At 38.7% G+C, this 72,089-nt stretch overlaps 1 protein-coding gene across 2 annotated transcripts; it reads left to right on the forward strand.

The window, feature by feature from the left end:
* The first annotated feature begins 3,771 nt into the window (after window positions 1-3,771).
* LOC124612310 (glycerol-3-phosphate dehydrogenase, mitochondrial) lies at window positions 3,772-58,701 on the forward strand. Of its 2 annotated transcripts, none has more exons than XM_047140433.1 (13): window positions 3,772-4,010; window positions 4,546-4,671; window positions 4,774-4,930; window positions 5,017-5,239; window positions 5,400-5,563; window positions 5,680-5,986; window positions 7,309-7,502; window positions 15,054-15,248; window positions 21,045-21,298; window positions 32,692-32,850; window positions 32,935-33,123; window positions 41,457-41,555; window positions 56,890-58,701. In XM_047140433.1, exons 2-13 carry the CDS (start codon window positions 4,576-4,578, stop codon window positions 57,022-57,024), a joined length of 2,172 nt encoding a protein of 723 aa, XP_046996389.1. In that variant the 5' UTR covers window positions 3,772-4,010; window positions 4,546-4,575; the 3' UTR covers window positions 57,025-58,701. The 2 variants fall into 2 exon arrangements, with proteins under 2 accessions (XP_046996389.1, XP_046996388.1); XM_047140432.1 differs by having other exon boundaries at window positions 3,773-4,010; window positions 4,563-4,671.
* Window positions 58,702-72,089: the final 13,388 nt, after the last annotated feature.

The following is a 72,089-nucleotide window of genomic DNA, read 5'->3' on the forward strand; positions in this document are numbered from 1 at the left end:
TCATTATCAAACCATATTACTATTCAGATAGAAAATAAGAGACTCTTAGACCCAACTCATGTAGATGATTAGTTCAATGAGTATTTTAGAAACATGGCATTTCAGTTAATTGAAAAGCACTATGCAGGTACACCGGTGTGGCTCCCAAAACATTTGAGCACTTCTCTTAAATTCCTTGACTAAGTTACACAGACAGAGATTAATATAATTAAGTCTTTCAAAAAGAGATATGCTTGTGGGTTAGATAGTGTTCCAGGTTACATACTTAAAAAGTATCTGATTATATAATAAAACCACTACTGTACATAGTTGGAATATGCTTCTCAACTATACCTCTCCCAATAGCTTACAAACACATGAACTAACTCCTCAGTTCACAAAAGAAGACACTGCTAACGTAGCCAATATCATCCAGTACCCCGACTCAGTGTTTCTTAATAGTAGCTGAAATACTTTTGTATACTGTACTTCAAAATTGTAATATATTACAAAAAGATTATTATTATTCAAATCTACATCTATGGTAATGTATGATGTTCTTCTGCATCCTTTAAAGCATTGAATGGCAACGATATGCTGTCAAAGTTTTGTTTGGTCTGCCAAAAGCATTTGAAAGCCCAAAAAGACGTCAGACGTATCCCACACATAAATAACCCAGAAGAAAGGCACAGTTATCCAGTAACTCAATGATTAAATATGATTTGTCACAAGGCTCTGTCCTAGGTTTCCATTTGTTCCATCTTCACAATAATGGTGCTAACGATTTTATTGACATAAAGTTTTGTATGTATGTGATACCAGCGTTTAAATTATGGCTCCAAATAAAATGTCGGCAGAATCAGCAACACACTCTTCAATGTCCCTGATTACTACCTGGTTTCTATAAAATAAGATAATAAAAAGTAAAGAATAAACTATGTTCATGAGGTTTAGCTCTTCCCAACATCTGCAAGGATGATATAATACTGACTCCTCAACATACATTGCTGAACACAATTACTGTTTATTACTTTCTTGGAACATGGTTATGAAGCATCCTAATAGGGGACTGTCGTATGAAAACTACTGAAATTAATCCTTCAAAACGTGTTATGACCTTCGTGCGACAAAGAGCACAGATGTAAACAGTAATTCAAACATATTATCTATACTTTACACATCACTTCGGTAAGGGCTAATCTTCTGAAGTAATGCAGCCCCAACAAAGCCTTCAGAATGTAGTAAAAACTGTGAAGTGTATTTAAAGCTTAAAGAAACTTGAATTATTTAGACTACACCTCACTGAATTGAAAATAAGAGCTTATCTAGCCCTTACATTTATGAGTCTACAATGTTTGTAAATGACATTCATTGAAAAAGAGTTTGGCAACTGTGACAACCAAAAAAACATGTCCTTGGTCACAGCACTAGAAGATATTGTATGTCCTCATGTCTCTATGTAGAATAGCATAATCTTCTAAATGTGTTTCACGCATAATTGTTACATTTATAGGATGAGAGGTCCGCCATTTATGCCAAACATTGTTTCTTCAAGTACCCAAATATGTTTCAGCACCAATGTGCCATTATCTGTTGGTTTCCATTTCATTTAATCTGTTATGTGAACATTTTTACTAAATGATTACAAAATTATGTGGGTATTTAGTTCAAACAATAGATCGTTTCATTTGATAAGAAAGTTCGTTGTAAGTTATCCTATCATCTAAAAGTATTTCAGTTTGTCGCGGTATTTCGCGCCTATATTCATTTTTATTCACGTTAGATGATAGGTTAACTCCAAACAAACTTTCTCATCAACATCGTTTGATTTCAGATGACAAGCTACCTTTAATAAATAACACACGAGTGGTCCTGTAAAATCATGCACACCGTACTAACAAAAAGAAACGAACTATGATTGAACTAAATATCCATATAACTTTGTAATCATTTAGCAAAAATGTTCACATAACAGATTAAATAAAACGGAAACCCACATATGATGGCACAGTGGTGCTGAAACATGTTTGGATACTTGAAAAAACGGTGTTTTGCATAACTAGCGGACCTCACATCCTACAATTTTAACTGCAAACATGGGAAACACAAAGAGTTGCAAATCCAAATGATGAATGGTTACATTATTCAATGGCCTAACCAGTTATTTAAAACAGTCACAGAATAAAAGAACCTTTACATAAATATTAGGTCGTTTCTTCATGTACAAAGTAATAGTATTCTTGTGTTATTAATCACAGCTTTAGCAAACCGAAATTTAAATGACTGGAAATTTGGACCAATTTCATTAGATGTTCATTATTTGTAATTTGATAAATGAAGTTTGTGCTCTCTCTCTCTCTCTCTCTCTCTCTCTCTCTCTCTCTCTCTCTCTCAAATTTGGCTAATACCGTATCCAATGTACTATTAAGGTCAATGGACACATGCCGTCACGTCAAAACATTCCACAATGCATTTCAAATGGCGACATCACACAAGTTCGCGACACCATCACTGTTTCGTGGAAGGAAAGTTCTGACGGTGACGTTGGTGAAGGAAAACTGTGTTGTTGTCTGCCAACATTGAAAGTAAAACCTGTTTTCTCCGCGCTCATTCCTGCTATATTATTGTGTCTTGTAATTTTTTGTCTTCCTAATCTACCTTATAATTTTGAGTTTTTTCGTGACAAATTGCAAATGTTCGATAACGACTATGATATTTTTCCATTGAATGTTCTTCCATAAGCGAGGACACATATCTGCACATATCTGAAAGCGAAAAATTATTTACTCACTAAACGTAAAACTGAACATAAGTGTTTTCATTACTAAGGGGGGGGGGGCGGTTATTCATTACTAAGTAATGCTTGAATGACATGTAGAGTTTACTTTTGTTCTTTGTGTGAGAAACATATTTTCAGATCTATACCGACAATCTGCATTGAGCCAGGTAGGTCTACACATTTCCATGAGTGGACAGCTTCGGTGCTACATGACAGACATCTGCTGTTTCTTTTTAACTGTAGCTTCTGTTCTGAAAATATGTGTTTCTTTTGAAAATGTAATTATCAGCAGTGTCAGATGTACATTACACCAAAATCCCATAAATCATGAAGAAAATATTTGTTGGTCCAATGTCATCATGTATCGCGGATTTGGTGATATATATATATATATATATATATATATATATATATATATATATATATATATATATATATATATAGTCGAATAGAGTTCATGTATAGACTCATTCTTTTGTTTTTGATGCTTTTAATCAATCTGTTCTTCCATGATAGTGTGTAACATATACACTAACAAATAAAGCTTTTAACGCTATGCATTATAATCGATTCATATGCAGACGATTGTTCATATACGAAAAACGCCGGAGACCGGTAGAGTGATCGATATATCGTATATCAAAAGAGGGAGGAAAATTCAATCGATACATGTCAAATTGACAGGAATTCAAAAAAATCGGTAGAAATAGAGGAAACGACGCACATTCTTGTTGTGAGGAACATCACGTTACAATTAATCGTACGTTGATGCCAGACCCCCAAGGAAAAAAAAAATAACCTTATGATTTACTGTTGTACCGAATCAGATACATGTTGTTCAAACGCTTAGTAACTTTTGTCATTAAGCACATACGGAAAAATATCGTATCACGCACCCTAACTGCTCCAAAACCTGCCGGCTGCATGTACACAATCTATGCTGTGTGTAATCCTGGTAGACAATATTATATACATGAAGCGGACTATGCAAGTGAGAGCAGCTGAAAAGGTCATAGTCTGGCGTAGGCCTATACAGTCAGCTGAAATGCCGAAAATAAACATCGTTTCCCCCACCTGGGTACACCTTCTATCCAATGTGATGCGTTCGTAGAGGTTTGCCAAATGAGTCTCGAATATCCCTTCAGAAATAAACCGACTAGTCCGCGTCCTTAGCTGCAAGCGATCACGGTACGGAAGAGGAGAAGTACCGTGATCGGTAACGATTACTATTAATTCGTTTCCGATCTGTCAGGTAAGTGTCTTGAGTACATTTTTTTCGAGTGTTTATAAAGTAAAATGAATATAAATTGACCAACTTAGTAACCCGCAAATCTATAACATTCGAAAGTGACAGTTGTCAGCCAGAAGATGGTAAGTGGAAATACTTGAAAGTATTTCGTAAATAGTTTCATTGATGCCGGAAACGGCATTTTTCCCACCGTAACATATACTGCGTACGTATCCTTTAAGAACGCCTAGCACAGTATGTTGCTGTGTACTTTCATATTGGAATGCGCATGGGCTGATGTCTGATAGTGTATTAAGTACGTAGTGTGTAAACGCAAATCAGTCTCAACCAGGTTTAAAAATTCTCCGTAAACACTGTTATTTTCACATTAGTAGACAAAGAAATTTAATAACTGCATAGCGGCGTGGGCTTAAGCGTTCCATGACGTTTATGTTGACTTACAAATTTTAACTTGTTCAAGAATAGTACTTATAAATGTCAATTTCCGTTTACAAGTATAAAACCCAGTTTTTATTATGCCGCTGATAATATTTCTTAGTGTTGCTTCTTCTGCAGATTTTAAAGCACTATGGCCTCACATGTTCGAAGACTGGCAGTTAGTGGACTGGCTTTTGGAGCTGGAGCATACGCTGTTACGACCTTTCTTAAAGAAAATGATTTGAATGTAAGTGTTTTTATAACGATATGTTTACGCAAACTAAATCTTACGAGTTAGAAACGTTACATCACAGTTGTGGCCCTACTGTATTCATTGTTTTGTGTACAGGTACAAGCTGCTGAAGTGAAAAACAAACCGCGAGCAAAAAGACACCTGCCACCACGAGCAGATCAAATTAAGTCATTGCAGTCTGAAGATTTTGATGTACTAATAATTGGCGGTGGTGCTACCGGCTCGGGTTGTGCACTGGATGCTGTTACTAGAGGTCAGATTCTTAATGAAGATGGATAGTGATCTTAGATTTTTTGCTAAAGACCTATAATTATAAGAACATGGAAATGCTGGTTTAAGGTCTGAAGACAGCACTGGTGGAAGCTGATGACTTCGCTTGCGGCACAAGTAGCCGCAGTACGAAACTCATTCATGGCGGTGTTCGGTATCTGCAAAAGGCCATTATGAATTTTGACATTGAGCAGTATCGTATGGTAAAAGAAGCCCTCCATGAGAGAGCTAACATGTTACATTCAGCACCACATTTAACTCGACCACTGCCAATTATGTTACCAGTGTACACGTAAGTCAGTTAAAACGTAGTTCTCATTATGGTAGATATGTTTGCCAGTGCATAGTCAAAAACTTGTGCTTTTTTAATCTTTCAGTTATATATAATATGTTGCTGTGTTTATAACTCTTTGTATCTCACAAACAAACTAAAAGTTTGTTAAAATTGACAGGTATTGGGAAATTCCATACTATTGGTTTGGCATCAAAATGTACGACTTCGTTGCTGGGACAAAAACTGTTAAGAGTTCATACTATCTGTCAAAATCTAATGCACTTGAGCTGTTCCCAATGCTGCAGGGAGACAAGCTACGTGGAGCTATTGTATATTATGATGGTAAGGATGAATCACTTAATAAATGGCGTGCAAATATGGGCTATCAGTACAACATTTTTGTGACAGTGACAGTTTTGCTGCAGTTCGTCTTGAATTGGACATAAATTACTTTCCAGGCCAACAAGATGATGCACGCATGAATCTGGCAATAGCTCTGACGGCCACAAGACATGGAGCAACAGTAGCAAATCATGTTCGTGTGACAAGCCTTTTGAAAGACAAAGACAAAGATGGGAAAGAAATTCTGTGTGGGGCTCATTTGAAAGATGAACTGACTGGTCAAGAATGGGATGTGAAAGCAAAATGCATAATTAATGCTACAGGGCCATTTACGGACCATATACGAAAGATGGCTGATGCTAAGGCAAGAGAAATATGCTGCCCTAGCTCGGGGGTTCACATTGTGCTTCCCGGTTATTATAGGTATGTTCGTACAATATTTATGAACTCGTGTATCTAATGCAATTAAAATTTGGCTCTTTATCTGTCGAAAATCATCCACTCAGACTTTTTCTTAGTGGACAAATCATTGTGTCACGTCATATCAACAATACTAAATGATCTCTTAGTTGCCACCTTTGTTTTGGTACAAAATAGTTTACAGTAGTCAGTAAGAACTAGAACATTATTAAAACTGCATATAAATGTATCATGTGATATGCTGTTCCATAAATGATGAATCTAGGAATAGCATGCACAGATGCTTTTAAACAGTCATTCTTCCTGCATACCATACTTGAAAGAATCTGGAAGAAGCCCAGATAACTGATACAATGGGAAATATCCTTTGCATCTTCTTCTGAGAAGTTTGTTGAGTATAGATGTAAATGTGAACCTGTGTGGCTCAGGCTTGTTATAGAATGACTGAAATGAAAACCAGAAATTAGCAAATTGTATCTGTTCTGAAACGGGATGTGAGCTTTTTGCTGGGTCATGGTTGCAATGTTTGTTTTGTACTCTATTATAGATGCAATGTAGGAATGTCTTGGAAAAATAGCAATCATCCAAAGCTCATCATCATGTTGTTTGAATTGGAGCACAAGTTTGGGCTATGGATGGAAATAAGTCATGTACTCTCATAGGAACCATTCCAGCATTTGTTTCAAGTGATTTAGAGGAAGAACAAAAAACCTAAATCTGGATTTTGATTTACTTTACTTCCAAATATGAGTCAAGTGTCTTACTGTGCCACCTCTGTCAGTCTTGGATATTTGTTTGTAATGTCTTTATGCATAATAAAATTAGTTATGTAGTAGTGTTTTTGTTGCTCGAAAATAGAGTACTCACATCAACTTAAATGTAAGTGGAATACCACTCTTTTGCTTAGAGTTGTGAAATTTATAAGTTTCACTTACTAGCTGCTAACTGAAACTACTACTACAGAACTGATAGCAGTTTGTGTCAGTAAAAGATTAATAAGATCATCAACTAGACATGCCCTTAGAGAAAACAGAATAGCAGCAAGAATAAAGGTCTGGAAATGTGGTAGGGATATCACAGTGAAGGACAAGCCATTAATGATTGTCCCAATAAAACAACGTTACAGTTGATTATAGTTGTGTGATGCATAGGGAAGGGAAATAGAATTGTCATTCTGTAAATTAAAAGGGAAAGAAAAATTCCCCAATAACTATTAATGTTATATGTGATGCATTGCTATACATTTACATTTATCTTTTTTTTATTATTATTATTGTTTATAAATGCGGTGTAAGACATTTCTGTGTGGTTCTCCTAAATTTCAGTCCAGATCAGATGGGTCTCTTGGATCCCAATACTTCTGATGGACGTGTCATTTTTTTCCTCCCATGGCAAAAGCATACAATAGCAGGAACAACTGACCTGCCATGCCAGGTCACAGCACATCCCAAGCCAACTGAGGATGAAATCATGTTCATATTGGAAGAAGTGAAGAATTACCTTAATCCTGATGTGGAAGGTAAGCTCATAGACATGTACTCACAACTCACTTTAAATCTGAGATATAAAATGGCAAAACATATGTATGCAATATTGAAAGAAGATGAAATTGATTTGTATATCCACTGAGCACTATAACAAATGGTTAAGACTGCTTTTTTTATTTGATAGCTGTAGTGTTCAAAACCATCTCCGAACATCTAGAGTTAGGTTTCTGTTGTTTTCGTAAAATACTTCAGTGTCATCTTTGGATGATTCTTTCAAACATACCTTGCCATTGCTTTTAAATCATGGTGTAAGTAAAGATAAGGAAAGTGGTAAACAATGTGAAACAATCCTAGTCAGCTTCGACCAGTGATGCTATCAATGAAGCAGTCACTATGGTGTCTATGATGTCATACAATCACATGTATTTAACTACATGCTAGAATACTGGGGAAGTGCACTCAGTCTACAAAGGAGATTGCTTACAAATAACTCGTGCAACCAGTTCTAGAATATTGCACAAGTTTGTGGGACCCATACCAGTTAGGACTAACAGGGGTTATTGAACGTATACGAAGAAGGGAAATGCAAATGGTCACAGGTTTGTTTAATGCATGGAAGAATGTCACAGAGGTACTGAAGGAACTGAACTGGAAGACCCTTGAAGATAGACATAAACTATACCGAGAAAGTCTGTTAAAAAAGTTTCAAGAATCAGCTTTAACTAGTGACTCTAGGAATATACTATAATCCCATACATGTCACTCACATAGGGATTGTGAGAATATGATTAGAATAATTATTGCTCAGGCAGAAGCACTCAACCAATCATTCTACCTGTGTTCGATATGTGAACGGAATGGGAAGAAACCCTGATAACTGGTACAGTGGGACGTACCCTCTGCCATGCGCCTCACTGTGGTTTGCAGAATATAGTTGTAGATATATTTAACTATCCAAGTGTCCACTCCCCTTCAAAATTGTAGAGGTACAAATTTGAAAATACCAAACTTCAGTGGGAAAAAATGGGTTTTCAGAAGGAACAAAATGTAATTAATTAAAAAATAAAGGTAACAACAGTCTGAATGCCCTGTGCAGGTATGTAGTATCAGGTATCTCTTAATTCAAACTTGCCATCTCTGGTTTTGACAATATTGATTTATTCGTAAGAAACTGTAACAGCATTTAGTGAGAAAGACACTTGCATGTGGAAAACTTATCTGAAAACGTACTGTAGAAAAGTGTGCTGTATTCAGCAGCTTTCATTTTCAGTAGGCTTCCAAAAGAACTTCCTTGTGGCACACTGGTATTCTTTACAGGAGTTTCTAACAATAGTTGAGATCTTACCTGTGTAACATGCTGTTTATTTTAGGAATTGTAATGGTGTTGTGTATGTATGGATGATGACAATGGTGATTTGTAACAGGTAAACACATTGTTCAAATGGCCAGTTGGAAACGTATTGTAGTGTGAGAGCTGGATAGAACCATGGTTTATGTTGGGGATTTTTGGTGAACAATGGAAGTTAAACTATTCAAGAAACATCATTAGTAAACTATAGAGATCTTCTTCGAAATAAGAGCAAAACTATTTATCTGTGTTTTCAGACATATCGAAAAACTCATGACCAACTTCATTCTTTGCAAGAAACAAATATATTACGTTCTACGACACTATAGTTCTTGTAGGGCACTGCTGCTCCATTCTCTCTGAAAGGCATGCTGTAATGAGTGTACTGGAGAAGCATGAGATCAAAATACCACACTTCTGACTATTGAGATCAGCTTTCAAAATCAGAGTAACTACTACTACTTCTTCTTCACATAGCTCTTTAGCTGTTGAAACTTCCTGGCAGATTAAAACTGTGTGCCCGACCGAGACTCGAACTCGGGACCTTTGCCTTTCGCGGGCAAGTGCTTAGCTGTTACCTCAAGTCTTTTTGTGGACATTGCCATGCTCCTCTTACCCAGGAAAAAATCCTGGGCAGTGCTGGAAATGAAACTTAGGTCCTCAGCATGGTAGTCAGGCTTAGCTATGAAAGTGGATAGTTTTCTTTGAAAAGGCTTCAATTGTGTGGTGCAAGGGCTGATTATTTCATGTAGTTTAGTAATCAGAATGACCTGTCATAAGCAGGATTTGTATCTTGATTTGAAAGATAGGAAAATGTAAGTTCTTCAATTTTAAAGTAGTGTGTGGAAACTTACTTTCCAATCTATAATGTAGGGCTAGTTCAGGCAGTAAACCTCTAGATCTCAAAATTCATTTCTTAGTGATCATATGGTGTGACTGATTTTAGGCATGGTGCTGTAGAATTATTTACTAGCCCAAAAATCCCTCGCATATAATGCTGTTTCCATCATTTTTGCAGTTGCTGTTTGATGGACACATTGATGCCAGAAGTATAATTTCCAAATTATTTATATTAGTTGTTTGTTCAGGTTTAGTTATTTGTGTGATATGATTATTTCCCCTCTGTGTTTCATTATTAGATTTCTCCATAAGGCCTAATATTGTTTGATGGATAATGATAGTGAATAGGTTTGCTAGAGGGCAATTTCAGACTGTGAGATGCCTTACTGTTTAATTTTTACAAGTAAAATTAGAGCCATAAAAACATAAATTAATGCTTGCTCTCTCTCTCTCTCTCTCTCTCTCTCTCTCTCTCTCTCTCTCCTCCCCTCCCCTCCCCTCCCCTCCCCTCCCCTCCCCTCCCCTCCCCTCCCCTCCCTCCACACACACACACACACACACACACACATAGGCAACAAAATATATTCACATTCTTTCTGTCTTCTTGTACTGCAAAACAGTCTGACTTTCTGACTTAATACTTACAATATTATGAAAGGGATAGTTGCTACTCGCTGTACAGTGAAGATGCTGAGTCGCAGAAAGGCACAACAAAACAACTGTCAGAAAGTTAGCTTTCGACCAGCAAGGCTTTGTCAAAAATTGACAAAAAACACACACACACACACACACACACACACACGTACATGACCTCAGTCTCTGGCAGTTGGAGCCATAACCAACTGACAGTCTTTTTGTTGTCCCTTTCCGTGACTCAGCATCTCTGCTACTCGGTGTGTAGCAGCTATCCTTCTTTTTATAATACTGTTACATTTCATCTTGGATTTCCCTTTGTTTACTTTACTTAACTTAATATTTACTCACTCTCATTGTTACCTGCATATTTTAATTTATTGAGTCATTTAGCGCAGAATGCAATTTGTTTTGTGCATTACGTTTCAAGAGCACTGTTAGAATTTGCATTCTGAACATGCTGTACAGTTAGTTTCATTTATATTTTAATTGTCTGTCTTATGCTAGAAGAATAGGGAGCTTTTTACTCCCAAATATGGATTTTTTTCCTTGGCGTGTATTGTGAGCGGGGGATAAGTCATACTTGTTAGGCAACAGCAGTCAGCAACATTCAGGAGACATGCTCACTTCAGTCCAATAATAATAAGAGAGGGAAGAAGAAAAAATATGAAATTATTGAAGGAAATCTAGCTTCATAAGAATTGGGCTAATTAAAATGCAGCACAGTCATTCAAAAGTCATGTTCCTTAGGACAAATATGATGAACCAGAACTCATCCAATCTTTCAGAAAAAAAGTACAGTAAATGTGGGCTCTAAAGCACGTATCTCAGAAGCTATGAACACTCATTCAGTAGATGAGATGTGTTTCCCACTAGTGATGGTGAACAACTGCTCATAGCTCGTGTATACTAGACTTTTTTTTTTTTTCCCCAATACATACTATCACTTCCGAAAGTTTGTCAGTGCAGTTCTGGTTCACCCTGTTTGTCTTCTGGAATGTGACCTTTGAATCACACTACACTATGCAATCAAAAGTATCAGGACACCTGGCTGAAAATGACTTAAGAGTTCATTGCACCCTCTATCGGTAACACTGGAGTTCGATATGGTGTTGGCCCACCCTTAGCCTTGATGGCAGCTTCCACTCTCGCAGGCATACATTCAGTCAGGTGGTGGAAGGTTTCTTGGGGAATGTCAGCTCATTCTTCACAGTGTGCTGCACTGCGAAGGGGTATCGATGCTGGTCGGTGTGGCCTAGCATGAAGTCAGCATTCCAAAACATCCCTAAGGTGTTCTATAGGATTCAGGTGAGGACTCTGTGCTGACCAGGCCATTGCAGGGATGTTATTGGCATGTAACTACTCCACCACAGGTCGTACATTATGAACAGGCACTCGATTGTGTTGAAAGATGCAATCTCCATCCCCAGATTGCTCTTCAACAGCGGGAAGCAAGAAGGTGCTTAAAACATCATTATAGACCTATGCTGTGATAGTGGCATGCAAAACAAGGGGTGCAAGCCCCTCCATGAAAAACACGACCACACCATAACACCACCACCTCCGAATTCTACTGTTGGCTCTACACACACTGGCAGATGACCTTCACTGGGCAATTGCCATACTCACATCCTGCCATCTAATTGCCACATTGTGTGACATAATTCATCACTCCAAACAAAGTTTTTCCACCGTTGAGTCGTCCAATTTTTATGCTCCTTACATCAAGCGAGGAGTCATTTGCCACTTACCGGTGTGATGTGTGGCTTATGAGCAGCCGCTCAACCATGAAATCCAAGTTTTCTCACCTCGCGCCTAACTGTCGTAGTACTTGCAGTGGATCCTGATGCAGTTTGAAATTCCTGTGTGATGGTTTGGATAGATGTCTATCTATTACACATTACTACCTTCTTCAACTGTCAGCGGTCTCTGTCAGTCCACAGATGTAGTCAGTCTGTGTGCTTTTGTGCTGTACACGTCCCTTCACGTTTCCACTTCACTATCGCATTGGAAACGGTGGACCTAGGGATGTTTAGGTGTGTGGAAATCTCGCTTACAGACATACGACCCAAGTGACATACAATCACCTGACCAAGTTCGAAGTCCGTGAGTTCCGTGGAGTGCCCCATTCTGCTCTCTCACAATGTCTAATGACTACTGAGGTTGCTGATATGGAGTACTTGGCAGTAGGTGGCAGCACAATGCATCTAATATGAAAAACATATGTTTTTTTGGGTGTCTGGATACGTTTGATCACATAGTGTATAGAATTGGGGAGAAGAGGAGTTTATGGCACAACTTGACCAGAAGAAGGGATCGGTTGGTAGGACATGTTCTGAGGCATCAAGGGATCACCAATTTAGTACTGGAGGTCAGCGTGGAGGGTAAAATTCGTAGAGGGAGACCAAGAGATGAATACACTAAGCAGATTCAGAAGGATGTAGGTTGCAGTAGGTACTGGGAGATGAAAAAGCTTGCACAGGATAGAGTAGCATGGAGAGCTGCATCAAACCAGTCTCAGGACTGAAGACCACAACAACAACAACAACAGTGTGTATGAAATATATGAACTTTTTAATCTAAAAGGTACAGCCTGCCAGTCAAGAAGTAAGAAATGAAGGAAGGAAACTGACTACGAAGAAAGTGCATTGGGGGTAATCTGTCTTTGTTTAAAGTTGTGTCCCCATTTATGGATTGTTAGATAACTTTCCAATCTCTTCATTGTTATGTTACATTTCTTTATGTCATTTTACCTCTGATGAATCTTTTATCGTTTATCTGTGTAATTCTCTCTCTCATAGTAGGTAGACTATTTTTCTGTCTTTTGGGTTGTAGTTTAGTTGGGAATCTTCTTTTCTTTTACATTACATTGCATTAAATGTATATAATTATTTTCACATCATCTGTAATGTATTTTGCTTTTGCAAAAGTGGTGTTGCATCCTACTGCTTCTTGAGTTTTGTAACTGAATATTTCCTCTTCATAAGTAACATCATCCATAACAGTAGGTAACTCTGTCATTAAGGTTTTAGTGACACTGCTACATTATTTCTCTCCACATCTTTTTCTCCAGCTGACCAAACATAAGTCTTCATCTAGTAGAATATTAAGAGGCAGTTAAGGATATAATTGACAGTAGTCAAAGATGCATTACATAATTTGTTGTTTGTTGTTGAAACTGGTGTTTCTCCAAAGCCAGTTGAAGCTACACTTTGATTCACAGAAGTATCATATGCCTTGACACACTGTAGCTTCAGGTGTTCTGCAGCATGGCACAATTAATTATACTGTATGCTGTCATGGAACGGGTGCAATTTCATTCCATTTACAGTGATACACACACATCTCAATGTGCCTGCATTTGAAGGGAGGTGCTGACCAAACTGGGACTAATTCAAATATTATGCCCAACACATGCAACACACACAACAAAGATAATTCAAAAAATATCATGAACATGATAACATTTTTATATCTAACCAGCTGTTGCTGCATGACTGTAAATATGCAGTATCCAGCAAAACTAAAGAATAAGCTAAAATGCCAAAAAGTGGTATATAATATGACATTTGAGACATAAGATCATCACAAGTGCATGTTTGTATAAACTCTCACATAAAGTTTGAGAAACCATGGGTAGATAAAGCAATCTAATGATGAAAATAAACTATTTAGCCTGGTGTGAAATATTTCAGAAAACTCTAAATGAATATTTCAGAAAACTCTAAATGTACTCTACTGAAGGAAAATTCAGTCAAAAAAACTAACTATTATGCGGCAGTATTATGAGAAGGAAGTTTTCTACTCACCATATAGTGGAGATGTAGAGTCACAGATAGGCACAACAAAAAGTTTTGACACTTAAAGCTTTTGGCCAATGGCCTTTGTCAACAGTAGACACACATACATGCACACACACACTCACGCAAACTCAAGTCACACACACAACGTGTGTGTGTCGTGTGCGTGAGTTGCATTTGCGTGTGTGTGTGTGTGTGTGTGTGTGTGTGTGTGTGTGTGTGTGTGTGTGTGACGGGGGGAGGGGGGGGGGCACGTGTATGTGTGTCTGTGTGGCTATTGTTGACAAAGGCCATTGGCCAAATGCTTAAAGTGTGAAAATCTTTTTGTTGTGCCTATCTGTGACTCAGCATCTCTGCTGTATGGTGAGTAGCAACTTCCCTTCTCATAATATTGTTACATTCCATGCTGCATTTTCCATTGTTTAATATGAGGCAGAATAGCTGATCAGTACTTACCTTCACGAGGCAAAAAGGAATGATACTACCAATTTGTGCACACTTCCCAGTTTTTGGAACTAATAGTTTCTTCCTCAGGGAGAAGAGGAGGATAGGTTGGGGAAGGTTAAAAGGAAGAATGGACCCCTCACATGAAGTCTTAGTGAATGGCCTTCCTTTTAACCTTCCCCAACCAATCCCTCTCCCCTCCTCAAGGGAGGAACTACCAGTTCTGAAAGCTGGGAAGGGTATTGCCTTTTTGTACTACACATTTTGCCTCCTGTAGATAAGTCCTGGCCAGAAATACTTTCTCGTAATTTATTAATTTTCTGTTACTAAGTGTTAGTGAAATTTACTCTGTTTTTCACCCATTTGTAATATTATTGTAATATTCTGATTCAGATGTTGTTAATACAGTTGGAGATTTTTCTTGCTATAATTTACCAGTTATGTATTTTCCTAGTTAGTTCATATCTGCAGGCTGTGAAACATGCATTTCATAGGCTGCATAACTTTCTTTGTTGCAGTGAGAAGAGGAGATGTTCTATCAGCTTGGAGTGGAATAAGGCCACTGGTATCGGACCCAAACAAGGAAGACACACAGTCATTGGCAAGAAATCACATAATTCATGTCAGTGACAATAAGCTTGTGACAATTGCTGGAGGAAAATGGACAACTTACAGAGCAATGGCTGAACATACAATTGATGCAGCTATTAAAGGTACATTGCTGAAGAAAAAGGGAATAGTTAATGTTTACCGTATTTTACTACCACGTTACTAAAATATATCTTCCTTCTTTTCCTCACCCTTCCATCCATCGCTGCCTCCTTCCACTCGTCACTGCCTCTGCCTGCCTGCTGCTGCTGCCACCTCCTGTCAATCCCTCCCTGTGGTCTTGTAGCCCACCAAGTCTGCTCTGCTTGATATTGGTATACTGTATAAGTAATTGTGTTTTCTGCTTTCTCTTTATTTGCAGTACTAAGATTTTCACCTTCTGAAGTTCAGTAGGCACTGACTAGCCATCCTATCAAAGTAATTGAAGTTATATAAAGACAATGGAAATTTCTGGCTGGAAAATTACGTAAAATAAGGGAAAGGCAACAACTTACCTGTAGAGGACTGGTGTGTGGCACACAGAAACACGTAATAGAAAGCAGTTAACACTAGCTTTCGATCTGTTGGCCTTTTTCCAGTGAGAGTACACACACACACACACACACACACACACACACACACACACACACACACACACACAGATATAATATTGAAACTCTTTGCCTTCACAAATGTCTGCTTGTGTCTGTGTATGTGCGGATGGATGTGTGTGTGTGTGTGTGTGTGTGTGTGTGTGTGTGTGTGTGTGTGCGCGCGGTAGTGTATATAGGCATGACCATCGCCATCGGCTCTGTCCTCAGCGGCCAGAGATTGTGGTTTTTGTGTGTGTGTGTGTGTGTGTGTGTGTGTGTGTGTGTGAGAGAGAGAGGTAGGAGGGGGGGGGGGGCAGGAGTGCAGGTGCACACTCAATCTACATCAGAAGGCCTCTTGGCCAAAAGCTTACTTGTTTACCTTGTTTAGCAGTCTCTTTGTTCAGTCTGTCTGTGAATCAACATCACTACTATATGGTGAGTGACAATCTATCCTTCTTATAATATTGTCATTATTAAATGTATAAATAACTTATGTAAATCCAGCTGGGTATCATTCTCAACTGTGCTGATTTTTGTGATATTGTAGGCTTTCCCGGCATAATAAGTCTTGAAAGTCTCTTCGGATTTGCTGCTGGATCCTAAAATCAACTCCATTCGATATTTCGGTGATCCAACTGGTCACCATCTTCAGGGGAATGCAGCTTCTGTTGATGAGTCTTGCTGTGAACTGACACCAGGCTGCCAATCGACGTCCTATATAGGCTATCCTACTGTATGCGGCGCATGTGCCGCCCATCACAGTTGCTGCCCTCCAAGACTGGGCAGGTGACGCCACCCTTAGTAGAGCACTGGCGCAATGATAAATTGCACTCAGGGACGATATTTGAAAACTCGGGCTGGCTGCACTGAAGAATGTTCTCTTTTGATGCAGGATAATACAGGATTCCACGTCCTGCTGAGAAGTAACCCATTGTCTCTCTTAATTAAATTATCCACCAACCTAATTTCAATTGCTTCTTTGTAGACACTGTTCCAAAAACCAGAAGTGTTGGCAACTATCACAGTTTTGTCATATTTCATACAGTTTCTCTCATTTAAGCAGTGTTCTGCTACTGCCGATTTTTCCAGCTGTCGTAGTCTTGTATGACGGCAATGTTCCGCACACCTGTCATGAACAGTGCGAACCGAATGGCCAGTGTAAGCCTTCCCACATTGGCATAGAATTTTGTATACACCAGGTTTCCTAAGCCCCAAATCATCATTCACAGAGCTGAGTAGTGCCATAATCGCGGGAGGTGGACAGAACACACTCTTAATGTTAAAATTCCTTAAAATTTTTCCTACCTTAAACGATATGCCCCCAGCATAAGGGATAGAGGCCACCGATCTATGTTCCTCTTCATGCACCTCCAGTGAAGGTCCAAACTCCATAGCCTGACGAATCTGCTTCTCAGAGTAACCATTTTCCTTAAAAACAGCCTTCTGCGCAAGTTCTTGTGTTAAGCTGCCCATGTCGGAAATGGCATATGCTCTGCGTACAAAAGTCCTAAGGATGCCACTGCATTGGTGTGGTGGATGACAACTCTTAGAATGCAGACACCGATCCATGTTCGTTGGCTTTTGGTGAACACTATGTCCCAAAGTACCAGCTGTTTTTTTTTTTTTTTTATAAACCTTAACATCTAAAAATGGAAAAATCCCATCACTTTCGACCTCCATGGTAAATTTAATTGGGGATGAAGACAGCTGAAGTGATCCAAAAATCTATTGAGAGCATCACGTCCATGTGGCCAGACGACAAAGATATCATCCACATATCTCCATAAGCACGTTGGTTGCAAAGCCAAAGTTCTCAGTGCCATATCCTCGAAGTCCTCCATAAATAAATTGGCGAATGTGGGTGGTAAAGGACTACCCATAGCCACACCATCATTCTGTTAAAAAATGTTGCCATTAAATTAAAAAATACATGGATGTCAGCTTCACCAATTCTTCATCCAGTTTTTCACTGATCAAACTAAGGGACTCTTCCAGTGGGACTCGTGTAAACAGAGATACCACATCAAAACTCACTAATAGATCTGAAGGACTCAGCCTCAAAGATTTCAATTGTCGAATAAAATCCACCAAATTGAGGATATGCCAACATATGGACTGAGAACAGGTGATAAATACTTAGCCAGATTATAAGTGGGTGCACCCATATTACACACAATAGGGCGTAGAGGAACCCCTTCCTTATACAACTTAGGCAGACCATACAATCTACAGCTTAACATAAGAACTTGCACATTTGAAGGCTGTTTTTAAGGAAAATGGTTACTCTGAAAAGCAGATTCGTCGGGCTGTGGAGTTTGGACATCACTGGAGATGCATGAAGAGGAACATCGATCGGTGGCCTTTATCCGTCATGCTGGGTGCATATTGTTCAAGATAGGAAGAATTTTAAGGAATTTTCAACATTAAGAGTGTGTTCTGTCTACTTCCTAAGATTAGGGCACTAATAGGCTCTGTGAAAGATGATTTGGGGCTTAGGAAAACTGGTGTATACAAAATTCCATGCCAATGTGGGAAGGCTTACATCCGTTTTACTCGCACAGTTCTTGAAAAGTGTGTGGAACATGGCCTTCATACGAGGCTGCAACTGCTGGAAAAATCAGCAGTAGCAGAACACTGCTTAAATGAGGGACACCGTATGAAATTTGTCAAAACTGTGATAGTTGCCAACATTCCCGGTTTTTGGAACAGTGTCTACAAAGAAGCAATTAAAATTAAGTTGGCAGATAATTTAATTAACAGAGACAGTGGGTTTCCTCTTAGCAGGACGTGGAATCCTGTATTATCCCACATCAAAACAGAATGTTCCTCGGTGCGGCCAGCCCAAGTTTTTGAAAGTCGTCCCTGAGTGCGATTTATCATTGCCGCCAGTGTTCTACTAATGGCAGCGCATGCGCTGTGTGTGGTATGGTGGCCTATATAGGATGTCGATTGGCAGCCTGGTGTCAGTTCTCAGTGGGACTCACCAGCTGAAGCAGCATTCTCTTGAAGAGGGTGAGCAGTTGGATCGCCGAAATACGGAATCAGAGTTGATTTTAGGATCTGGCAGCAAACCTGAAGGGATTTTAAATGCTTGATTTTTATCCTCGGGCTTAATGTTAGTCACCATCCAGATCAGCACAAAGTAACACTTAATACTGTAGTTCATAGGCATACATTGTATCATAATTTTGAAGTTTTCCATCAGATTTAGTCCACCATGAACTCACCTTTTGCCTAAATGGTTATAGAGAAAGACAGATAAGATGTGCATTGTGCCATAAACCAACCGTGGACCAGGTAAGTGATGAAAATAACGAGATGGTGCCTAAGTGTACAGCTTTTTTGCCTTATGCAGGTAGGATTTCCAACAGAATTGGGCTTATTATACAGGAACATGATATGAAGTGTGTTTTTTCACCACCATCTAAAGTTAGGGCCCTTTTAAGGTCTGTAAAGGATGACCTTAGTTTGTGTAATGCATCTACAGTATCCCTTGTTGTTGTGGCATGTCATACATTGGTCAAATCATCAGGACCATGGAGGACCAGTGTACTGAACATACGTGTCACAAACATGTAAAACAGCCAAGTAAATCTGCTATTTCAGAACATTTCCTTGGTACCATTCAAACTGTGAAAAATAATAGTGCAGAGATTGTAGTGTTCACTTCCAACTGTTGGTACAGGGCTGTTAAGGAGCAGTTGTGTTTAAAGTAGGAAATGACCTTATAAATAGTGATGGAGCTTTTTGCTTAAATTCTGTTTGGAAATGTGCTCTCTCCCTGATGAAACAGAGGACAACATTAATGTATCTTTGTCACCCATTGGTAATTAATATTCACTATTGATGATAATTTCTAACATAGGTTATCTTTGTTTTTTTAGTGTTTACGAAGTGTGTTGCCTTTCTGCATGTGCTCCACATACTGAGGTTTTAAATTTTCTTGCACAACACTTTCTCTTTGCATTTGTGCTTTATAGATAACAGGGTGTGCACTTGTTGAAATAGTGACAGTTGCCAAAGATGTCACCCAGCTTGCATTACTATTAGTTGTTCCAATATTTTATACACCGGGAGAATCTCAAGTTACAACAAATAAATATGTGCAATTATAAGTTCTAATACCAGAGCAGAGTCCAGAATGTAAGTTTGAAAATACTGTAAAGAGTTCATTGTAATCACAAGGTTTCCAATTAATGTAAGAGCACAGTGAGAGGGTAAACTGATGGGGTGCGAGGTGGGGGGGGAGGGGGGCGGAGGAGGAATGTGTGCTTTGGATCAACCGTAGTTACATGGCCCATTAGGTCACTAACTGCCCAGTGCATGGACCAGAGGTGCTGCCTCTGCCACCCTTTCGATAACAATGTTTTTCATCAGATCAGGGGGAAATTAAATTTAAATAGTCTGGGGCTGGCTGATATACAAGATATTTTTTCATATATCCTTTGAGTCTAAGTGCATGTTGTGCTTATTGTATACATTTGGGCTGACAAGGAAAGCTACCAATGAATTGAGAATTCGTGTACTAGAATGCCACTGACAGTTCATCGTCAAATAATTGTAAATGGTATTATATTGTCTATACATTACTAGCAGTAATTTGGAAACAGAAACATAACTGAGAAACAGAAAACAAAAAGGTACCTCTTGTTGAAAATTTTTGATTTTGGGCTATTGTAATTTATACAATCTGCTTTTGTCTGCATATGTGCGGATGCATATGTGTGTGTGCGAGTGTATACCTGTCCCTTTTTCCCCCTAAGGTAAGTCTTTCCGCTCCCGGGATTGGAATGACTCCTTACCCTCTCCCTTAAAACCCACATCCTTTCGTCTTTCCCTCTTTCCTGATGAAGCAACTGTGGGTTGCGGAAGCTTGAATTTTGTGTGTGTGTTTGTGTTTGTTAGTGTCTCTATCAACATACCATCGCTTTCGTTTGGTAAGTTACATCATCTTTATTTTTAGATATATTTTTCCCATGTGAATTCCATTCTTGTATTAAAGTTACAGGTAAAAGAGTTTATTTCAGAGATGATACTTTCAGTTTACATGAAAGTTCTTGGAATAAATATGGGCTGTAAATATTTTATAGTTTCATAACATAGTTTGAAACTAGTCTTATCAGCTTGTTAGTCTTGTGCTGTAACATTATGGTTAGCTTTCTTGATGAATATGTGAAAATCTTGTTTTGTCCTAGAGTTTCATTGTAATGTCAGCTGTCATACAGAATACTGTTTCTGTTCTGCATTCTATATAAATTTTACCTTACAGTTTTAAATTCAGTAAAATAATCTTTAATGACACACAAGTCTAATCTTACTTTCATACAGCATGCAATCTGAAGCCAGTTCACGAGAAGTCTCAAACTGATGGACTGCTCATTGAGGGAGCTCATGGATGGACGCCTACCATGTACATTAGACTTGTGCAGGACTTTGGTCTTGAATGTGAAGTTGCTCAACATCTTGCTAATTCCTATGGTGACCGAGCTTTCGCAGTTGCAAAGTTGGCATCCCTCACAGGGAAACGGTGGCCTATTATTGGGAAGAAGGTACACCCGGAGTTTCCTTACATTGATGCAGAGGTAACAAGACACTATTCGTTTGCTTTGTCGTAATAGGTTATAGTTTCTTAGGTTTTATTCTTTTTTAAAGATAATATTGTTTCACTGTCCACATCCCTTGGCAATGCACTGAAATGTACCAAAATCAAACACTTGAGATTAAAGTCCCCTCTGATCCAGAGAGACACATTCTAGTTGAGGAAGGAATTTGTGTTAAAAGCTTATCCAGTTAGCTAGCAAACCAATGAACTAGTGTGAATCATTATCACTGAACAGCAGGAAACAACTTGATAAATAATTAATTTGAAACTAAACTCTCAAACAGCAGTTACTGTCATAGGCAACCATGTTACTCACTCAAATAATTGCAGCGTACATTTGTCAATATTGTTAAATTTTTAGCAGCAGTAATCAACACTGTGTCCTTGATCAGTGTTGTCAGTTGTATCACCAACCTGAATTCAGCTTGAATGTTCATTACTACAATGGTGTTTTTCTAATTATCGTTGCCAAGTCGATATCCTACTATAATTTTCTCTAACTAAGTCTTCAAGCTTTGCATTGATCTGTTTTCTAGAACACTGTGTTCTAGGTTTTATTACTTGAGTAGGATCACAACCTGCAGTAGTTCTTCTTGTTCACCTGTCCCATCAGGTTGTAGTTTTGAGATTACTACGTCATTTTCATTATTGTGAAGTAATAATAGTGAAAATTGTCATCTTTCTATCAGTCTGTAGTGCAACATAAAACATAAAAATATTGTTGCATTTATTACTCAACCCACAATCCAGAGATTTACTGGAACTTTTCCCTTCATTTTGGGGTACTGTAGTTTACATACTGAGTGACCAAGTAAAATATGTGTTTTTTTCCTGGTATTTATCAGCCAGTGACAGTTTATCATAAAAGAATCTAATGGTACTAATTATTTCATAAAACTGACATATTATATTGGACGGTTTGTTAAAAAACCATTGTTTTCTTAAAAGAACTCCTCTCCCATCCTATGTCAAAAGGATAAATACCTCTTTGAGACAGAATAATATGGAGATTAAAGAAATATGTCAGACAGTTCCATTTATGAGAAACAAAAATAAAACAGTGTGCCACACATTAAACTTTGCAGTGAGGATGAACTACGATTCTGAACTTTAGACCAGTCTATACCGCTTGGGACAAAACGTTTGATGTCATCTAGAAGAAAAAAAAAAAAACCACACCTCTGTGGAAGCCTTGTAGTGGAAGTGCTGAGTCACAGATGAGGGCACAAGAAAAAGACTGCTAAACAAGTAAGCTTTCAGCCGAAACAGCGTTCTTTTGAATTAGACTAAACACACAGTCACACTTGTGCAAATACAACTTGTGTATGCTTGTGTTGCCATGAGTGCGAGAGCTGCATTTGTGTGTGTGTGTGTGTGTGTGTGTGTGTGTGTGTGTGTGTGTGTGTGTGGCTTTTTTACCCAAAAGCTTACTTGTTTAACAGTCATTTTGTTGTACCTTTTTGCAACTCGGCATTTTCTTTATATGGTGAGTAACAATCTATCCTTTTCATAATACTGTAATTATTCCATCCTGTATTTTCCATTGTTTAGTGAAAATACTATTTGATTTGTTTGTATTGGGAACATATTTATCAGTTAAGAGAATTCCTCTGTGTTTTGCCATTGTCAGCATGAAGACATCAAGATATTTTCTGTAATATCATTGCAGTATAAGACAGTAGTCAAACTTTAAATTATTGAGGTTACATTAAGAGTTTGAACTGCATATCAACCTAGATAACTGGCTTTTCTTGACAGGGTTTGTATATTAGATAATGCCTCCTTTTAAGAATAGTTTTATGTGCTTGTGCCGGACAGTAAAACATTGTAAAAATAATTTTACCAGTCTCAGACATTTGTCACAAATGAATAATTATTCTAGAAGTAAAAAAATCCACTCTTGAGCAGAATATAGTGTGTTGCATTTGCGGAGCTTTGAAGCAGTGTAGAACACTTAGTGAATAGTTGATCCTTGTGTTGGTTCATGAAGTATGCTCAGATGACTCAATTGGAGAAGCCCTGTTTCCCAAAGGTGTGTTATCAGTCATGCCCCTGATTACTGTTTTAATGCATTACTAATTTTCATTAGAGCATATCCGCTAAAGAGCAGATCATTTTGTATTAGTAAATGTACCATTAATTTCAATTAAATGAGAAGCTGTTGTAGTGTCAACATAGAGATACTTAAAATTAAAATGACACTTTCATTGCCACTTCATCTCACAAAACAGAAGAAATTCCCCTTACACTAAGTTTGAACTGTACATGAATAATCCAGTACCTGCCATTTGAAACTCTGATAGAGGGTTTTTTGTCCCCATTTTAATTGAAGGACAAACATTGTCAAGTAACAAATCCCTTATCAGTCACAGGACATATAAGACACACATTTCCTGTTGGCGAAAAAAGGGTCATTTCAGTGTTTACAATTTGTTTGGGAAGTGAGAACATGGTAATTGTGTTAAATGTTATTTTACTATGGCAGTCATGAACAATAGCTTGCATAATGACTCATCATAGTTTTGCCCAGAATATCTGTTCTTCTTATTACATCTCCAGAGAAGAACTAAGGTAGCATCCATTGACTGCACTTTGTCATGCTTCATATAGAGAATCCATCCTGCTCATATCTCACACAGAAGTTCCTCAGGCACTCTGGTCTACAGTCAACCTTGAAATTGCAGAGATGTCACCAATTGGCATGAAAACTGTGAACCAATTTCATTTATACCACTTGTCCCACATGGGCATTTCGTGTTAGACTTCCTTCACTGACCATGTGTGTCACTAACATCGATATGTTCCAATGTCAAATTCTTGCAACATTGTCACATTTTACTGTTGCCTATGCACATTACAGATCTGTTAATTACAGTTAAGAAATGAAATCTTACAGGTAGTTTGTGTCTACATCTATATGATTACAGTACAGTTGACACTTAAGTGCATGGCAGAGGATTCTTCATATCACCTTCAGACTATATCTCAGCTGATCCAATCTCTAACAGCATGTGTGAAAGATGAACACTTAAATCTTTCTGTATGAGCTATGATAACTCTTATTTCATTATGCTGATCATTTCTCCCTATGTAGGTCAATGACAATAAAATATTTTCACATTCAGAGAAGAAGGTTGGTGATTGAAATTTCATGAAAATATCTTGCTGCAACAAAAACTACCTTTGTTTTAATGGTGCCATCCTGGCTCGCTTATCATATCTGTGGCACTCTCACCCCTATTTTATGATAATACAGAATAAGCCACCCTTCTTTGGACTTTTTTAATGCCCTCCATCAATCCTATCTAAGGATCCCAAACAGCAGAGCAATACTGTAGCAGAAGGTGGGTAAACATAGTGTAGGCAGCCTCATCAGCAGACCTATTGCATGTTCTTTACATTGCTTTTCCCACAATATTATCTATGTGATCAGTCCAGTTTAAATTGTTCATAATTGTGATTCCTAGGCGTTTAGGTTAAATGACAGCTTTTAAATTTGCATGATTTATCATCTAACTGAAATTTAATAGGTTTCTTTTCATACTCATTTGCACGGCCTCACAGACTGATTTACCACTTTCTGCGTGATACAGATATTTTGTCTGAATCATTTTGCAGTTGCCTTTAGTCTTCTGGTCAGCATCGTCTGCAAGCTAGGCAAGAGAGATGTTCAGATTGTCTCCTAAATTGTTTGTATAGATTAGGAACAGCAGGGGGGAGGGGGGGCAGGGGAACTGGGAATGGGCCTCAGTAAAAGGAATCAGTTATTAATTTATTCCGGATGTCAAGTGTAACCTACCCATGCTAACTCGCAGGAACTGTTTGCTTTAGTTTTGCTACGCGATAAACAACTTCTAAAAGCAACAAACACACTCCCACCAACTGTATTCAGTCTATCCTATCTGAACACTGATAGATTCTTTGTAAAAATATTGGCTGAACTTACCTCTGGCCTTAGACAGGTTTAATTACCTATAATGATTTGAGCTTCAGTCCATTCTATTAGCGCTTGGAGCACTGGTTCTTTACCAACACAGCTACAATAACTTACAACTACAATACAGATTGTTGCTGTCTCTGCCCTCTTCATCCTGCACCCTTTTACACTGAAGCCTTTCTCTAATTTTCCACAACGCGCTGACCGAAAAAAAAAAGAACAGCCCAGTATGACCACACAGCATCCACTACCCGTGTAGCCACTCCTGACCTGACCCGTCAAGCAGTAAGTTGAGAAATCTGTAACCTAAATGGTTGCAGAATGGCGAGTGTCTCCAATTCAGACCCTTCACTCAGCTGTGTACTGAAGATCTGCAGTTGGTGTTGACGATACTATAACTCTGCCTTAATCCCGCCAGCAAACCTGGCAAAATTTGTCACTGTAGCTATCTGCCGAAAACCACATAGAATCTCTTCGGACCTAGCATTACTTCTGATACTGGGATTTGTGAACTTGAAAAGTGCTTATTTTTATTTTTTTTTTCAAGTTTTCCTGACCTAAACAATTTCTTTTCACAGCCCCACACAGAATTTGATGGTGTAGCGCTGTTCCACAGAACGTTGCTGTTTTTTTTTTTTTTTTTTTTTTTTTTTTTTTTTTTTTTTTTTTTTTTTGACCAAGCGTACGGACACGGCACACTGAAATGACTACAAAGATCACATGGAAGCTCATGATGCCAGCTATGTTCAGAAACTGACTTCCCCTACCATCAACCCCACTTTGTGTGTTCATGTGTGTATCAGTCAACACACGATCAAACAGCGCTACGCCATCAGCTCAGAAAATTGGTTATGGAGCCATTGGCCATGTTCCAGAAAGTGTTTGGAAGTGAAAGCCTATCAAGAGCTTCAAATTTTAAGAGAGGGTGAAAGGTGAACCCTGTGCAGGACACCCATCCATAAGCAGAAATAAATACAGATCAATGTGTACATGCTGTGTTGAACTCAGACTGGCAGCTGAGTGCTCAGATGATAACAGACCACATAGCAATTGACAAAATTACTGAAAGACATATCTTTTTTTGAAAACAGTTTTCTTACTGTGCCCCGCTGCATTTTGTATCCTCTAGGTCAACCATCACGTTATTTTACTGCACAAACAGCACGACTTGTCTACTACTTTCAGTGTCTCATTTCCCAATACAATTCTCTCAGCAGCACCGAATTTAATTCAGTTACGTTAATTTATCTTTGTTTTACTTTTGTTGATTCATCTTTTAACTGCTTTTCAAGGCACTAGCTGTTCCATTCAGCTGATCATTGCAGTCTTTGATGGGATTACAATGTCACCAGCAAACCTCAAACTTTCCGCCTTTCCAGATTTCTCCTTGGTTTCCTATAGTGACTATTAATGTACAAATTGAATAACATCAGGATGGCTATAATCCTGTCACATTCCCTTCTCAACTACTGCTTCCCTTTCACATCCTTTGATCCTTGTAATCACAGTCTGGTTATAGATAAAGTTTTGCTCACTGTATTTTATTGCTGCTACTTTCAAAATTTCAAAGAGTGTATTCCAGTCAACATTGTCAAAAGCCTCCGGTAGATCTAAAACATGTAACTGTAAATAAAGGTTTGCCTTTCTTCAGCCTATCTTCAAAGATAAGTGGTAGGGTCTATATTGCCTTGTACATTCTTAAATGTGTCAAGAACCACTTCCACATTCTGCTAGAACTTTATGTGGGAAACATTTGACTTGTTTCCCAGTTTTTAAACTGGAGTCCTAAATTTTGCTTCCATACATATATTCTATTGTCTGAAATTCTCTATCAATATCCATAGCATTCAGAAATGTATCTTTCAAACAATGGAACATTTGACAATGAATAACAATAATATGAAAAGGCTAGGTTGCTACCCACCACAAGGAGGAGGCATTGAGTGGCTGACAGACATATTGAAAAATACTGCCTTCTCTTTGTGATGAGTAAAAATATACCTTTGTTATATTTGTAAGCTTGGTTTATGTGAACAAAAAATATTTTATTTATTTATTAGCTGTTCAGAATGATTGCCACACAATTGGCTTCATCAAAATACATTTTACATGTTCATAAAAGTATAGTTGTTACTAAACTAATATTTACATTATACATTGTGCATACATCTTTTTAGTAGTTAGTAATTTTTACATTTTACACACATCATCATTAACATAAACACATAAATACATAAACTTCTTTCTAATCAGAAGATTTCAGTAATAATCATTATGTGGTATAGTTTAAATTCAAGAATTAATTATGCAGTTGTACACATTAAGTTAATTATAACTAAACTATTTTGTTTTTATTTCATTAAAGAATTAATTATACAGTTTTACATACTTAGTTAATGATAGTTACATTATTTCATTGTTTATACATTCCTTCCAAATTACTTGCAAGATATTCTTAAATTGAGTAGTATGCTTTATTTTTAAACCCTGTCTAATACTTCCTTAAATTTAAAGAGGGTGAGGGTTTTGACTGATTGTGGCAGTTTCTTGCATAACTTTAGACTTACGTGTTTGTGACTGTTGTGTGTCAGTAACAGCCTAGAATACAGTATATCAAGCATGCAATTGTTTCTAGTGCTGTGCAAATGTAAATTGTTGTATATTTTGTTTTACGTATGTTAAGCAGTTATACATATAGAGACGTGGGAGGGTCATTATGTTTAATAGGCTGAAGTGCTTCTTACAGGTTTCTCTTGGACCCTTGTGTACATCAAATTGCTTGTGACTGTTGAATTACCCCCTAACAGAAATATTGTACCTGTGACTGAAAGAATGCATAGCAGCAAAGCATCAATAAACTTTCACTTACAGAATATCTTAATTGATACAACAGGAGTATCACGCATGCAAGTTTGCCTGTCAGATGGCTTATATGGTCATCCCATGAGAGCCTTTGGCCTATTTTTAGTCCCAATAGTTTGACACTGTCATTCTCTTCTTTTCATACCTTCAGATTAAAATAAATTTCCTTCAGTTTTGTGTTGTTTATACATAACTGGTTAGCAATACACCACACCCTACACATTTCAAAAAGTTTATTATTTTTGTTTTCCATCTCTTGCATACATCTACATCTACATTTATACTCCGCAAGCCACCCAACGGTGTGTGGTGGAGGGCACTTTACGTGCCACTGTCATTACCTTCCTTTCCTGTTCCAGTCGCGTATGGTTCGCAGGAAGAACGACTGTCTGAAAGCCTCTGTGCGCGCTCTAATCTCTCTAATTTTACATTCGTGATCTCCTCTGGAGGTATAAGGAGGGGGAAGCAATATATTCGATACCTCATCCAGAAACGCACCCTCTCGAAACCTGGCGAGCAATCTACACCGCGATGCAGAGCGCCTCTCTTCCAGAGTCTGCCACTTGAGTTTATTAAACATCTCCGTAATGCTATCACGGTTACCAAATAACCCTGTGACGAAACGCGCCGCTCTTCTTTGGATCTTTTCTATCTCCTCCGTCAAACCGATCTGGTACGGATCCCACACTGATGAGCAATACTCAAGTATAGGTCGAACGAGTCACCTGTGGAGATCACGGTCATATGATTAGCATATAAGACATTTTTGCAGGCTATATAGTTAGAGAAGCTATTTACATAGACAATAAAGCGGAAGGGTCCAAGAACGGGGCCCTGTAGAATTCCTAACTGTTGCCTGTTATTTAGGTATGATTTAATCAAATTAAGAGGTTTGTCTGCAATACCATAATATTCTAATTTTTTAACATTAGCTCATGTGATACTGAATCAAATGTTTTGCTTAAGTCTGAGTGTTGCACAGGTAATCACTTTTCTTTCAAAATCATTGTGGATTTCAGTAATCAGGCTTTGAGTAGCTTTTAATATGGGCTGTATCTGTTCACATCACTGTGTTTATGTAAAACTCCTGGAAGAATTTTCTTTTATTACAAAAAAATTGATTATTTTGTGTGTGTGAGTTAGTGTTGTTATTCTGCCTGCCGATGTGCGTTTATGTGGAAGATTAGTTTTCATAATATTACTTCAGTGTCAGTGGTGCTTAGTTCACATAATTATCAATGACTGGACTGCTTTCAGAGTCTTGTCATTTGCTGTCTATTGACTCTGAGGTACTAGCTTTGATTCTGCAACCCATCTTATTATACCATGAAAACATGTGCATCAGAGTTATCTCAGATGTGAGAGATCAAAAGAGAAATGTCTTGAGTATATTATCAATTAAATTTACCCGTGGTCTTTTCGAAGCTACACCAAATCAAAACGCTTGTCTGAGCTTAGAAATTGCAGGAGATCTACTTATTTATTACTAGATAGTATCACCTTGTTATAGAAATTCACCTATAGCTTTGTTATCCATTAAGTTATGATATATATTAAACAATGACGTACACAATATTGCTGTTCTACATTAGCATTTATTTTATAATGCATTGTGAACCACCTTTGGCTGGCCAACAGAAAACATAATATTGAACAGTCCACACAAAAAGCGCCCACTGAAAATACATGTTACTGTACAAGATACCTGGATGACGCTCCACTTGTAAAATACCAGTTTTTCACACAATACTTAATAATTTCAGTTTACGGAATGCATTTTTGAAATGAAACATATTTTACATATATTGAATGACCAACACACATTTAATCATCTGTGACACACTTGCCTCCACAAAGCCTTTAGTAATAAATGTTCATTAAATCTGCGTTTAATATTGAGAGATAAACAACAGATGATCACTACTCGGATTACAAAAGAACAGAGTCTGGCACAACACATTACTATTCAGAGTTAAAGTTCACTAAGCTTTGTAGAAACATTCAGTAACCCAAACACATAGCAGCTCAGGTATTTGGTGTTGTTGACTATTATGTAACTTTATTAGTTTAGATGTTACTTATTTTAACTGTCAAAAAATTCACAGGTTGAAACACAATCTTGTTTAGAGTTAAAGTTTATCAAATTCACTCTCAAAACTTTTGTAGATGCTGGAGTCCTGCACAAAATTTGACAAGTCCACGAAACTGTTGCCCAAGCAATTTCTGTTACTTAAGCTGTGACCAACACACCACTTATCAACACATATGCCCATACCAAGTTATCTCTCAAAGTGAACTTCCCTACACGATGGGGCACCATCCCAAAATAGATGGGATCTGTCATTGCGAAACTCTCTAATTTACATATAACTTATTCTTACTACACGTATTACACTAGACTAGAATTTCACCAGCTTTTCTATTGTTCTGTTAGGTTTTTGCTTGGCTTTCTTGTTGTTTTTTTCATCTGTTAGTTAATTTACCCATATTTGTCTTTACTGATTGTTAAACTAAATGAAATACATAGGCTTATAGATAGATATGGCCGTTTACTGTCTCATAGAGCTGCTATGTTTTTTGATTTGTAGCTTATTTTGCATTAAAATAAGTTTTTTTATTCTTGGAATTAACATTCCAGGTCATAAGTCAATATGTACTACATTAATATAAATTCTGTAACTATATTACAACAATGTTGTTCAAACACTATCTGTTGGTACTTGGTATTTTCAAATCACATTAGACATTTAGAAGATATTAAGTTCCTGTCAAGAGGTACTTTCAAATCCTACATCTTCACTCCCTCTCCCTCCCTCTCCCTCCCTCTCCCCCTCTCCCCTCTCCATCTCCCTCCCCCTGCCCCTCCCCCTCCCCCCAACCACCACTGAGTGGGCATTTACATGCACTTTGTGCCATTGCCTATTTTGCAACTTTATTAGTTTGGGTATTGTATCCACGAAATTATTTTGTGACCTCTGATTCCACACCACAGTAGCACCTCAGCTCTTAAGTGCCCAGCAATAGCCAATTGCATGGGTCAAACCCACTCAAAGTGACCTTCTGTCGCCAGATTACTTTGTGATGCTCTTCCTGCCAATTGCAGAAGCTGAAGTGTCACCTGATAGGTTAACTGACAGATTTAGTCACTACTTCCTCACAAGTTATGCTAAGCAATGCCATGACTTGTCAGTACAGTGTCACCTGTCAAACCAGCGCACATTTTCCCCCATTTGTCTGTAATGTCTCACATCTTTTGGCCACACACAAAACATAGTCCATTGTGTTTTTAACAAGCTTGCATCTGACATGCTACAACAAACTCTCAACAATGACTCTCCCTTCATACAACAACACTAATATGCCCTCAGGACTTGGGAATCACGAAGAGGGGAGCATTCTACTGATCAAACAAAGGCAATGAAATGGAAGTCCAAAAGATGATTTGAACTGAAGGCAGTGCAGAAGAGTTAATAAAAGATAGCATATTACAATTGTGGCAAAATTAATGGGACCCTTTAGGCACATGCAGGAGAACCTACAAATTTCTCTCTTTCATCAGGAAGAGATTACAAATAAGATTTCTTAACCCATCAAGTGGATTGATACATTATCTGACCATGCATGGCCTGTGTGCTACATATCTATACAAAATCAAAAGACAGATGAAAGATAGCTGCACCTGCGGCAGAGTGCCTGCGGCAGAGTGAGCACATCAGAACACACATTACGGGATGCACGCTCTACGAAGATGCGGCGGGTAGTGGTTGTCAGGTGTTAAAGATGTTACTCCCCAAAGCAGCCCTAAGGAGCAAGTCAACCTGGTATGTATTGAACGATACTGCAGCTGCAGTATTGAGGAAGGCCAAGAAAGACATCACGAGGCATTCAACCATATGTCAGCATGCTACCATCCTGGCTAGGCAACATACTCCGCGGATTGATTGAAGACAACTGTGGTCAGCAACCACTGAATGAAATAGTCTCTCAAGAATCTACATTCCATTTGTGCAAGTTATCATGGAAGTGTGAACTTTAATAATACATAGCAGTGATTGGTGGAATTGCTTGTTATAATGGAAATGCTGCTAACATGCTGCCTGATGCCCAAGGAATCAAAGGTAGTGTGAGGGTGGATCCAGTTGTGGAAAGAACCATCTGCAGATTAAATACACCAAAATAAATGAACAAACACAGAACAGAGTCTGTAGTGCTTATAGTAGTATTAGTAGCTGGGTAACTGGTTGTGTTTTATTGTAGTTTTGTAATAGTAGAAGTAGCGGGTAGTATTTAAAAAAATTAGGCCTATCGAAATAAATAGTAAAATATAAACTTATTAATGTCCTGGAAAATGTGATTTGTATGGCCTATTTTAGCTTTTCAGGTAAAAGACTGTAATTATGAATAATAAATAAATAAGTACAACAGCATTACCAGGAGTGGGGGAAGCAGTAACCCATTACAGGGTGGTGAACCTTATAGCTGCTAACCTGATATGCTTCACTCTAGATTTTACGGATTCCACAGACCTGAAGCATGATAGAAATTCTTTTATGGTTTTGTTTTTATGTTCATAGATCCGATATGCAGTAAGAGAATATGCTTGCTGTGCTGTTGATGTGATTGCAAGACGGCTGCGGTTAGCTTTCCTCAATGTCCAGGCTGCTCAGGAAGCTCTTCCTGGTATTGTTGACATTATGGCAGAAGAATTAAAGTGGGATGAAAAAAAGAAAAAGGTCAGTTTTTGGAAACTTTGGAGATATTCCATTTTTTATGCCTTTAATGTAAGAAAATTCACACTTTCACTTTTTTTCCTGAAGGAGGAAATAGCACTTGCCTCAGAATTTCTTGCAAATGAGATGGGCCAGATGGTGAACAGAGCTTCAAGAGACAAATTACCTATCAATCTTAGTAAAGAAGAAATTCAAACATACATAAAGAGATTCCAGATAATTGATAAAGATCGTAAGGGATATGTCTCGATCAATGACATCAGACGAGGACTAAAGGTAAGAAATTACTTTTTATGAAGTCGTTAAAGAAAAGAAGCTGTATTTGATGTGTGATAGTTTTATTGCTTATATATTTTGCAGAATTGGAAAACTTTTATTGTTGTTGTTGTTAAGATCGTCATTCATGTTGGAATACACATTCACTACCACACATACTGCCATCAGTACACCAGTACAAATTTTTGATTAAATAGAAAAGTCTCTCACAGGTCTGTTGCTGTGAGCATTCTCCTTCCTTTTCTCACTTCCAGGTGGAAAAATTATAATAAATTTCCACTTATGTGTGTCTCTCTCTATTGTGCCCAGTAACACTCTATTTTGCCCACCTATTTAAAAAATATAATTTTTGAACTTTTGTTGGTAATTTGTCTCATTTTTTGGTAGTACATCACATTTTATCCTGATTTTTAACTATGATTCATCAAACTGAATAAGGGGTGACATGAAGCATTTAACCCCTTCTTTTGTACATAGTCCACAGGGCACAATGATTTCACCCCTGTTTTCAGTTTCAGTAGTAAATGTTCACTTACTCACTAAAAAACTGTACATTCCATAATGCATTTTTTAATATGTGAAAGAAATGACAAGAGATGAATAAACTTGTCTGATATGAAGCTAACACAATAGCAATTGCGTATTGAACTTCTTTCCATACAGTACTGTGTTGTCTTACAGAACATTAACCAGCTCCATTGGAACAATGATTTTCAGATGTCATAGCTTCAAATTAGATTATTCGTTCCACATCGCACCACATAACTTAGTTAGCTCTTCATCAGCCTTTACATCCTGAAATTTTTCTTATATTATGCATTTCGTAAGGATCACCTCAGTGCAGCACCTCCTCCAGTTCTATGGGTGATTTGTGAAAGATAAAGCCCCATTTGTGATTATATGAGATTGGTTTTGGTGAATTATTTAGCTTCAACTTACACTAACTGTTAGACAAACTTTGCCATTATATTTTTGTCACTAGTTTATTGGCCTATTTTGATCTTCTTTCTGTGTTTGTGGATGCATTGGGGGTGGGGGTGGGGGGTGGGGGGGTGGGGGGAGGATTACTCTTATGTTTTTAATCTTCTCATCAGACAAGTTTATTCATCTCTTGTAATTTCTTTGACATATTAAAAAAAATGCACTATTGAGTGTAGCACCCTCCTCCCCCTCTCTGTCACTCTTTATAGAATTTGTTTGACACCCAAACTGTTCAAACAGTATCTTTGTACATAACACCATATCACATTGTTTAGTATAATTCTAAAAGTTCAACTGAAGCATTTCAAATATAAATATATGCCAGTGCCATATTGTAGTGATCTAGCACTTCATGTTTTGATTTCTCTACTGCACAGCTTGTCAATTCTGTCTTTTCAGCTGTTCAGATTTCATTAGTTACTAGTATTTAGTTCGTTATTTCCCTATAATGTATCTCACTTGAGTCATGACCCCGGGCAGCTTTTATAATGAATTCCAGAACATTCTGATTTCTTCTAACTTGTTCATCTTTAGTTGCACAAAGGAACCGTTGGTGTCAATTGCTGTCATTTGAAACACCTTGCCTTATGCCTATGTCTACTGTTTTTGTTATCTTCATTTCATCTTAGTGTTTTTTGGGGGGGAGGGGTAGTGGTAATTGATTTTCTTATTAGTGTAACTTGAGTGCATTCATGTAACTGATCCTAAAATATTTCTGAAGTGTGTGTGACACTTACAAAGGGGATATTGAACATCCACAGAGAAGGGCGGCACAAATGGGCACAGGCTTCTTTGTACATCTACATCTGTACTCTGCCAACCACTGTGAAGTATATGGAAGAGAGTATATCTCAATGTATCAGCTATAAGGGTTTCTTCCTGTTTGTCATGTATGGTGCATGGGAAGAATAGCTGTTTAATTGCCTCTATGCATGCTATTATAATTAATTTAATGCCATCCTCGTGATCCCTGTGTGAACTCTACATAAGGGGTTGTAGTATATTCCTAGAGCCAGTTCTTGAAATTTCATAAGTAGGCTTTCTTGGGATAGTGGGATAGTTTCCATCTATCTTCAAGAGTCTACCACTTCAGTTTCTTCGACATCTCTGTGCACTCCCCTATGGGTCAAACAAATCTGTGACCACTCTTGCTGCCCATTCCTGTACAGTTCAGTATCCTTTGTTAGTTGTATTTGGTATAGGTCCCACACTTCAGCAATATGCTAGAATGGGTCACATGACTGACTGATTTATAAGCAATCTTGTTTGTAGACTGATTGTATTTTCCCAGTATTCTAACAGTAAGCTAAAGTCTACCACCTGCTTTACCAATGACAGCCTATTTGATCATTCCATTTTTTATCCCTGTTAAGTATTAACATTAAGGTATTTGTATGAGTTGGCCAATTCCAACTGAGATGGAGGGCAGGGGAGGGGGATGGGGCAGAACAGCAGAAAGGGAGAGAAGTAAAAATATTTGGTGCGTTGGTGGAAAGGGGGCTGTGTAGTGCTGGGAGAGGGCTAGAGAAGGGGCTGGGTGGATGAAGACAATGACTAACAAAGGTTGAGGCCAGGAAGGTTACGGGGTCGTAGGACATATTGCAGGGAGAGTTCCCACCTGTGAAATTCATAAAAGCTGGTGTTGGTGGGAAGGATCCATATGGCACAGGCTGTGAAGCAGTCATTGAAATGAAGGATGTCATGTTGTGTGGTGTGCTCAGCAACAGGGTGGACCACTTGTTTCTTGGCCACAGTTTGTCAGTGGCCATTCATGTGGACAGACAGCTTGTTGGTTGTCATTCCCACATAGAATGCAGCACAGTGGTTGCAGCTTAGCTTGTAGATCACATGACTGGTTTCACAGGTAGCGCTGCCTTTGGTGGGATAGATGATGTTTGTGACCAGATTGGAGTAGGTGGTGGTGGGACTATGTATGGGACAGGTCTTGCATCTAGGTCTACTACAGGGATATGAGCCTGCTCCCAACCCCTTACCTCATGGCCCATACCCCTGTAATAGACTTACATGCAATATCCTTTTCCACTGCTCCCACCCCCACACCCCCCCCCCACCCCCCACCATCACACCTGTCCCCTGCCCTCCATCTACCTCCAGACTGCACCTAGCTGCCCTACCCTTTCTCCACCTCGTCCCTTCACGCTCCCCACCAGCACTCCACTGTCGTCCACCCCTACCCTGCTATTCCTCCCCCTCCGTGCCCCAGCCTCACGTGCGCATGCACGTGCGCCTCATCTGCTTTCGACAAAGGCCTCATTGGCCGAAATTTTATTTGGGACAGTCTTTTTGGCGTGCCTATCTGCGACTCAGTATCTCTGCTATATGGTGAGAAGCAGCTTTGCTTTTCACAATATTGTTAATATAAACATAAGCAGCCAGGGTCCCAACACACTGCCCTCAGGTATATCCAAAGTTACTTCAATGTCTGACGATGACTCTACATCCAAGATAACTCCCTGTGTATATCGTAGGGATTTTTGTGTGCACACACAGGCATTAGAGCAATCATTTTGCCTGCCCTGCAAACATGAATTAAGCAGGAAGAAGCCCTAGTAAATGGCACAGTGGGAAGTACCTTCTGCCATTCATTTCAGTGGTTTGCATAGTATACGAGGGATATCCAGGAAGTAACAGATGCTTTGGTCTGTCACTGAGATGGACAGGGTTACATTCATCATCTTGGTGCCATAACTTTCCTACACTCACAAGAAGACATCCCCAGTGGTGGGATAGGCTTTATGAAACCAAATATATGATGATGTAGGTTAAGATCCCAGGTATCACACCCTGCAGCCTTTCGCCCTGGTGGGCTCTCGTTTGTGAGTAATTGATGAAAAAAATCCGAGAATTTTGTGTCATCTTCAGTAGTGTTGAATAAGCTGTATTGTGTAGTCTGTGGTGTGATGGATAGGGTAATAGCTTCACGAGAAGGAGGTTATGGGTTCAAATCTCATCAGTTGCAGTAGACTTATTTTTTATTTTTTAAATGTGATTTTTATTTCCATTCCTTTGTCATATCATTTTAATATCAACTTCATTTGATCCCATTTTTCTTCCTATCATTCTTTTTCCACTTAAAATCTTTGCTCAAGTATTAATTAACAAATTTTATGTATTTCGATTTCATGCCCTTTGTTTATCATCCTGTTTTTTTTTTTTTTGCTTGGATTTCATTTTACTTGTGTAATCCCTTCTTTTATTTCAGTCTTCGTCTTCTTTATTTTGTACATAGTGCATTAGGAATTTAGGTTATGTTTTACATGTTTGTATGATGATTATCATGCGGAAAAACTGTGCATCTGGTAACAAAACATACATTTTTTCAAACAATTGCACAGGCAATATAAATAGATTATTTCGTCTTTTGTTTTTAACTCTTAGATCAGAATTTTCAAATAATTGAATATTATAACAACAGAAACAACAAAATCCACACATTTACTGAATATTATAATAGATAAATACAATTAAATTCTCATTCACAAAAATTCTAATTGGAAAAATAATGATTTAAAGAAAAAATTAAACAAATGAAAAAAATCATATGGTGATTAAAATGATGTGACAAAGAAATAGAAGTAAAAACTTACATTTAAACCAATCTTTGCTACATTACCGTATATTTGATTTTAAAAAGTTGGTCCCATCGCTGGGGACCTCTCCCTGTCGTTAGGTGCCCAGAGGTGGCAGCGTGTGGCCTGTGTCTCTGCTACTTTGGTTTCTGTGACATTTCAAAATGTGTGCTCCCATAGAAAATCTCGCCATTTGTGAGGTTCATTCTGTGATTAGGTTATTGCTGGTCAAAGACTGAAAACCATTTGAAATTTATTGTGTCCTTTCTGATGTGTGTGGAAAAGGAATAATGAGTGAAAGCCAAGTGAGGCAACGGTGGATTGCTTTTAAAAATGTCTGTACCAGTGTTCGCAGTGAGGACCATAGTGGTAGGCCCAACTTTGTGATTGATGAACTAGTGATGAAAATCAATGACAAAATTTGTGAAAATTGTCGTTTCACGATTACGGAACTTTAGTGATTACCAGTTCTTCCCAGAGTTGAAGACAATGCTCGCTACTCAACGCTTTGATACTGGCACCAAAATGCATGCCGGTATAAACCAGTGGTCGCAATCACAGACTGCACATTTCTACAGAGATGGCATTGAAAAACTTGCACCACTGTATCATAATTGTCTCAATTTGAAGGGTGATTATGTAGAAAAATAGCTAAAGAGTCTACCTTTAAAACATATATAGTAAAACGTGGTTTTTCCATATTAATTTTTATTTCAAAATTTGTGTTGCTTCCTGAATAGCCCTCGTAGATGTAGAAGTGGATATAAATAGGATCAGCCGAGATAACATAAACAACTGGAAGGGGGAGGGACATTAGGTGGTGGTGGTGGTGGTGGTGGTGGAGGAGGAGGAGAACGACGACTTGAGAGAAAGCTTGTTCTCGTATAGGCATTAGTAGTAGTAGTAGTAATAGTATTATATTTTACGTTCACCCTCAAAAAGAAGACAATTTTTATAAACTCAAAGGACAAGCCAGTTGATCTTCCTGCTGTCACTTTTCCTCCACCATATGCTGTTTGTTTAAAAGCATCATATGTGATGTCTTTTTCTCTTTCCACACCGTTATTTGGTCTCACCCCTTTCTTAATGGTGTCAGCAGCACCCTGTTGCTATGGCATTATTCTTTCTGCCATAACCTGCTCACCAGCTTGATGTTAATTTTCCATCATCTGCTTTTCTTTTGCATCATTTGTTTCTTCAATACATCAGTCTTAAATACCTTCCATCTCTTAATGCCTGGTGTCTCAACATTATAAAAATATCATCTCTCTTCAAGTGAATAAGCATTATAATTTTTTGATTGATTTATCATTTTTAATCTTTAATTAGTAACATTATTCTGTAGTATTAACCTATTTCCCATGGCATACCTATGTATGCATTCAACACACACTGCACACCTCCTTCTGCCCTCGTCTCTCCGCCTCCCTCTCTCTCTCTCTCTCTCTCTCTCTCTCTCTCTCTCTGTCTCTCTATCTGTCTCCACCTCTTGCTCCGTCCATCTCTATGTCCACTTCATTCTCCCACCACTATCTATCTCCTCTTCCCCTTTCTCTCTGTCCTCATCTCCTGTCCCCCTCTCTTTGTCCATTTCCTTCACCACCCCTCTCTAATCTTATCTTCTTCCCACCTCTCTTTGCCCATCACCTCCTCCCCCTCTCTCGGTCTGTCTCCTCCTCCCCCTCTCTCGGTCTGTCTCCTCCTCCCCCTCTCTCGGTCTGTCTCCTCCTCCCCCTCTCTCTGTCCGTCTCCTCCTCCCCCTCTCTCTGTCCGTCTCCCCCTCCCCCTCTCCCTGTCCGTCTCCATCTCCCCCTCTCCCTGTCTGTCTCCCCCTCTCCCTGTCTGTATCCCCCTCTCCCTGTCCATCTTCCCCTCCCCCTCTCCCTGTCTGTATCCCCCTCTCCCTGTCCATCTTCCCCTCCCCCTCTCCCTGTCTGTCTCCCCCTCTCCCTGTCCATCTTCCCCTCCCCCTGTCCGTCAGCCTTCCCCCTCCCCCTGTCCGTCAGCCTTCCCCCTCCCCCTGTCCGTCAGCCTTCCCCCTCCCCCTGTCCGTCAGCCTTCCCCCTCCCCCTGTCCGTCAGCCTTCCCCCTCCCCCTGTCCGTCAGCCTTCCCCCTCCCCCTGTCCGTCAGCCTTCCCCCTCCCCCTGTCCGTCAGCCTTCCCCCTCCCCCTGTCCGTCAGCCTTCCCCCTCCCCCTGTCCGTCAGCCTTCCCCCTCCCCCTGTCCGTCAGCCTTCCCCCTCCCCCTGTCCGTCCGCCTCCCCCTCCCCCTGTCCGCCTCCCCCTCCCCCTGTCCGCCTCCCCCTCCCCCTCCCCCTGTCCGCCTCCCCCTCCCCCTCCCCCTGTCCGCCTCCCCCTCCCCCTCTCCGCCTCCCCCTCCCCCTCCCCCTGTCCGCCTACCCCTCCCCCTCCCCCTGTCCGCCTCCCCCTCCCCCTCCCCCTGTCCGCCTCCCCCTCCCCCTCCCCCTGTCCGCCTCCCCCTCCCCCTCCCCCTGTCCGCCTCCCCCTCCCCCTCCCCCTGTCCGCCTCCTCCTCCTCCCCCTCCCCCTGTTCGCCTCCCCCTCCCCCTGTCCGCCTCCCCCTCCCCCTCCCCCTGACCGCCTCCCCCTCCCCCTGTCCGTCTCCCCCTCTCCCTCTCCCTGTCCGTCTCCCCCTCCCCCTGGCCGTCTCCCTCTCCCTCTCCCTCTCCCTGTCCGTCTCCCTCTCCCTGTCCGTCTCCTCCTCCCCCTCTCCCTCTCCCTGTCCGTCTCTTTCTCTGTCTCCTTTTCCTCCTCCCACTCTGTGTCCATCTACTCCCCCATGTCTCCCTGTTGGAGCTAGGAGATTATAAACCTCACACTTCTGAAACTTGGTAAGTTTGCTGTTTGTATGGCAGATTTGGTTTAAATTAATGCAGAGTTTCACTTACATAGCTACATACATACATGCTTCTTAGTTACTAGATAGGTAGATAAATTTGTGAAATCTATTTTTAATTGAAAGTATTTGGGGTTTTTAGTTTTGCACTTGTAAGAAAGCTTTCGCCCTGGTCTATTCTAGAAGTGCCTTGTGAAATCAGAATTTATGTACTCTCAAATTTGTGCTCATTAATAATTAATATAATATTCTTAATGGAGCACATACTTGTGGTACATGAGATTCAGAAATGTTTATTTATGATGTCAAAATTTACTCTGGCAAAGGTGAGAAACTGTGCAGTGTCGTTTTCTATAGATAATATTTTAATACTACAGCAGAAGATTCTGTGATCTAAGCCCTAGCTTGCTAAGATAAGTGCGCAAAATCAAAAGTCTCAAAATAATGTATCATGCAGTTCTTATTTACAATCAATGAATTTCTCTTTTCCCCTTTGAATTATTTTGCGTATTTTGTACTGCCAAAAAATATGTTATAGTTAACTATGTATAATGTGATTATATTTATAATGCTGTCTTGCCTCATGTAATATAAAGCTTAATTTGTTTGAAATAACAGGAACTAGAAATTCGCCTGACTGATGAGGAAATTCACAACGTACTAACTGAAGTTGATACAGATTGTCATGGAAGAATAGAATTAGCTGACTATATTAAGGTAACATTCTAGCATAGAATTTTTGCCATACATTCTGCTCCACAGCTTATCATCAGCTGGTGCCACCAAGCTTATGCAGCCATTTCTGTGCCGACGTCAAGGTGAAACTGATTGCAGCAACAAGCTGTTGTAGTGTGGAATATATGAAAATATTGCATTGTAATGAAACAAATTAACTATCTAATTACAGAAATTTGGTGAGGAGGTTTCGGGTGAAGAGCTTCACGAAATCCTTAGAGAGATCGACACAAATATGAATGGCCAAGTAGAGTTGGATGAATATTTGCAGGTAGCACATCAGAAAAATTTGATTTGGTTTGGTACATATTGGTGCATGGTTTTAACAAAGTCATAGTTTTTGTCTTCTATCCATTAACACAGCTCCTACAAATTCACCATTGTATATCCAGTTTCGTAGATCATGAAGTGCTTTCTTAATTTTTGCTTGACACCTTTGTAACAGGAGTTTAGTGCATTCTTCTTCATCAAAGATTTTCTTTTTTCTATAGCTCCCTTTCTATTTTCTTAATTGCTTGTTCTCTTTGGTTACAGTTTTCAGTTCTGATTCATATTATTGGTATCTTACAGACATAAGTAATATTGTATATTACATACAACATTATATGGGAGTATTTGTTTTATTGCATGCATTCCTGTACATTGTCTTGCATAACTGTAAGTTCCACACAATTGCTTATGTTTTTTAACATTAGCAAATTGCTAATTTTTGTGTGGTTTTGTGCCTATATGTAATACCCTGAAACGTATGTAAAAATTCTTCCTATTTCATATTTCAAGACCCAACTGTAACATTACAGTAAATAATTACAGACTTCAGTACTGCATTTTGAATAACTAATATTCATGACATATTCATTCTGAATATCTTCAACTTTCTCTTATAGAGATTTCATATGTCATAAGTTTACCATCACTTTCATTATAGAACGAAATAACATTGCTTGGCATTGCATGTTAACATTCATTTCAACATCACAGAAAGTGGCAGCTTGAATTTTAGCCTTCTTTTTGAAAGTGTAATAAAATGATATGTCGTTATTTATACATTGATTCACTTTGTTTTGGAGCTCCCATCAGAGAAGGAGAAACTTTTAGCATGTGAAGTCAGTCAAGGTGAACACCAAGAAAGTGCATCAGATGGTTGAAACTACCTTTGCAATAATAAAAGAACTGTTGTTAGTCTGATATACCTATTTTTGTCTACTCAGGCTAAATTTAACATGGCAAAATTAAACAGCTGTTGTTGGTCCTGTACTGGTAGCTTAAATAAGTACATAAAACAAAGCATATTTATGAAAGAATAGAGTTACATACACGATCTAATAATACAGGCTTATGTACAGTGGACATTGCTACTAATAACACAGATAACATAAATCTTCAGTCATTGTACCTCAATAACTAGTTAATTTGTGTGAGAGGAGTGGCTAATAAGACAAATTTCTAATTTTCTGAAAGACCTCTCATAAAATACTTTTGTTCATAGTGATGTGTTGTATAGTCAATGAGAACTATTATCCACAAAAGAAACAAAATGTGCTTATAGGTCATTTTTCATAAGAAATCACTGTTTCAGTCGCATAGCTTGGGGCAATGTGCTGTTTCATTGATGAATGGAGACATGTTACTTAAAAACACCTAGAAATTGTAAAATATGACTTAGATGGCAAGTATAGATTGTGACTTGCAACTTACCATAAAGGTGACACATTGAGTTGCAGACAGGCATAGTGAAAAGACTGTTACACACTGAAGTCTTCTACAGAAAGTAAAGGAAAAAACACACACACACACACACACACACACACACACACACACTCTCTCTCTCTCTCTCTCTCTCTCTCTCTCTCTCTCTCTCTCTATATATATATATATATATATATATATATATATATATATATATATATATATATATATATATAGTACACCTCATACACATATGACCACTGTCTCCAGCAGCTCTCGCCAGAGTGGCCAGACATGGCAGTGATGCATGCATGAGGTATGCCTGCTTGTGTAAATGTGTGTGTTTCTATTTTCTGAAGAATACTTTGGCTGAAAGCTCAGTGTGTAACAGTTTTTCATTACACCTGTCTGTGACTCAACATGTCATCTTCATGGTGATTAGCAATCTGTCCTTTCCATAACTGTTATTCCAACCTGGTCTTTCCAGTGTTAGATGGTAAGCAATGCCCCAAATAATTCCAGCAAAATGCAGCATGTCAGAATCTGAATGAAAAGAGAAATAAAGAAAACAATCTTTTAGTTGCACTGCTGCCCATTAAAGTGAAACATCATGAAGGCACCACGCAATAAAAGTCAAACTGTCATGAAGTGTACTACATGCTTGGATATGCCAGTGCATTTCAACACATCCGCATAGTGTAGGTAGGAGTACAGCTGTTGTATACATTCTTCATATAAAAAAGGATACACAGCGAGTTTCTCATTTGAAAATTGCATTTTAATGTTGCCAACTATTTATGCAAGCAAACTGCTATCCAATTACATTACGTTTGAACATTGGTCATTTGCAAAAACATTGTGTTATGTTTTGGGTAGGAAAGAGAAATGTGTGCCAGTATTCATCACTGGCAGGAGACTGTCACACAAATATGGCATTGGTAGATTTATGAGGGCTGTACTCAATAGCATGAAGGATCTAATGGCCCCATCTGACTAGCACTCGAATCGACCAATATGTTGTTCGTGCAGGATTCTACTTTCAGAAAAGTCATAGTTCAACCACCGACAGCTGCTAACAAATACTTCTTTATTACAAATGGTCTCAGTCTTCACATCATTATCAACTATCTTAAAGCAATTCCAAATAGCTTACATGACTTAAAGGTACCTGATGATTTAGAGATTGAATCCGGGTGTAATAAAGAATTATTTATTAGTAGCTCTTACGAGCTGTGGCCCACCAGTGTCACAAAATATATCACGATTCTACAGCTATGTCATGTATCTTGTCACAAAATGAAGTGTGCACATGGACAGTGTGACAACATGTGGAACACCATAGAGATCAGTAGGGTTTCTTTTGACGTGACTGGTTTCTCTTGACGTGGCAGCAGAGAGAGGTGTGTCAGCAGTAGTGTGACTAACATCAATGGACACAGGAGCACCTCTGCATCATCTTGCCACATGAGTCCTGGTTGTGTGTACAGTATCACAAATGACATATCCATGTTTGGAGGCTCTGAGGAAAATGAACGTTGCCATATTGCATTAGTCTTAGTCATCGACCTGGGATGCTGGTATGGGTTGCCATTGAGTATAATGCACAATCAACTCTGGTTCTCCTACCCAGTAATCTGGACAGTAGCAGTTTCACTTGTCAAGTGTTATTGCCACTGGCTGTGCCATATCTTGAAGGTCCTCCTTCTTTGGAAGCACTTTGATTTCAAACAGAACTGAACTGAAGGTGTAGAACAAAATAAGAAGAAGCAAAAGAAATAAATCTTCATTACAACATATAATAGAAATTTCTGTACTGAGATCTGATTTATTTAAGTGTGTTGTGTCAGTGCAGGTCTGGCCTCATTTATTTGTGGGATTAGTATAGCCTTTTAATAAATTAGGGTTTTTTTCCAGATAGAACTTCCATGTCACTGGTGACGTAACAGAAAGTGGAGATTGTACTGCATGAAAGGAGTCCTATCTGCCATTACTATTTCCCCTGCAACCAATTCTTAATTTTCTCCTTGACCGCAAGTGGGTAAATGTAGCTATTACTGCTGACTCTCCCATGGAATGTGGATTGCCTTCACTTATTCAGTTCCTGCAAAGCAGAGAGGCGTAATGCAGTGAACATTAACTATAGGATGAGTCTGATGTATGGTTGAAATTTTATGTAAAAGGGTGGGCTGCGCGAGTGGTGCAGGAAATTTTGATAAAGCCAAAGTTATCAAAGATGAAGATGGTTGTTTCAGTAGTTGAGGTGACAAAGAAATACAGTAAGACATCTACAAAAAGATAACATATTTACACTATGTACACTTAAGAAAGAGTTATACATAACCTTGAATGTTGTAGGTTCTTCTGTGGTGCTGAGTTATATTAATGTTGTTGGAAGAACCAAGTAGTCTTGAATACTGATGAACATACATAAGTCTGAGTATCAGTAATACTTCGAAGTGTTGTGCTATGAGGTATTGTCCTCACCACAGTCTTTCACATTAATATTGATAAGCTTATAGATGCAGTGCATCTGAGGCTGAACTCTGAGTTGCAGCTGTTTAAAAGGGTGCATTGTCCAATCATAGTTACATGCAGTGAGGCCATTTCAACTTTGGGTTCTCTGATGGGATGTAGTGTGGGGCCACCCTTCAGAGATCAGCGAGCGACAGATATTGAGCTCGGTCTAATGGGGGGGCCATGGCAGGAGATTTAAAAATGCCATCTCTTGCATAGCTGTGAGCAGCGCACCAGGTGCAGTTAATGAAGATGTCGTCAATAACGCATACCCCGCCTTCTCCCTCTGCCCCCCCCACCACCACCACCACCACCAAAAAAAAATAATTGTTCACTGTCATTGTATAATGGGAGTGCGGGCGATGATGGAGGAGGGTCTGTGCCATGGTGGTGCTAAAGGGATTGGCTGTGGCAGATGGTACCAACCAATCTGTGTCCCGACATTTGTCTTGCCAACCATCAGGAACATCTGCCCGGAAAACCGTAAGTAGGATGTCCAGCCAACAGAACAGGATGGTGCAGTGCGGGGGCTGCTGCGTGCAGATGGCTGTACAACTGGTGTAGGCTCGATGACCATGATAGCAATTTGCAGTGAATGGTGGGTGGTAGGTGTGGCGGCAGCAGCTGCTAAGGCACACAGGAGTTGACCTTTACGGCAGAATTGCCGGAAGACCTATGCATCCAGATGGCAAGCAATGGCAAGGGATGCTCACAGCAAGCTGGGTTGCATGCAGAGTGTCTAAAAAATGCAAATCTTTGGAAGTATCACTACAATCATGGAAACACAGTTGGTTTTGGTGCCATGCCGTAATGAGACGTGAGGGTATAATTATGAGCACAGCCAGATGTCTGAGTGACAAGAATCAGAAAGAGAGTGGTGAGGGTGAAAGAGATGCAGCAATGTTTGGTGGTGTTGACAAGTAAGAATACTGCTGGCAAAGCATTGTGAACAGGTATAGTGATAGGTGCTAAGAGACAACAACATTGCATTGTCCCTCAAATGCAAAGCATGAAGTTTAGGCATCAAAATCTTGAAAGTGCGAACAAAACAGTGGCTCCACTGTTTGATTGAGGAGAGAATGGTGCCATTCAACTATGTTGTATTCTTTTCAGTTGGTAGAACTGTGGAAACTCTGATGAATGAAGAAGAGTATGGGCCATTGTCCAAAACTATTGTTTGTGCAAAACCTAAGCAAAAGACAAAAGTGAGTCCTTTGATAGTGCTAGCACTAATAGTCAAATGCATTAGAATGGCAAAAGATTATTTTCTTTATACATTGACGACAATGAGCCATCTTGTATTCCAAAAAAGGACCATCACATCTAGCCAATTGGAAAAATTCTTGGCACAGTGCTGCCTGATTATCCGTGCATGTGTGGCAGTGGGCAATTGTATTTTTATTTGCTTCTCCATCCTGAGTCATGTACAATACAGGCACACTAGTTGCTTTGTTGTAACAATTCCCCAATGTCCTTTATGTAATAGTTTTAATAGGTGTTGTTGCAATGATCTGAGAGTCAAGACTACTTTCTGTTCATTAGGAAAATGCAGTAAAATTAAGCTATTCTGAAGAGTGTTTTTGAAGCACTTCATTGAGACCATGCTTGCAATGCTGTATCATCTCAGTCCATGTTCTGTTATCAGCAAGGTTTTGAATAATGTCATCACAAAGCATTTCATCCTGAAATGACGCTCCACAAGAGCAGTTAAATTTACATTTCCTAGTCATGCCCTCGAGTCAGAAATCCACCCCTTGTAAGACTAATTATTATGATGATGCATACAAAAAAATTTGAAATGAGTAGCAGCTACATGAATCTGTGTTTTGAAGAAATCATTGAGCTTGCTAACAATGCCCTCATAGTGTAGGCTTTGAGGCTCTGAGGGAACAACGATCAATACAGTCTGCAAATATGCTCTCACACCCATGAAAAGAAGAAAGAATGTTGTGATTCATCTGAGATATTCTACGCAGTGAAGCATTTTTCTAGTTGTGTGCGATACTTCATGGATTCCTCTCGTTGTGTGTAAAGTGACTGGCTGGATAAAGGAGGCTACAACACCTGGCCACCGGCAATGTAAGAGCCAGTCATTGTAGTTTTTGTGGAAGTTATTGTGCTTTCATCAGTCTGCCAACAGCAGTGAGCAAGGAGGAAATTTGTTGAAACTGAATAAGTTGCCATTGCATACAAGAATCAAAAACACTTGGGACAAGCAGGTGTGCCACACACTAACACTATAAAAATGTTACTGATAATTTGCAGGTCACTGCCACAAAAGAATAAGACTCATTGCCAGTTGATGTCTGTTGTATTGGTAGCTGAGGTGGCCAATGAATACAATCAGAATCAGACATCCACAAAAAGCATTCTTGAAAAAAACTGCAAACAGCTGTTGTATGATCCTTTTAATAGATCTAACAGTTTCAAGATATTAGAGTTGCATCTTCACATAAATCTAAAAAAGAAGAAGAGCAGATGAGGGAATAGAAATTAAATATTTTTTAATGTCAAGAGTCTAGGGAAAAGAAAATGTAACATCATATATGATATATTAGTGATGAAAGCAAATTTAAGTAGAGTAATCAGCTTACTTACCTGCACACTATTTACAAGAAAGAGTTTAGCGCATCGGACGTCCCGTCATTCCCTGTCAGCTTATAATAAATTCATCAAAATAGTGATTACGTTACTCTTGTGACTATTATTTAAAGAAGGCATACTGAAGAGAATCACCATAAATCTTTGACTCAAGAAACTAGCCTTCATGAGAAACTTGAATTTTCTTCCATAACATACCCATATCTTTTCATATGCACCACCCTCTTAATGTTGTTTTGCTGTGTTGGTGTTCTTGGTACTTCTTTGACTCACAACAAATGTTATTTACAATACTTCACCAGATACAGAATTGGCCAATAATATGATCAGTGAACTACATTATTTATTGATCATCATCATCATCATCATCATCAGTTATTTGCTATATTAGCAGGTCCTTTGCCTCTCCATTTTCTGCGATCCATTGCTTCCTTCTTAAGGCTGCTGTATGTTGTACCGTCCATCATGTCATCCAGTATCTGGAATCTCTTCCTTCCTCGCTTCCTTTTCCCTTCTACATAACCTTCTAAAACTGTTTTTATCAGTCCGTCATTCTTTCTTAATATATGCCCAATCCAATTTCTTTTTCTTGTCTTTATTACATCTAGTAACTGTCTTTTCTCTCCCACTCTTCTCAGTACCTCTTCATTTTTTACTCTGTCTATCCAACTTACTCTTTCCATCTTCCGCCATGTCCAGATCTCAAAAGCCTCCAGCCTTTCTCTGTCTTTTTTCCTCATAGTCCATGTTTCAGCGCCATATAGAAGAACACTCCATACAAGACATTTTATGAGTCTCTTTCTGAGTTCTCTGTCCAGACCGCTGCAGAAGATTCTCCTTTTCTTATAAAACGCCTCTTTTGCCATTGCTATCCTTGTTTTAATTTCTGTGGTGCACTTCCAGTCGGTGTCTATCCTGCTTCCAAGATACTTAAAATTTTGCACCTGTTCTAGTGTTTCTCCATTCAGCACAATTTTTATTTCCTTATTTCCTCCTATTGCCAATACTTTTGTTTTATTTATGTTAATTTTCATTCCATATGTTTTTCCGTTAGTTGCAATGGTGTCCACCAAATCCTGTAATTCTTTTTCCCCTGTGGCTAGAAGGACCATGTCATCAGCAAATCTCAAGCACCCTACTCTTCTTCCTCCAATTTCTACTCCTTTGTCATCTAATGAGCATTGGTCAATCATATTTTCCAAGTACAGGTTGAAAAGAGTAGGTGATAAACAGCATCCTTGTCTTACTCCTTTCCCTAGTCTGATCCAGTTTGTACTTTCTCCTCTCACTTTAACTGAAACTTTATGATTAAGGTATAATGAGTTTATAAGTCTTCTGGTTTTCCAGTCCACTCTCTTTTCCCTCATAATAGTCGCCAACTTGTCCCAAACCACATTGTCAAATGCCTTTTCTAAATCGATGAAGCACATACATAGGTCTCTTCCTTTTTCAATAAACCTTTCTCCCAAGATTCGTAGGAGCCCTATTGCATCTCTGGTGCCCGTATTCCGTCTAAAGCCAAACTGCTCCTCGCCGAGATTCTCCTCTATTACTTTTTCAAGTCTTTTATTAATTATTCTTAACATCACTTTGGCTGCATGTGAAATGAGGCTGATTGTCCTGTGCTCGCTGCATTTCTTGGTTCCTTGTTTTTTCGGTAATGGAATCATTACTGTTGTCAAAAAGTCCTCAGGCCATTCACCACTGTCATATATTTTATTACATAACCTCAATATTTCTCTTATTCCATTGTGGTTCAAGCATTTTAGTATTTCTCCCGGTATTGTATCTGTACCTACTGCTTTGCCATTTTTCATTGCAGCAATGGCAGACTTTACTTCTTCCATTATGATGGTCGGTCCTTTCTCTTCATCACTTACACTGTTGTGTGATTCAAGTTCCAGAGTTTCTTGTTTGCTATTTGTGTCATATAGCTCTTTTATATTTTCTTCCCATCTCTGGAGGAAATCGTCACGATCTTTGTACACTGCCTCTTCGTCTTTACTCAAAATTTCCATAGTAGCACTTCCTGCTCTGTTTTGTTCCCATGTCATAGTCTTTACTCTGTTGTATAGTAAGTCGTATCTTCCCTTCCTGTCCAGTTCTTCAATTTCATCACATTCCTCTTTTAGCCATTGTTTCCTAGCCTGCTCTGTTTCTCTTCGCAGTTCGTTATTTAACCTTCGGTATATCTTTCTTGCATCTTCAGTGTTCGTGTTTTTCAATTTTCTTCTCTCCTCCATCTTGGAAATTATTTCTTGTGTGACCCACGTTTTTTTTACCTTTTCCCTTTTACATATCCTATATTTTGCTGTCCTGCTTTAATGATTCCTTCTTTCAGCATATTCCAGTACTCGTTGGCATTATCAGGTGCTTCTTTGTCTCGTAATATGTTTAGAAAGTCCCAAGACAGCATTTCTGTAATTTGTTCTTTGTTGGACCTTATCTTCTCTAAATCCCACTTCTTCACCATTGTCGCCTTTTCCAGTTTTTTCATTCTTATTTCTATTTCTGCCATAAGTAAGTTGTGGTCACTATTAATATCTGCACCTGGTAATGTGTGCACCTTCTTGATTCCATTCCTGTATCTTTCTTCTACCAGTATAAAATCAATTTGGTTTCTGTATTTATCCCCTGGTGATTTCCAAGTGTAGAGCCTCCTCTTATGGTTCTTGAACCATGTGTTTGCTGCTATCAGCTGCCTTTCCCTGCAGAAGTCAATTAACCATTCACCTCTGTCATTTCTCTTTCCAAGACCATGACTGCCTATTATGTTTCCCTCTTTCCCTTCTCCCACAATGGCGTTCCAGTCTCCCATTACTATTTTGCAGCATTTTTTATTTTCGTCCATTATTCTCTCTGTTACATTGTACGTTTCCTCTACAATTTGGTCATCATGTTCTGAAGTTGGCATATACACCTGGACAACCAGTAAATCTTTTTGTGCTCCTTTCAGCCTTACACCAATAACCCGGTCATTTGCATAGTCTACATATTCCACACATTTAGCCAATTCCTTTGTCATAATCATTCCTACTACATTAATTCCTTTTACTTCTCCTCCTGAGTAGTAGAATACATATTCATCTGACTGCAACTCTCCATGTCCATTCCATCTTACCTCAGCAACTCCTACGAGGTCCATATGATTCTTTTCCATCTCTCTTTTAAGGTTTTCTAGTTTTCCTGCTTGTAGCAGAGTTCTGACATTCCAGGTACCAATTCTCGTTTTAATTTTTTGCCTCCTTTCAAGTTGTCCCCCCCGGAGATCCAAATGGGGGACTATTTTACCTCCGGACACTGACTTAACATGAGAGGAAGCCATTTTTTATGCATAAAATGGAGACTGCATTATGCAGGGAAGATAATCTGCGGTGGTATTCCATTGCCTTCCGCAGGTCTGGAGGCCGCCCCTAACATGGGATACAGGTGCCTTTTGCAGCCGCCCCCTCCGGGTCAGACGCTGCATGAGAAGTATGGGTTGGAAAATGAAAGACCCCTAGCCCTCGAAACCTAATAGCGTCAGGGTCGGAAAAGAACAAGAGCTGGCCGAGGGTGGCCAGATAGGAAAGATAAAAGTGAGGAGCCTGGCATAAGTAAGTGGAAGCAATGCCAGGACTCAGCTCGGGGCCCCGTGGTCGCCAGCCACGTATCACTAGGTGTGACTCCCTGAGAAATATTATTGATACTCGTTTTTAAATCATTTTCATTAATGCACCTTTCATCATCATCATTTTGTTAATTTGTAAACCTGGTTAAGAGTGTGTGATGGCACTCCTCTCCAAGGGCAATACGACATTTTATTTTTCATCTAAGGTGCCACATACCCCAGCAGAAATAATATCACAGTTGGAAATGTTTTGTTGTGCAGTGAAAACTGTTAAATCAGGGTTAGGCAAACAAGCATGCAAAATTTGTAGATGATTCCAGAACATGTAATATTACTTGATCAAAGAGGTAGAAATTGTAAAGCAAGGCAAAAGAAACAATTGGATTCACCTTTTCCTTCCTGCATTTTGCACCACATTTTTTAAATATTTATTTTGTAGTGCAAGTAGTATGTTTTTCATTCTTAATCTGTCTGTTTAACTAGTATGTCAGATTTTTTTCAGGTTTTGTGGCAAGTTATTTTTTTGGCATGTGTGTCTATGCTTCGTATGTCTGTATGACTTGAATGTATAAGCTGACATTTATATGTTTATGGAGTGTCTGAGACCACCACCAAGTCAGCTTGAAGAGCAAATGACAGGATTAGGAAACTTAATCTTATAGAAGGAATTTCTGAAGAAAACTGATATTTAAGATATAATATAAAATAATTGCATTGTCTGTAACATATATTTTGTCCGAGAATAATGGGTTTCCGATAAGACAGGTGAGGTAAGGGCAGATGCAAAGTACTGTCATCTTTCCCTTGCTGTGTACATGAATACCACAAAAAGGGTATGATTAATAATTAGATTTCCAATAGTTTGTAAAAAATGCAAAACCCCAGAAAGCTACTAATTGGCAGTCTTATGTTTGGGTTAGTGGACTGGAGGTTTTGTAACTTGTGAGACAATTTGGGTTTATGGACAGAATGTGAACATAAACTAGTAGAGTGAGTTGAATAACAAAATTAATAAAATGACTGTGAAAATTAGAAGATATTTATTACAACAAAATCCAAATAATTAACATTAGTGAGACCTCATAATTAAGACAAGAATAATAACTGGTGGAATCTTCTCAGTTATCAGTCAAGTGACAGTGTTATCTGGAAGCAAGATTTCTGAGAGTTTTCCACTCATCATCTTCATACAGAGGGTCAGATTCCTGGGGTGTGTGATCTTTGACAGCTACTGGACAATATCCTCATGTGTTGTTGGATTGATGGGCAGTCTAACTATACCCCTCTGGAAGTATGTCATACCAAGTGGTGGTAGGTGGGGGACCTCGATGTGTCAAGTCCTGATGTTGGCTACCCTGTCTGTCATAGGCCCAGGACTTATTGGCATGACACATCACGTCTGGCTGTTCAAATTCAAGCCTGCGCACTTTGTTGATACTGTGCTCTGCCACTGCATACCTGTCTTTGTGGACTACTACTTACACACTCCATACTGCACCTACAGGAATTCCTGTAGGATTTCTTTATCCCACATCCAACCATAATAATATTTTCCACATATCTGTAAAATAGTTCTGGTTTCAATATCTGTTTCTTGAAAGTATTTTATATATAAGTTTGCAGTTCATGAAGCTGGAAGCAATTATATGGTGACACTGTTGATTTATTCATAGAGCGTCCCACATCATTGGAAGTTAGTTGTGGTAAGCACATGTCAACAGTTTGATTGTGTCCATACCCAAATTATCCTCAAACTGTACCAGAGAGACTTCTAGTGACATCCATGCGAAAAGAATTGTGACATCAAAACTGACTATAAGAAAAGTATCATCCAGATCCATCTTTGTCAAGAATGCACTCATCTGAGAGTGGTACAGCCTGTGGGCAGAATGGGCACGCAGCACCAGGACTTGACACTTGATCCCTCACCCCCACCTCAAGATGAGACATGTTTGGTTATATAAGAATGACTCAAGTCATTTGTAGGTAAAAAAAAAAAAGCACACTGGTTTATTAGAAGTCTACAGAATAATGCTTTACAATGGTAGTTTACATTGTGGCAAAGAATGCAAAACAATCCATGTGTGGTAAGATAGAGATATTTAAATGTCAGTGAAGTTATTAAATAAAACTGTTCATGACACAAAACTTAAATGCTCTCCCTTATTTAATAACTTACACACTCTCATATTTTTGCACAACTGTCTTAGTCGGGCAGCAAATAACGGTTTTGTTAATAAAACTGCAAAGTGATTTTCTATATCTACTCTTGAAATGGTAATTTCACCAAATGGAACTAATTCTTGAACAGAGAAGTGTGTGAGATGAATATGTTTTGTCAGTCGGTGAAATTCAGGATTCTGTGCAAGTCAAACAGCAGCTTCATTGTCCACTCGTAGGCAAGGTTTGAATCCTTTAAGCGGCAAAGTTGAGTCTGGACCATTTCTCATGCTGCTTCACTAGCTGCAACAACTTCAGCTTCTGTAGTAGAGATTGCAACTGAAGTTTGTCACTGATTCATCCAACTGACAGGTGCATGGAAGTACAGCCAGAGAACACCTAAGGTAGATCGTCCAGTCCCTAAATCACCTCCATGATCGACATCACTATAACATTCAAGAATGCCTTTTGTCTTCATCACTTTTGTAAATAAGTCCATAGTCATATTTGCCTTTCAAATAGCAAAAAATTCTTTTTACCTTCATTACATCACGTTATGTTGTATTTTCAAGACGTCTAGATACTACTCCAACAGAATATGCTATGTTTGGTCTTGTCCCACACATTAGGTACATCAAGGACCCAACTACTTGTCTGCAAAGGTATTCAGTATTGATGTGTTCCCTTCCGTGCTGTTGTCCTTGATAATTGGAGTTGTTACAACTCTACACTTACTCATGCCAAAGTGCTCTAAAACTTTCTTGATGTAGTGTGTCTTACTGACTTGAATGGACCCATCTTCTTTTCTAACAATTTCCAAGTGTTAAAAGAAATATGATGCTGGCTTTGATTTAATTTTGAATTCTCTTTCAAGATCTTCAATAAATTCTTTAGATTCATTATCATTGTTTGTCACAATCAATCTATCCTCAGCATAAAGTATGAAGAAAATCTTGTAAGAAGCTTTCTGTCTCATAAAGAGGCAAGGATTAGCTCCACTTCTCGTGAATCTTAATTCCATCATAAAATTAGTGAATCTCTCATTCCAGCATCGGGGTGACTATTTCAGGCCATGTAAGCTTTTCATTAATTGACATACTTGTCTAGAACCTTCATTATAACCTTCAGGTTGTGCAGTAAATATCACTTCCTTCAGGTCCCCGTAAAGAAAGGCAGTAGTCACATCTATTTGTGCAACATTCATCTTCTCTTTGGCTGCAATGTTGAGTAATGTGCTAGAGTACAACATCTTTTCCACTATGCTGAAAGTTTGTTCATAATTAATCCCTTTCTTTTGAGAAAATCCTTTGACAACCAATATTGCTTTGAATCTATCATTCAGCATTTGTCTTCAGTTTATAGATCCACCACGTGGAATTGTACTCTTCCATTTCCTTGATGTGCTACCATTTCTTGATCGAGTACTGCTTTTCACTTGTCTCATTGACTCAGATTTATGGCCCACAATAAGATTCTGGTTCCTCAAAGGCCACTAACTGCATTATGTTGTCTTGGAAGTCTTTTTGGACACTTCAGCATTAAAGGGTCACACAGTTGTAGCCCAGTTCTTCCATCGTCAGATCATTCTAATCTTTCTTCAGTTTCATCCTGTAAATCATAGTAATTATCGAACTCATTCTGTTCTAATTTCTCTTCTGATGAATCTTCAGATTTCCAGTGATGGAGCTCAAGATCCACAGGAACTACTGGACTTTCCATTTGCATAATTTTCTCTTCAAAAATAACATCCTGTGACCTCATTAACTGACAACTTGCAAACCTTGCAGAACTAGCACTCCTGGAAGAAAAGATAGAACAACTTCTATGAAGTTTGGAAGGTGGGAGATGAGGTATTGGCAGCATTGAGGCTGTGAGAACGGGTCGTGAGTCATGTTTGGGTAGCTCAGATGGTAGAACAGTTGCCCATGAAAGGCAAAGGTCCCGAGTTCGAGTCTTGGTCCGACATACAGTTTTAATCTGCCAGGAAGTTACGCATTTCTAGTTTGTGTGCTGTTATAATGTAGTAAGTGCTCTTAGATATTATAACTTACATCTACAAAGTACAGAAACACCATACTTCTATACACACCAGATTGCAATTGTAACTTCTTTGCTCACAGTCTTACTCTATAAAATGAGCTCATATGCTAAAAGTTAGGTTATGCGTTAATAATTTTTTTTGTGAAATATAGTCTGGTGAGCATAACAAGCTTGAGTGTCTCAGAAAGTTATGAAGAAGTGTGCAAATTCCTGCTTTTGTAAAAACTCTATTACAAGTTTTCTCAAAGTGCACTGCTTTAAATTGTGTGCTCTATTTGATCTCCTCAAACCATTTCTTAAAAGGATCAAAGGCATTCTCTTGCTAGTGCATTAACATTTTGTTGACTGGCACCCCCACTTGTGGGATTCAAAATGCTGTGGAGCTAATCATGAACAAAGATGGCATTTTCTTACATATTTGCCATTCTCTATGATTGTGTTTATTTAGGCTACAATTGAGAATGGCTGCATAAGTTCTCAGGTGGGTCTTTGTACAAAAAAAAAAAAAAAAAAAAAAAAAAAAAAAAAAAAAAAACACACACACACACACACTGTGAAAGAAAGAAATTTTTATGTATGAAGACCACTAACACTGCTAGTAACAGTGTCTACTGCCTGTATACGTTATGGTCTAGGCAGACTGCCTGTTCTGAGTTAAAATTCAGAATTGTTCACATCTTTTCCTACATCTTCCAGATTCTCTTCTTCCTTGGGGCTTATGAAGCCTTAACTGTTTCGACGATCTGTCTTCATTTATTCTTTTAAAATGTACTTTCCATTTTCTTTCATAATCATTCACTTTTTCCCCAATTTTATAAACATAATGTTATGTTGTGAACATACAGAGAAAGATGCTCTCCAAAACTTCTGAAGTGAAATTTGCTTGCTGTAGACTAAGTCAACAGAAGTCAGTCATTTTTGCTGTGGTTTCTGAAAATACTTTGTTTTAGTATTATTAGCTCTGCAATGACATTATTTGATGTCTTTACAGATGATGTCTGCTATCAAGTCTGGACATGTAACATACTCTCGTTTTGCTCGAATGGCAGAAATGGAAGAAGAGCACCACGAACGAGAACGTCTAAAGAAACAGATTTCAGTGGAGCGCAGTGGAGGAGGACTGTAATGATGTGTAATTTTTTCTAATTGTTTATATGGCTTTAACGCTGCTTATAGTAGCGACAAATGTCTGACAAATGCACTTTTCTCCTCTTCCTATCATACAGAGGGAACCTTATTTATTAAAAAAAACTATACGAAGAAATAACACTCAGTTTTTAAGGTGAAATTTATAAGTAAGTTCAGGTTTTGAGCTCTTTAATTTTGAGAGTTTAAATGTGTTAATACTCAAGAGTTTATTGAGTTATGCTGTGTGAAGAGACTATGTAAATAAGCTACTGTGGCTAAAAGACAAGTTTCGTAATCATAAGTATTTATATAAATCCAAACACTAAAGTGTGTCTGTAACTTATATTTTTGTATATATGCAGGATCTGATATTTTGTCACCATCTAAATGTACGATTTTCGTGAAGAATCAAACTATTTTGGCAGCATTTATTTGCTATTCTCATTTTCAGTTGACATAAATACATCATAAGTTTGCTATTACTGAGTATGACATTTGCCTATTAACAGACATTAACTTAAAAAACAACTGAGTACTTCTTATAAGATAAATAACTTGTTTATCTAAATTTCTCATGCTAAAAACATGGAAGACTCTAGTGCTTATTGTGAAAGTATTCACAATAACTGTTTCATAGACACATCTACACATTGCAGTACCAGAGCAGTACATGTTTGAAACAGCATCTCCATTGCTGTCAGCTTAATATTGTAATATGTACTGTCCTTAGAGGCATGTAATAATCTCTGTTTACAGTTAATTACAAATTTCTATATTTTTCAATTGATTTTTTGAGAGCTTTTAGAAAATATGTGCTGAAAGAAATATTTTAGCAAGTACTATATTCATGGCAGTACATGCTGTTTATTTAAATAAGATGCTTAAAGCAAATCCTAATACGCCAGATTAAACTGTGTAACAGAGTTTTTTTATAGCTTTTTCATGTAAAAAATAATATTTTGTATAGTATACTGTGTTTACATATTGCATACTGAATTTAACAGCTGCCATTTGATACATTCTGTGCATTATCATCTTATATGCGAGAACTGCTACACCATGATTTTAAAATCAGGCATCCTGCAAAAGGAAGCTCTTTTTGTTGTTCCCAGTATGAAATGTTTGTTGTGACATAATGTAACCCTCAGAGTTAGACGATTGTTTTTATTTTGTATTCCTGTGTGTGTGTGTGTGTGTGTGTGTGTGTGTGTGTGTGTGTGTGTGTGTGTGAAGTACGGAAAGTATTATTACAAGAGTTATCTTGCTTCACATTTTCTGAAGAAAATGATCTGTGAGATTATTGATTTTAAATGTTGCTGAATGACCTAATTCTCATTCCATTAGTGCTAGTACTATCCTTTCCTGTTTTTGTCTTTGTCCTAATATCTGTCTCTATTTTAAATTATTTATTTATTTATCTATCCATGTGCCCAACCTATGCCTCTGTGATATGGATGTTCTTGTATTATAAATCTTGTAATTCAATATTGACTGATCAGTTATGTACAAAAACTAAGTCTATATGAAAAGTTTTCATATGCTTTATAGCATGGTTTTAAGACGTCTATAATATGATTTTCACTGAAACTAAAAACAGAAAATATGAGTTCGAGACTAAATTGATGTTGTGATTACTATAGGCAATTAATCAGTCAATAAACATGAAGGAAGGAGATATTCTGTGTAGTAATTGAGACCTTGTTAAAACAGTTATGTCCTAGTAAATATGCCCATTAATTATCTTTCCTCTATAAATACCCCTCCTATGCTATTAATATTATTTTTTATTTAAAGAAATGTGGCATCCTACATTTGTTGTACTATTTCTGGTATACAAAATGCAAACAGGACACACAAAACTGAGAAAGAAGGGGAAGAAATATAAATGCTTATGTACTCTAGTGATCATTTGAGAGGGAATGCTGGGTTAGTCACAGGGAAAAAAAAAAAAAAAAACACAGGGAATCAACCAAGACACTCAATGACCTGTCCTGCAGTTCATCAGAAATGATTTAGTGAAACTATGGAAAATGAATAAAAATCGGGGTTTATTGTGTAGTCTACTATAAGGCCTTCTATCTTATCCCTTATGCACCTCCTTCAGTAGATAGAAATCCCTGGATCAAGGTATGAGCATTTTCGTGTTGACATTAAACCTAAACTATTTTAAGAAAATCAATAGAAATTATCTTGTGCTAAACAAGATAATTTCTATTGATTTTCTTTTTTGTCACAGTCACTGCAGATTGATTTCCAGGACAAAAAGAAATGAGCGTACCACACAAAGTTTAAGTAACCTTAAAGCAATCATGTTGGAGGAATGGTTCAGCTCTTGAACTTTCATTTGGAAGTTCAAATCTCCATATGGCCATTTAGATTCAGATTTTTTGTGGTTGCTGTAAATCACTTAAGGAAAAAACAATAATGATTCTTTTGAAAAGGACACAACTGATTTTAATCTCCCAATTTGAACTTTTGTTCCATCTTCAGTGACCCTCTTATTGACAGATAGTTAAACCATAATCATCCAGCAACCAAAATCTTTAATTTGAAAAGCTGGTGAATTAGTGAGCTCGCAATTAAGCGTAGCAGATGAGTTTTCTGTTAAGTGATAGTATTGTTTATTTGCTGCAATGTGATAGCAGTGTGGGACCAAATAACAATGCTTTAGAATATTTTCAAGTGATGTGATGTCTGGGTTGGTCTCCATATTTGACTAAATAAAATTCCCCCTTAATTCTTCTTCAGGGTAAGGAAGTTACAAATTGTATATAAAAAGTTTTATTTTCAAAGTTTTTATGCTGAGAAACCTGTATGTGGATCATGAAAGAGAAAATTTGCATTGGTGTTTTCAGTCCTTCTCTCCTTATGTTTTGGTTGTGATGTTACATTCTGTTATTTTCTTTCATTGGTTGTCTTAAGTCATTGTTCTTCATAGATTTCTGTCATTTGATGTCTAAAAAGCCCACTGTCTGCAAATGAGAATTAGTACCACATTTCAATATGTAATTGAAAGTTCTGGATTGAATGTAAATAATGGAAGGATTGTAGCTGAGGCACTGAGTGGTTGCACGGCACGTAAGTAAAACTGTAAAATGTTCTAAGCTTTCAATGTCCTGCTTCAGAGCTAGTACCAAATGTTATGTATATTCTGTACTAGTTAGCTCTGAAGGAGGATATTGTCCAAAAGCTTAGCAACATTTTCAGTTTTATGAGTGTGTGTGCATTCATATAATTGATTCACCTCAATGGCCAACAAATCCATAACGTGCAGTGCGGATGCACAGTATCATTTGACCTCATGCAGGTATCTAAAATTAACGAGAGTGGAGGACATGGATAGAGACTGAGGATAGTTGGTGCTGGGTGGGAGTGTGGGTCAGATGGGAAGTGTACTCAGATATTCCATGGAGCTGCGACAAACACTCTTGAGTCCTGGTCCAGCACACATTTTCACTCATCGCTGCTGAATCCACATAAAGTTCTGATGCAGCTGATGTCGTCAGTTCCTTCCAATTCCTTTCCTTTCCTTTCTCCCCCTTACTCCTTCTGTTTACATAACTCTATGTTAATTTATGTGCACTACAATCACTCTTAAGGAAATCATTAAAACTGACAAGGCTTCCTATTGTGCATAGAAGTAAAATACTTCTGCTACACAAAATTTATTATTGATTTATAATGAACTGCCTGATCTGTATTTCAAAGTTTACTTATTGCACTGATGTGATATCCAGATTATCTTAACAACATTGTTGTGATTATGATACAAGTAAATGACTAGAAGTTGAATACTGCTCAATGAGTATTCACATCCTGTGTTTTAAGATTCTGATGACAGGGTTCACTGACCCAAAAATTCTCTCATCCCATATGATACTTTTTTTCTGAAATTCACCCTTTTTACATTTCGTTCAGAAGCTGTAATAGCTGACATAGCTACACTCCCCATTGTCCTTGCAGTAGGTGCATGCATCTTATCCTGGGGCTTGAAGGTACTGGTCAGCAATTCTGTTCCATAATTTTAAACCTCTTTTACCTAATACCTTTTGTATTAGGCTGTATTCGTCTTTGTGTATCCTCCTCTTGATTGCAGGTCATGATGTTACTTTTCTTGGATGAATTTTCGTTTCAATACAAGCACCCTACACTGAATGCATTGCTGGAGCTATTTCAACATTATCTAACCTGTCCTCTTTTGGCCTTTTCTTTCATGTTAAACACTGAGCTAAAACCTGTTTTGTTCATTGTCTTATTCTGTATTATTGTCTTCTTTCAACTTCCGGTACCACTAACTTGCCTTCGATTTTTGATGCGAACTGACACATATTGTCTGTTTTGAAAAGTGTGTGTGTGTGTGTGTGTGTGTGTGTGTGTGTGTGTCACTTTACAGTAGGATAAAACATCTTCATGAAACAAAAAATTCATTTTCTGCAGTTTTTGTATTGCATAATTCTGCTATGCACGCAACTCACAAACATGATTAGCGGTGAAAAAGGTTGTAGAAGTGAACAACACAGAATTCTGCTAGAAAGTTCTGGTAGACTGCAAATACTTTATATATATATATATATATATATATATATACACACACACACACACACACACACACACACACACACACACACACACACACACGCGAGAGAGAGAGAGAGAACAGTTCTGCTTTCTGGTGAGTGGTCTCCTTAACTCCTAAGGAACAGCACAGAAGATATCAAGGTTCTCCAAGAATGTTGGAGGAAGTAACAAGCTTGGCTGTTGATGGGACTGGGAATAAATTTTAAATTACTTGTCTATAACAAGTTAAATACGACAAATTTTATGTATCGGCCTATGTTACTTGGTACTTTACGCAAGTGTTGTAATGATGTAAGTGTTACACAGACAACTCCAAGTAAGGAGACCTAATTGACTGTTCATTCTAGTGTTTGCTCAGACAACATCCTCAAGATTTACCCACAAACAGAATTCAGTATCTTCAGTACCAGTTTATGTGCAAACCTGATGGCTTCGTAGCAGATGGTGTATGGCCATACAGAAAACTTCCTTATCTGGTCCAACTCTTTAGTGCTCTGCAGAGCACCAAGAAAATGTATACAGCAAAGATCCTTCTATAACACTTATTGTGAATACTCTGTCCTCTCTGCAGAAGCAAGACGAAGACGTTTCATACTGCAGGGTACCAGAGCATGTCAGAATCCACTGTAACCAGGTTCTTGATGCAGCATCCAAGCAAGCTTTTGATGAGAATTCAGTAACTTTTGTAAGGACCCCCAGTGGTCAGCTATATCACTACTAAGGAGAACAGTAATGGGTATGTTGGAGAAAATGGCTGAAATCAAGTGAAAACAAATTTCAGATGGTTAGGCCAACTACCTTACCATGGCATCTTTCCATCTGGCCACTCAGACAAAATGAAGTCATTTTAACTTACCTTCATATAGGGCCTTGCTCTTTATCCCATGGCTTTCTCCTACATCATGGGTGGGCCTGCAGAAAGTGATGCATGTGATGTAATTACACAAGCATGCCACTCTTTAACTAAAAGTTGTTCATATTACAATAAGAGGACAGTGAATTGTTTGACTGGAGACATTACCTCCGTTTTAAGCAGTGATTGGAAGAGTTACTATGTCATGGATTTAAAAATTTTGTAGGGTATCAAGACCTCTCCCTAAGATATTATGGAGATTTTAACAGTTGATTGGATGGTTCTTTTTTTTTCTTACATTATTTGTCAGCCAGCCACATGAATCTGCATTAAAATTTATAATGTAATGTATAATGTAATTGGATAGATAAAAAATCTACTTATCAAGCAGTGGCAGGAGGACACACATATAAAAAAGGTTTTACATATGCAAGCTTTTGGAGCCAGTGGCTTCTTCTTCTGGCAGGAGGATTGAAGGCAAAGGACTTCAGAGGTATAGGAAAAGGGGTCTAGTTCATAAAAGTCAACCAGAAACCTGGATCAGGGGAGACTTACCGGGTGGGATGAGAAGGAAGGACTGATTGTTGGAGACTGCACCAGAGGAAATTTGAAAAACAGTTTTTCAAATATCATTCAGTGCAGTTCCCAACAATCAGTCTTTCCTTCTCATCCTATCCAGTAAGTCTCCCCCAGCCCAGGCTACTTTTCTTAAACCTCTCAAATGCTTTACCTTCATCCCTCATCCTTTTGCTTCAATTCTTCTGCCAGAAGAAGGAGCCACTGGCTCCGAAAGCTTGCATATGTAAAACCTTTTTTATGTGTGTGTTCTCCTGCCAAGCTTGGTGAGTATTTATTGTCAAAAACTTATTATTTTCATGGTTAAAAACTTAGTGCCTTTTACCTAGCTAATCATTTCAAAATTAGTATTTTATATTAAGACGACCATAATTTTATTTTAAGTGCATATCCACTGTTTTCATCTGTGGAGACTATTTTATAAGGTTTTCATGTGCTTGGTAGTAGTTGCAGTGTTACGTGGCTTTATACTTAATTACAGACTTACTATTTTATCAGTTGATTGTTTTCACCACGTAACGCCCGCTGCTTACGTCCTCCTTTGTTGCTGAGCGATGTATCACTTTTCGTTCTGACGCCACAGCTCTTCCTTTCCTATACCTTTACTACTTTTTATCTATATAAATGATGAACTATTGGTTTTGCCATTTAATAACTGTGGAAGTATTACAGGCATCGGGTCCCACCTAATCTGTTACCCGCCTATACGTTTTACATGAACCTTTCAAGACTCGATCGATCTGTTTACAAAGAGAAAGCAGAGTATCTCTTCCTTTGACGTTGTCCAACAACAACCTAGGAAGCTCGACGCCCTCGTGGCCCAGGCTCTTCCATGGCTCACGGTAGTTTGCAGCATTCATTTTATTCCTTGCCCACTTGCCGCTACGTCGAACTTTCGTGGTGATCGTTGGGCAACATCTTCCACATTATCTGCAACATAAATAAACTTTCTTCCCACAGTATTTCTGAAAACCCAAATACAAACTTAAAGAACATAATAATTCTAACTGTTCTTACAATTATTCGTATAAGTCTTGGTCAATTTAATGAGGGGTGGGACAGGCCTAAGCCTTGTGACACCACATAGTACATAGTACTGCGGAAGCTATTGGTTTCTTTTTAGGATTATTTGCATGTTTCAGTGTCCTCTACTTGGCACTTTCATTTGTATCTGTAATAGTCAAACCTCTGTATCACGGTGCACTGTCACAATAATTGTTTTTGTAAGAAAAGATTTCTTTACTCAGTTCACAAGCTCCGTATATTTATATTCAGCAAACACACTCATAAAAATGGTGCTGAGTACCATAAAATCATCATCATTGTGTACTACATGTAAAAGAAAACAAAAATTACATTAGTAATTGATCTGATAAATCATTCTAGGGTGAGTCAAATGAAAACCTTAAATATTTTTTTAAATATTGTTTATTGTGCAGAAGTGGTACAAAGCTGTATCACTTTTCAACATAATCTCCCCCACGATCAATTCAAGTCCTCCAGTGCTTACAAAGTGCATAAATTCCTTTAGGAAAAAATTCTGTTGGTTGTCCACACCACCACTCATGCACCGCGTGGCGTACCTCTTCATCAGAATGAAATTTCCTTCCTCCCATTGCGTCTTTGAGTGGTCCAAACATATGGAAATCACTTGGGGCAAGGTCTGGTGACTATGGTGGATGAGGAAGACAATCAAAATGCAGGTCTGTGATTGTTGCAACTGTTGTACGGGCAGTGTGGGGCCTTGCATTGTCATGTTGCAAAAGGACACCTGCTGACAGCAATCCACATCGCTTCGATTTGATTACGGGTTGCACATGATATTTTAGGAGATCTGTGTATGATGCACTGGTGACAGTGGTCCCTCTAGGCATGTAACGCTCTAAAATGATGCCTTTGCGTCCCAAAAGAGAGTCAGCATAACCTTCCCTGCTGATGGTTCTGTTCAAAGCTTCTTTTGTTTTGGTGATGAGGAATGGTGCCATTCCTTGCTCGCTCTCTTCATTTCCGGTTGCTGGAAATGAACCCAGGTTTCATCCCCAGTAACGGTTCTTGCAAGGAAGCCATCACCACCTCATTCAAAGTGCCAAAGAAGTTCTTCACAAGCATCATTATGTTGTTCTCTCATTTCAGGAGTCAGCTGCCGTGGCACCCATCTTGGAGACACTTTGTGAAACTGAAGCACATCATGCACAATGAGGTGTGCTGACCCATGGCTAATCTGTAAACATGCTGCAATGTCATTCAGTGTCACTCAGTGGTTTTCCTTCACTATGGCTTCAACTGGTGCAATGTTCTGTGGTGTCACAACTTGTTGTGCCTGACCTGGACGAGGAGCATCTTCCACTGAAGCCACACCATCTGTTATTACACATTTAAGGTTTTCATTTGACTCACCCCTGTATGTTATTTGTCAAAATGGTAAAGTACAGAATCTCCTAAATTCTAGTTGAAAATGGAACAGAACATGAGTTGAATTTTTATTTTAGTCATGCACTTTTTTCCAATCTGGGTGTGATATGAAATTCATTGCTCCAGTCAGCAAACAAATATGTAAAATGTGCAGTTTTTGCAAGAGAGAATTACAACAATGCAAACAAAAGACACACATAACATATATTTTTAAATAGTTATTAGTAAAATTTCCATTTGTTGCAAATTACTATGGTGTAATTACTGTCATTCCACTTTGATGTATGTTATAATACACCTTACAATTGAACGTAAGAACTTTCATGTGATATAGTACGTGTTGTTTCACCTGAAGTTAAAATTCTAAAATTAAACAGGAGTAATAATGTGTCAATCCTATAAAACAATGAACAATCCACATTTACTTATTTACAAAGATGACTTCACCAAGTAAACACATATCAAGGTTCTCCCACTATGTTGAAGGGAGTAGCCAGCCATCTTGGCTGATAATGGAATCCAGGATAAATTTCAAATTATTTGCATGCAACAAGTTGAATACCGGCATGACAGAATTTATGTACTAGCATACATTCCTTCATACCTTAAACAACCTCTATAATGACACAGTAGTCTACACAGACAACTCCAAAATCCTAAGGATTCACCTACCAATAGAATTCGGCATTTTCAGTGCTAAGTTATATGTCATCTAGGGACTCCCAAGCAGATGAGATATGTAAAACATCCCCCCTGTCCACCAAGAAAATGTTTCATCAACTTCCTCTTAAATTGGGACAATACACAAGCAAAACTATCATTCATATAAAGGTGTTAGAAAATGATGCCAACAGACTTCGATATACGGTAGAGGGTGTCATGAGGAATAAATTGAGGAAAGGAACCCATATCTGGAACTGCTAACCAACAATGCTATAGAGCATTCAAGTTACAGGTGCTGGCCCATACCGTAAGGCCACCACTTCGGTAGCAAATGTGACTTTGTACACTGGCAGACGGTAGGTGGAATGTCTCACAATGTTTTTTGCATTCAGTGATTGTTGATGATTACAATGATTGCCAGATGAGAATATGGAGCTAGTTGCTGTATATACAGGCTACGTTCCTATGAATACAATGCTCTGTTGCCTCATTGGATGATGGTTTCAGATATAGGTTTCTATCTGCAGTTAATTTTTCTCCTGTAAACCAAAAACCAATGGATACCTTAGAGAGTTCCAGGTGAAAACTGAACTACAGATGAAACCTTTGTCTAAAACCATCAGCAGCTGAGGCAACAGAGCATCACATTCACCAAGACAAGGCTTATCTACACAGCAGCTAGCTGTATCTCCTCCATTGGTGACCGTGGCAATCAGTCGCAATCACTGATCAACAAACAACACTGTGAGATGTTCCGTCTATGGTCCATCATCAAACAAAGTCACATTTACTGCCGAAGGGGTGACCTAATGGCAGGCTTCAGCATCGAAATGTGGATGTTCCATAGTGCCATTGGATGACATTTCTGGATACGGTTTCTTGTCCTTAATTTGTTCCTGATGATACCCTCTACAACCCCTTGAAGTTTGTCAGTAAAATTTTGCAACACCCGTATATCGGTACTGATCCGTCTGATAGGTTTGCTACACTATTAGGATTGTTGTAAATCATTCTGTGAATGTGCCTTTTTGATCTTGAAATCAGGAAAAGAGGAGCCCTATACTAATTCAAGAAAGATGATCAAATGCAAGTAGATAGAATGTTTGAATTTGAGGGATACGTGAAAAAAGAAATATGGTATTGCATTTGACAATGGTGGCAGAATGAACAGAAAACTTCTCACACTGGCAGAACATACAAACTTTCCTATAACATTAGGGAATGACTAAGAAATGATCCCTTAACCATTTGGGGGTGGGAGAGATGCACTCTAATGAATTACCTGAGTGATCATGGCCTGTGTGCTACATATTTGTACAAAATGAAAAGATGGGTAAGTGATGATTATATTTGTGGCAGTGTGGACACTCAGCATATTCTGTAAGACTTTGCACTCTTTGAAAATATAGGAGAATTTGGTTGATGCGTACTAAAGGTAACTGGATCCCAAAGCAGCAGAGAAAAAATAAGTTGACATGGAACGGCTTGGACCATATTGCAGTTGCAATATCTAGGAAGGTCTGGGAGAACCTCATGAGACTTTAAACCACAAGACAGCAGGCTGCCGTCTCTGTCAATCAGTATGCCAACAAATTGATAGAAGGCAGCTAAAATATGTGATGAATAGTCTTCCACACTGCCCATCATATTAGTGTGGGCACTGAGATAGTACAGTGAATCATAGAATCGATTGTCATAATGGAAACTGTGCTGGTGTACCACGCTGTGACTGAGGAATCCAGTGAACAGCAATAATGACCAGGGTAGCTTTAGGATGGATCAGTTTGTGACCAGATACAGTGATGATATACAACTGTGTCATCAACACCATCGAGTGTTGCTATCGGGCCTCAACAGTATGCATACGCTGTCAGCCAGTTATTGGACTAAACTGCAAAATTGGATGAGGTGCTGCATTAGACCAAATCCGAACAACTCTTAAGTGAGACTAAAAACAGAAAAGATCAGACGTATTATGAGTCATACTGTTAAGGCTGAAAGACAATGCAATTACTTACGAGTCTACCTGGACAAATATCAAAATCTGTGGTCATCAAATTGTGGCCCACAGACCATAAGTGGCCTGAATCAAGTATTCGTGCAGCCTTTGACTCTCAGCCATATTGTGTAATTATATGCATCTAGAAACTAACACCCAAATCCAAAAAGTCAACTAATATTACGGGTGAAAGAAAACTGCTCTTCAGAACTGAAGGACAAGATAGATAAAGTAATTTAACATATTAATTACTTGGTAGAAATGTAATAAAATACAGGAGCATGTTGTTAGAGGTCTCCCAGTCACACACAGAGGGCTGGACATCACATATAATGACTATAGTGCCAAATGGGGTTGGTCGTGTAACAGAAGGCAGTTGAAGGAACAGGAAAAGACAGTGTGTGTCCATCAGTGACCAATTAAAGTGCAGTGTGGTGGTGATCTTCATTACAACATACCTGAAGACAACATTTGGATGACTTCACATTGGGAAGAATTATTGGCAGACTGGAAGGATGGTGAAGTGTGATGAAAGTAGCCCAGGAGTTTGGTATTGCTCACAGCACTGTTTCTCGTGCACTCTCGAGAGTTTTCTGAACTGCAGCCACTGCTGTCCAAAGGAGGGGAGGTGGTTAGTTATGGTCATCTACAACAGCAGATGATCACTACATAGTGCAGCACATAAGAAGGGACCCACCTCAAACAACAGCTGTAATTGCAGTCACATTTAACAAAACCGCAATGCACTCAGTCTCGTGCTCCAAAGTGGCATGTAACTGCAGGGAGTGGTCTCTTTGCCCTACAACCAGTAAACTGTGTTCTGCTGATACCTACTAACCAGCAGCACCTCTTTTGATGGTGCCAAGAGCATAGGGATTACACTAACGAGGAATGGGGTGGCTTGCTCATCTTGGGTGAGACCAGATTCAGTTTGAGTAGTGATGGTACAATACTTTTCCCAACTTTCAGTCTGGGCAGAATCATAATGTGGCATTTTGGTGATGTGGAGGCTCCAACATGGTATGACATGTAGATTCAAATATAACAGTTGCTGACGTGGCATGGCATCATCCAACTCTGCTGGCTAGATACTCGCTGACAGCAATTGAAACAAATATAGGCATAAGAAAAATCCTGGTCCCTGATTGGCCAAATAGTTTTGAGGCCAGAAACACCAGTGTTATGACTCTGGAAGTGTTGTAGGACTGGCTGAGGCACACGGTTGCATGTCAGTCACAGATTGCACAAAGTGTGGCATAACATCTCAAGCATTATCAACATTGTTAGAAAGAAAGAGAAACAGTCATGAGAATTGTGACAATTATAATCAGGCATTCTCGGGTTAATGTGCTGTGGACTATGAATGAGAGTGAAGTTGGTTGATTAGTTAGTTACATGTTTCATAGATATTTGAATGATTCTTTTATTGAAATGATGCTGGATGAGCCAATTTACCAGATACATACACACGATTAGTGTTAACATTAATGAATACATTATTATTTTTAATCCTATTCATGCAACTACACTTTTTTGTTATTACTGTTACCAGTTTATAAGGAGTTGTCCAGGAGAAATTATTTTAAATTGTATTTAAAACTTTGTTTGCTACCTGTCAGATATTTTATGTTATTGGGTAAATGATCAAAAATTTTTATTGCTGCATACTGAATTCCTTCCTGAGTCAATGACAGCTTTAACAACGGATAATAAAGCTCATCTTTATGCGTGGTGCTGTAGGTGTGTATATCACTGTTCATCTCAAATTGTGATGGGTTATTTTTGATGAATTTCATTAGTGAATATGTGTTGTGATGGCACAGTTAAAATATCCAGCTCCTTGAAGAGGTACCTACATAATGTCCGTGGGTGAATACCACATATTATTCTTACTGCTTGCTTTTGTGAAATCATAACTTTTGTAGCAGCAAGTGATATCAATCAGTGGACATTGGCAGCAGTGACAAGTTTCAGTGTGTTTTATCTTTATGTATGTACTTCTTTGTTCTATGGTTCTGGTGCTCATTCTCGATATGTTTTGGTGGTAAGTTGCCGTGCTTATAATTTGCACTTTAGTGTAAATATATTCAGTTATCTTACAAGTGTGGAGCTTATTCTCTCCAGCCATTAATTCTATTCACTTGAGGTAGATAGCTAAAGTGGTGACCCTGACAAAGAACTAGAATCATGATTAACAATAGCCACAGCAGCAGCATCAAAATGCAGCTACATGGGACACCACAGCAGACGCAAGCTCTTCAAATGAGCCTACAGTCTCTACAGCTCAAGGTAGGAACTTTGGAAATATTAACTTACTGTCTTCTGGATGAAACAACCACACCTATGGTTCAAGAAAGTAGAGAGCATATTTTTGCAAGATGGCATCCTAGCTTTACGAAACAGGTTTCATTGTTGGGTGGCACATTTGGAAGACGTACAAATTACACAAGCAGACGGCTTGGTAAGTTCACAGAGTTATGAGATTCTAAAAGCAGATTTAATCAAAGAGTAGTCTTTAACTTCAGAGAGCAGACTGTGTAAACTGTTATAGGAGATGTCAACTGGTGACATGTCACTGAAGCAAATGTTGGCATAACTAAAATCACTAGCTGGCAATAATTTGTTGCCTGAGGCTTACATTCAGTTTTTATGGCTTAGGAATCCACCAACAATCAGCACTGTCTTAACACCACATACCGAATTACCCTTGGCAGTCTTGGTTGACAAAGCCGAGATGACAGCTGAATATTCAGGGCCTAAAGATTGTAACACTGTCAAACAGACTGGCATGGATGAAGGCCCTGAACCGAACATTACCCTTAATGATGGGCTAGGTGCCCCCCGACTCAGGTATAAGTCCAGCCATGCCCCTAACCAAAATAGAACACCTGCCAGGATGTGTGAGGGAATTATGAGCCATGGTGATAGCTCTGAAATGCAAGCATATAGCCACTCCAGACACAAAAGCAAACACAGATATACAAAAACCATCAGCTCTAACTTCATGGTGTTGATTCCATTGGCGTTTCAGCAAAAATGCATGCCAGTGCATCAGTCCGTGCAATTTCCCAAACTAGTTCAACGACCCCAGGAGGGCCTAAGTGGTCATTGACAAAAAACATTGCCCTACTACTTCTTTTTTTTCCATGTCTGCCATTCAGGGTCACAGGAGCCAATCGCTGCTGTATGTAGACAATGTGCAATGTACCCGGGTATATCATGCTAGAAGATTTCTGCAGATTCACCATTCGATGAGCATTAACCAACAGACAGTGCATAACATTCAAGGAGGAATTCGAAAACTAGAGTTTTGAGGACCTGCAGCTGGCAGATAGGAGGCAACTGGCAAAACAGATTGGTCCTTCATTTACAACCAAGGAGCAGTCTAACCAGTTATTTGTGAGGGACAACACATGTGGAACAACATTTTTGGTAGACAGGTTCTGACGGAAGTTTCACAGGCAGTGGTTCTAAGGTTCCAATAACTCTAAAGGTGGCAAATAATTCCAGAACTGAGATGATGGGAAGAAAAGTTTTGACACTTGATCTTGGGCTGCAACACACATTCACATGGCCATTCCTCGTGGCAAACTTGATGGAACCAATTTTGGGAGCTGATTTTTTGCAGTTCTTCTGTTTGGCTCCAGACTTCTCTTCTGACTGACTCCTAGAAGTAGCTCAATTGGCATAAGTTTCCAGCAGTTGTGAAGTGATGCTGCAAGAATTTCTGGATATTACAGAAATCAGAAAACCAGGAACAACTTCTAAACACAATACTCAGCACTACATTCAGAGTTCACTCTGTCTTCCAGTAACAGCACTCCACCACAGGCTAATGCCAGAAAAGTTCACCGCCGCTAAGGATAACATAGACAGACAGATTGCTGAAGGCATCATATCTCCATCAGATAGTCAGTGAGTGTCACCTAGTAAAAAAAAAGGGGGGACAGAAATTGATATATGTGAGGGGAATATAGAGTCC

This window comes from Schistocerca americana, chromosome 4 (assembly GCF_021461395.2).
Source record: "Schistocerca americana isolate TAMUIC-IGC-003095 chromosome 4, iqSchAmer2.1, whole genome shotgun sequence".
NCBI lineage: Eukaryota > Metazoa > Arthropoda > Insecta > Orthoptera > Acrididae > Schistocerca > Schistocerca americana.

Coding starts and splice junctions, on each gene's coding strand:
- LOC124612310 (XM_047140433.1), top strand. CDS start 4,576: ATGGCCTCACATGTTCGAAGACTGGCAGTTAGTGGACTGGCTTTTGGA. Junction 5,240..5,399: donor ATTATGTTACCAGTGTACAC/GTAAGTCAGTTA, acceptor TAAAATTGACAG/GTATTGGGAAATTCCATACT. Junction 5,987..7,308: donor GTGCTTCCCGGTTATTATAG/GTATGTTCGTAC, acceptor CCTAAATTTCAG/TCCAGATCAGATGGGTCTCT.